This window comes from Dryas octopetala, chromosome 8, assembly GCF_963921425.1.
Source record: "Dryas octopetala chromosome 8, drDryOcto1.1, whole genome shotgun sequence".
NCBI classification, from domain to species: Eukaryota; Viridiplantae; Streptophyta; class Magnoliopsida; order Rosales; family Rosaceae; genus Dryas; species Dryas octopetala.
In genome coordinates, this window is record NC_141373.1 from 16,372,806 (window position 1) to 16,444,461 (window position 71,656).

The 71,656-nt window shown below is 36.8% G+C and overlaps 3 protein-coding genes and 1 long non-coding RNA gene across 5 annotated transcripts in view; 1 reads left to right on the forward strand and 3 right to left on the reverse strand.

Moving 5' to 3' along the window:
• The window catches only part of LOC147277647 (Sphingomyelin synthetase family protein), a 4,272-nt gene extending 88 nt beyond the window's left edge, over positions 1 to 4,184 (reverse strand). Inside the window, exons 1-4 of the mRNA XM_086254445.1 lie at positions 3,744 to 4,184; positions 1,650 to 2,044; positions 663 to 853; positions 1 to 534 (exon numbers count right to left, since the gene is read on the reverse strand). The exon at positions 1 to 534 is cut by the window's left edge and continues 88 nt beyond it. Coding sequence (XP_086110571.1) covers positions 136 to 534; positions 663 to 853; positions 1,650 to 2,044; positions 3,744 to 4,036 — 1,278 coding nt within the window. The 5' untranslated portion in view covers positions 4,037 to 4,184 and the 3' untranslated portion in view covers positions 1 to 135. The remainder of the gene's footprint in view (positions 535 to 662; positions 854 to 1,649; positions 2,045 to 3,743) is intronic.
• A 27,210-nt stretch (positions 4,185 to 31,394) lies between these two features.
• Positions 31,395 to 32,285, forward strand: LOC147277648 (citrate-binding protein-like). The gene is made up of 2 exons (XM_086255321.1): positions 31,395 to 31,667; positions 31,824 to 32,285. The coding sequence occupies exons 1-2, from the start codon at positions 31,404 to 31,406 to the stop codon at positions 32,205 to 32,207; spliced, it is 648 nt and encodes a 215-aa protein (XP_086111447.1). The 5' UTR covers positions 31,395 to 31,403; the 3' UTR covers positions 32,208 to 32,285.
• Positions 32,286 to 33,558: 1,273 nt separating this feature from the next.
• UGT80B1 (UDP-Glycosyltransferase superfamily protein) lies at positions 33,559 to 47,249 on the reverse strand. Of its 2 annotated transcripts, none has more exons than XM_086253595.1 (15): positions 46,359 to 47,249; positions 46,164 to 46,277; positions 44,397 to 44,554; positions 43,685 to 43,927; positions 42,981 to 43,092; positions 42,559 to 42,729; positions 41,766 to 41,829; positions 40,870 to 40,927; positions 40,583 to 40,760; positions 39,004 to 39,134; positions 37,424 to 37,526; positions 35,505 to 35,581; positions 35,142 to 35,189; positions 34,638 to 34,787; positions 33,559 to 33,898 (listed from the first exon to the last, which is right to left on the reverse strand). In XM_086253595.1, the coding sequence occupies exons 1-15, from the start codon at positions 46,426 to 46,428 to the stop codon at positions 33,698 to 33,700; spliced, it is 1,878 nt and encodes a 625-aa protein (XP_086109721.1). In that variant the 5' UTR covers positions 46,429 to 47,249; the 3' UTR covers positions 33,559 to 33,697. The 2 variants fall into 2 exon arrangements, with proteins under 2 accessions (XP_086109721.1, XP_086109720.1); XM_086253594.1 differs by having other exon boundaries at positions 44,397 to 44,569.
• Positions 47,250 to 62,647: 15,398 nt separating this feature from the next.
• Positions 62,648 to 64,680, reverse strand: LOC147277650 (uncharacterized). Its single transcript, XR_015123746.1, has 3 exons — positions 64,594 to 64,680; positions 63,945 to 64,001; positions 62,648 to 62,756 (listed from the first exon to the last, which is right to left on the reverse strand). It is a non-coding gene; the product is annotated as an uncharacterized LOC147277650 (long non-coding RNA).
• Between the last annotated feature and the right edge of the window lie 6,976 nt (positions 64,681 to 71,656).

Below are 71,656 nucleotides of genomic sequence, written 5' to 3' on the forward strand. Positions count from 1 at the left end.
TTCAAAGGATTCTCTCTACAAATTATGAGAACACCTCAACCTCGTACAACAAAAACAATTCTTCACCAAATTTTACAACATGTGGAACTACAATGTCTAACCCCCAAAGTCGTGGAAGGAAATCAAGGCAGAAAATTATCCGCCGCTTGTCAATGTTAAGAATAGAACAACAATGATGATTGCGGAGATGACGATAGCACAAGAACATAACCACATGGCTGTGCTTTGCCCTTTATTTTGGTTCTCTTGACTGCCCAACTCAACCTCTCTAAGAAGTTCTCTCACTTCATCTATGTCGTAGTCCTTAGCAGCTTGGGTTAGTCGACTTTGAATCTTCTCAAGCATTGTGATCCTCCTACTTCTGGATGCATCCTTGGCTGGCCAGAGAAACCCTGTCATCTTCCAAAGGAGGATACCCACATAAATGGCCACAAAACAGTCTACACTGTAATGGTGGCGCTCCCGAACTTCTCTCTGTGCAGAGTGCATGACCAGTAACCATATGAGACCGGAGCTAAAACCACCATAAGCTTCCTGCAACAATTAATAAGATGCATAGAAGTCAACACTCGACAGGACAAGGAGCTTTCCCTTTAGGAAGCAAGTGGAAATGTCTACTAGATGAAGGGGTAATGCAATTTTAAAACACATAATGGGTATACCGTCCAAGCCATAGCTGTCAATACGGCAACTAACATGTGCCCACTGTACATGAGGTCATTGCAGCCGCCTCCAGCATTCTTCAGCAAATTATACCATGATCCCTCTGATGTGGTGGGTCGTAGGACATCTATTAAGAAGCTCATTGGACCCCAATCCGGCCGGAAGTCACCAATTAATCGTCCCGTATCAGCTGGGGGAAAAACGAGAAAGGTTGTAACATAAACCACCTTATCCTAAGAAGGGAATATGCATGCTGTATAGAAGGGAGCAGCAATAGAAATGAGGAATAAATTAAGTGCACATGGGAAAATGCTTTAGAATCCAAATTTTGTCTCAACTTTCACATGAGATGGGAGCCATGAAAGTGTTAAACAAACAAACATGTCTTTTCTCAATTTCTTTAGTAAGACCCATCCATTCGAGAGAGTTGGGAAAACATCTTCCTCATGCAACTCATGCAATAAAGCATATCCAGTACACCACATTAATTTCTAAACAATGGGATATTCATCAGCATTTGTACAAATTACAATATAAGTTAAAATTTGTAAAAGACTAGTCTCGAATGCCAAGATCAGAAATCTTGAATCTAGGTTCTCATAAACCTTCCATACCTAATGGCTTCTTAGTATGTTAGATAGTAATTCAAAAAATTTAATGCAAATTTTAAAGCTACACTACAAGACCACATACGACAACAAGACCCAAAGTAAATTAAGATGATGTGATGAATCTAGACAAGCTAATTCCACCCTGTTATGTTCAGCAATGGATTGATAAAATGAATGTCCAGAGAAAGGCATCCATTGCATAAAACAAAATTATCCAGAAAACTAGACATAGGAGAACAATTTAGCGCTCAGCTCATACCAAATTTGTGTCAGATGGTCAGGTAGAAAGTGTTCTCTTTGAGGTACAGTTGCAATTAAGAAAATGCAATACATGGGATTGACACGAGGAAAATCAACCTATTATGCAGTACTTACCATAAGCTATATCCTGTCGTATCAACTGACGAATAGCATTAGCATCTGAAGCATAAGGGACATAATATTTCTGAGCCCAGCGATGAGGGTATGAAGGGGCATTGAACCGAACAGTTGCACACCAAGGTCGGGCTGATGGCAGAATTGTTGATAAAAAAGTTATGGCACGAAGAAGACGGCCAATAGCCATGGTGAACATGTACCGTGCACCTAGTCCAAGACCAGGAGGTTTCACAGAGTCAAACAGTACGGAAAAAGCCAACATCATAAACAACATGAGGAAATGGTGCAGTCCAATAATAGGGGCTCTCAATATTTCAACTATTGCATGAGGAAGTTTCTCATTCAGTGCCAAAAGCAACCACTGGCCAGTGTCGGGAAGAGGAGATGTATTACTGTCAAGTGTCAAACATTAACAAGCCAATCAGTTTTCCTATTGTCAAATACTGAGCTAAAAATTATGGCTACTATAACATGAGAAGTGGAAAGTATCGTCTTCATAGAGATGTCCTGTGAGCTATGACTACAAGAAAGCAGATTGTATCAAATCATCTGATAGATTGATTAAACTATCAGAAAAATAGGGATAAAGAGGAGAAAACTCTCAATTTTTTTCATAATCTCAATAAAAGTTAACTATTACGACCCTAAGCTTGGGATTATATAGAAAACATAAATCCTAGGAAACTTAAAATGCAAGAAAAGTATATACTAATTAAACAAAGAAAACAATAAAAGGAAATTATTGGTTAACAAGTAGACCCAACCATAACCAAAATAGAAAGTCGCAAAATTACAAAAACTTCCTATTAAAAATTATTAAAATAAATAAATCTTTCTTAAAATTAAAAAAATAATTTTCACGATGCGTCACTCTCTCTCTCTCTCCTAATTTTTCTCAATTTTTCCATTCTCAATTAAAGTCTTTCAGGTGAACACAATCATTAATTATTCGAATGTATTCATATTGTTGTAATGCAAAACTTCTTGATTCTAATTATTTATTTAATGTAATTATATACTATTTTGATTCAACAAATAAAGTTGAATACTAGATTTCCACACAATTATTTTTATTTGTATAAATACTTTCCTGCCCATCAGCTCGCAACTCAAACAGAAGTAGAGATTTAAGCCATCCATTTTGATCATGGGATGGCCTGCGACCCGATTTTTTGATATCGGCTGAGCCAATCCACGATGACCATAACTGACTAACTGACCATCAAAGGATCTTTAAAAGACGCCACATCGGATTCTCCTATTCTCCCCCCCCCCCCCCCCCCCCCCCCCCAAAAAAAAAAAAAAAATTATGACATTGCATGTTCATGATAATAGCCCAGGACATTCCTGTGAAAAATTGAAAAACCTTAAAGGTATTTTAAGTAAAGACTGTACAGATTTACTTGGCCATGGGCTGAAACCCTAACTATATCTGAATGGTATTCTACAAAGTTACTTTGAAGTTATGGGTCAACCAACTGAAAAGAGAAGGAGACCGAAGCTCCATTGCCAATGAGCTCTACCTTAAGTGACATTGGAATGATAGAAACTAGGTTCAAGTTTCGTAAGGAATAAATAAACCAAATAAAAAAACAAAAAAATCATCCAGCTCCTTTCTAGTAATTAATTAACTAATTATTAGCAAATAAGATTATTTAATGAACAATTCTGATCTAACTACTTTCCAACATAGTCAGATGAGATCCTTTACATGCTGGTGACATCTAATCCAAGCAGTCAATTAGCACAAGAAAAACATAGCAGGACACAAAATCTGAAACCGCTCATGATTCACAGATTCTCAAAACCCAACCAAATACCAAGAAACAACACAAATCAAACTTGACCCACACAACATCAACCAAAACCAAGGCAAAAGCAAACCGACCCACATAACATTAAGAAAATAAAACCCAAAACACAAGTACAGAACTCCAATTTCTAACAGATTCATCATCTGGGTCACTATATTTTAAGCTCAATCAGCATAAATATCATCTGGGTCGCTATATGTTAAGCTCAATCAGCATAAAATGCAGATCAAAACACACAAAGAGCAAAGTGAAAAGAAGAGGAAAATTAAATAATTACCTGTGCCATTCAAGGCCGAGCACGGCGGTGACAAAGCGAACACTGAGAGCTTCAAAGAGAAAAGCTGAGAGCATAAAGAGTAGAGAACCAATAAAGGAAAATATGGAGCGAAACTCAAAGGACCAGTGCTTGTAGAAAGGGACGCGACTGATGGCAGTGAGAGCGAGTACGGACCAGAGCGCTGGCTGAAGACGACCATGCCACGTGGGCGACAGGTGGCGCAGGTAATCAACCGCCACGTAGGAAATGGCGGCGATTCCCAGCCCGCCGGAGCTCGTCGGCAGCCACCGCATGCTGGTGGCGATGGCAGTGAAAGAGGGACTTGATATTTTGGGGGGTAAAGGAAACTGGGAGCTGGAGGTTGGGACTTCGGAGTCTCAAGACTCTGAACATTCCAATTAGGTAAAGTCTTTGTTTGTTTTGTTTTTGTTGGGTTTCATACTTTCTAATAAAGAATGATTATGTCCAACTGCGGATTATTAATGAGAACAGAAATCATCCCACTTTTCTTTTGGGGTTTCCATTTTTTCCTTATCTCGTTAGTCATAAATAAAGGCACAGTTTCTGCCTTTTGCATATACTATAATCCAACGGTTGAAAATATATCAGATCCAAAAAAAAAAATCAGTTTTATTATTTTCTTCAAGATACTAGGTTACCACTTGTCACTTCATTAAATACTAGTGTAAATGTGTAATCATGATTAGTTATTTATTAATAAAAACATGATTCTAAAAGAGAAATTTATTTGTCAATGAAATGCATTCTCCTTTTTTTTTTCTTTTTTTTTTTGTTTGGGACTGCGAGGTGCCTTCTCCATTTGACTTTTTTTTTTTTTTTTGCCTGCCATGTGTCACTTATATGTACATAAATGTAACATGACAAAATCTCATAAAAATACCTATGTCCGACACACACGTCAAAGCTTAAGTAGAGGTGCTATGGTATCATCAAATTATATCGACGAGCACACAAGGCAATCTTAGTGTCTCAAATTTAAGGACTAATTTGGATCTATTTCCAACTTAAGAGATCTTGTTTGATTTGCATAGCCCCATGCAAGATTTGTTGTTGTTGGGCTGGTTCAGTGCACTTATACGCTTATAGGCACTCGTATACTTGCTTTGGTATATCTCACTTGCATAGTCTGAGATCGACTCTTCTCAATTGAGCACGCAAAGTACTATGCTGGTCTATCTTAGATTTTTGGATTACTAGTGGATAATATCCTTTCGACTAAGAATCTGTTTAATAGCTTAGAATAAAGACATATGTGACGTGCCACTTGTCATACCTAGAAAGTGTTCTCTATTATTTTGAAGCCATTTAAAATTTTGGGTGACATTTAGAATTTTAAAGAATATTTGTGATTTATTTGATCAAAATTAGAAATTATCTCTTTGGTATTGGATTTTTAAATGACACACAAGGGTCATTTAGTCAAAGTATGACCATAGTAAAATAGTATTTGTCAACACGAATCCAACAGTACTAGCACTCATAGTATTCGAAGGAATCTTCTATGAATTTTCCAAAGTTTTATAATTATTGGAAATTATTCGAATTTTCCAAAACTACTTTTGAGGATTTTGAATTTTTGGGAAAGAGATATGATTATCTACTTTCAATGAAGAACATATAACTATCTAGATCTACTTAATTATTAGTAAGATATAGGAATAAGAAAGGTAATGAAAATTACAAATTAGGAACAGGTCCATTGTTTTTGAATCTTGACATATTTGCTTTGTTATGGAGAAAAGGTACGCATTGCATTGTACTTTACTTTTAAACATGCATTTGCGTTTCATGAAATGATTAATGGTTGATTACGATATTTGTTGAAATATGCAAACTATTAAGGTAACCCGAGACCAAGAAATGATCTCTTTGTTTGATTTATATCAATGTTTTGTTCTAAGAACCTCAAACAAAGTTAATGTGCATTCTTGTTATAAGTTCTACATGTTATACTTTGGTTTGAACATGTTAATATTGTTTGGATGCCTTGTGAATGTTATGCTTGCAAATCTGGTCAGTTTGGCAAAAATGTTTATTAAAGCCTTACTTTCATAACTGAAACTACTTTGAAGTGTTTGGAAATGAATTGGATTAGTTGAGTAAGTGATCAGTTGTTTTAGTGATGTTCACCCCTACACAGTTTACTAATTAAGTGCAGGAAACCTTAGGATTTAAGATGGTTAGCCTGGTGGATCTTACAAGTTCTGAAGGAGGAAGGAGCAGCTGAAGAGATAGGTCTCCAAGTGTAGAAGTTCCAACACCACCAACATCTCATTACTCAAGTGAAGAGGATCCTAGCATGGATGAGTATGTAACAATTCATTTTCTTATTTTACCTTTATTTTATTTTTTAGTTGAGAAATCTGTTGGTTGATGTTTTAAGGAATAGAATGGCGCATTACTCATTATATTGATTGAATTTATAACAGGTTTTCAATTAGAAAGGTTTAATGAATTCTCTTTTGTTGTGTTGCTTCATTCACTGAATTTTAAAGCAAGGGTCTCTATTTCTATTTCATGAATTCATTTTTAAACTCACAAGCTCACCATTTAAACAAGCTCTTGCTGGTTGTATTTTTTTTTTTTGTTAAAAGCAAAAATTTAACTCTGATTTTTAGATGACTATCTGTGTTGATTAAGCCTTACATTCATCATTGGCTTTGGGATGGTTCCAATCTCAAGGTTGGTGACCAATATGGCGCTGCCATATGCTCAAAGTAACAGACTCCACTTTGGGGTATGATACATAGTTTGGCCCTTTACATTCTCAGGTCGTAGCAAATTGTGCCTCGGCCTAACCAGCCGACCAAACTGCATCTTGGCCAAACTATGCCTCAGCCTAACCGGCCATCAAATTGTACCTCGGCCTAATCGGTCATCAATTTGTGGTTGGTCCTAACTGACCCATCAACAACATAACTTCCAATAAAGAAACATATCTCTGTGTCATAGTCAAAATGACAAAGTCTCCCTCATTTTTTAAGACCAAAGAGTTACGGTAGATACCAGGCCAAAGACACCTCTATTGATTTGATGGTACAAGAGGGAGCTTAGGTCATCTCCAGTTGACCAGACATGTAATGGTTTTTTATATTAAATTGACTATATATAGTGATTATAGTGACATATGAGATGTAACCTATTAAGAAACGTGTGAAAGAACACACTCATAGCAAATAGTTATCAAAAAAAGTATTTATAACTATCATTACCAAGTAATTAGTTAGTTTGATTATAATTTCTAATTATGTGCAGAAATGTCATTTATCAACCAAAATAAGAATTCGTGTGAAATCTGTAAAGTGTGCCTTAATTTCATTTTAATTAACCATTAATCTAGGTGGAGGCTCTAATTCCTAATTCAAATTAAAACCTAAAACTTAAGAATTATTATTAATAATAATGTTCAAATATATTTTCTATTTACTTAACAAACAAAAAAGTAATTAACTTACTAAGTGTGAATTATACTAACACCTAGATTTATTATGAAAATCTTAGCCTACTATCTAAGGGAACAAGTTGACAAACAAGTGGAGTCACTAGTCTTTAATTCAATTATTTTGCATCATAAGCATTACTAAAGCGCTCAATCAGGTTTGATTTCTAGAGCGCTTTGTTTTGATTAAATATTTGTGAAAGTTGTGTGAGCATGACAAATTTTTTTGTTCTAAAATATTATAGCCATTGGATTTTGATTGTCCATTGTGATTTAAGATGGTTTTTCAAAGTGGCCGAACATTTGCGAAAAATCTGGATAGGGTCCCCTGAAAGGAAACAATGAACGTATGTGATGCTTAACTCTTGCTTTCTTTTGTTCTGAGAGAACTTGACAGAAATACATTTTCATTCATTTTTTGTAACTCTTGCACTTCACTAAACATTTTTATTCATTTTTTTAATTGTTAGATATTAAATGAGGTTGTTAAATGGTGGTGTGGAATCCATAATCTTGATATCACATATCATTTTTTAAATTCCAACCGTTTTTTCAACTTTAGTCCTTAATTTATAACTAAGTCTCTTGCACTTTAATTCCATTTATTTTAGTTCCTTGCACTATCACTACAAGAAAAACATTAATAGACATCACTTATTTAATATCAGCTTTTATATGAACTTATATTGTAAAGTTTTAGATATCGGTTGATTTTTTAGACGATGTCTTAATTCATTAACATATCAACGATTTTTTTTCCAATATCTTAATTTTACACTTTTGATTAACTTTTTAAAAAAACTGATATGTAAAGTCATATCTGATAACTATATTTCACATTAAAAAACACGGTGCCCCCACTTAAGAATTTTAGTCAAGTTTCCCAACCCCCCAGTTATGACACATTCCCTCTCAGACTTGTTTTTCCCCTAGTCACTCACGCAGCTCGATCCTTCTCTCTCACCTACCTCGATCCTTCTCTCTGACCCAGCTCGATCATTCTCCCTCAGACTTCCGATGTCGACACTGCCGGAAGTCGTTGGTGTCGATGGCTCTCATTCTCCCTCCTATCTTTCGTGTCGGTGGCGTGCTTGGGTTACATCGTCGAGTGTGGAAATTATAAGCTCAATCCCTCCTCAATCGATTTCACTCTTTCCCCTTCTCTGTACCTCCTCCTCGTGGGTTTCTTATTTATGAAAATAGGGTTTCAAATTAGGGGTTTTTTGTAGTTTTTGTTTTTCTTCAAATTTGGGGTTTTCTTAGGTTCGTTTGCTTCTTGAAATTAGGGGTTTTCTTGGTTTTCAGTTTCTCTCTCTTTCTCCTGTGGGTTTTAAGTTTTATTGGTGAATAATTGGATTGATTTTGGTTTATTTTCAACAGGGTTCAATTGGGTTTCTTGGATATCTCTTGGTTTCCTTCACTTTCTTGGGAAAATTAGTTTCTCAACCTTGGAGGATTGAATTGAAGGTGAGTATATGAGTATATTCTCTTAGTACAATACTTAAACTTGCAGCTTGTTTGTCTAATTAATTTCTATAAAAATTTGCATGTATCTCTTGTCTTTCATTAAATGTTTATATTTATGTTTGCAGGATAATTTGGGTGGGATTTTCGACAAAACCTGCCAAGATCTTGTTGGAATTGCTAACCTAGGTATGCCTCCCAATTATTTACCTTGATCAATTCATGTCTGCCATGCTATATAGAATAGGTTTGTGATTTGGTGTTGTAGGTGACTCTTTATAGGTGATTGCTAGTTTTCATGTTAGGAAAAATAGAGTTATGGCTTGATTGTGTGGTAGGACCTTAAAAATTTGTGAAAGTTATTTTGTATGTTTCTTAGTTTTTTTGTTTGTGTGTTAGGAATGCTTAAATAATTGTGAATTGTGACTTTGCTAGATTGTATGTTTGGGAAAATAGGTGTCTTAGTTGCTAGAGATTTTGCATCTTTAATTGGTATTTGGTATTGAATTAACTTGGTTTCTCTTTATGTGAAGTTGATATCGGTAAATTCAATGGATAAAACATGGATGCATGCTGATAAAAGGAGTAAAGTGTATGAGGTGGGAGTTGAGAATTTTCTAAGGTTTGGAGTAGGCAATAGTGGCAAATGTAAGTACATCCATTGTCCTTGCCAATAACAGAAACGAGGTTGTACTTGGCTTCTTACATAGAAAGTTTGGCAATGACAACTATACCTATTACGCATACTCGCTGGTCGAAAGTGTCGAAGAACCTAAAGCAGAATATTTAGGAAGATGTTCAGGTAATTAAGACCTTCATAAATTTTTTTTAATTCAATAAACGAATTATTATGGTTGATAGAAACCTACAGCTATAGGTCTTTCTTATACCAATTTGGAAATTATCTTCAATTTTTCAACTATACTAGCAGGTCGTATTTAGGTCAGTGGTATACTACAAATTTATCATTAATTATTTTCAATAGTAACCTGTAGTAACAGTGCTACCATTGATTTTTTTTTTTTAAAGTTATTTCTTAGTCAGCTTTGTCATCAACAAAAGAAATAAAAAAGAAACCTGCAGACTATATAACAAAAAGCAACAAACTTAAAAGATATCAACCCCCCAAGCTCCCAACAACAAATTAACTTACTCATGATGAATCACAAATGTCTTTGAACCCCACGATGATTAAATGGAAGTCTGCTAGAGTTTTCCAAATTGATATGTAGAGAGTTAGAGAGAAAATATAGGAGATAAATAAAAGAGAAAGAAGTAACGTAAGAGAAATATATAGTATGTCATATATATTTTCAGTTTGCATCTTCATTTCTTTTTAAAGTTATTTCTTAGTGTGCCAATGAGGTGTTTTAAATTTTCAGTTTGCATCTTCATCTTCAATTCATTATGTGCCAAGGATTTATATAAGCAAAGTAGTTAATTTAATTGGTTAGTGTCTGTACCATAGTAATCCTCCAATTCTAAGTCTCTTAATGTCTTAGTCACATAAGCATTATAATTGTCATCATATACTTGTTCCTTATAGGGTGCATTTGAGTTGGCCAAAGAAAGCAGGAAATGGGTACTGTCATCTGCTGGTAGTAAATGGAGGTCTTTCAAGGCTGCATTAACCACCAAATACATATTGTCATTCAAAGATGACCCGAAAGCGAAAGCTTTGCAGACCCAGCCGAAGGAGTACAAATTTATTGATAATGAGGATTGGACTGCTTTTGTTGTTAAACGATTATCAAACGAGTTTCTGGTAGAGATTTCAGTTTAGCATTTGAAGTTTGTGGTACATATATATGTTTAATAGCTTCCATTTAAGGTCTAATGATTGTGGTATGTGGTGTCGTCATCATAGGAACAACACGAAGCTCAAAGGTAGAGAACTGCAAACCAGAAGTATCATCATAGGTTATTAAGGAAGGGATATATTGGCTTGGAGGAGGAATTGGTAAGGCAATTTGAATCCCTTAATTGATTTGTCTTTAAGCTATATGCAATTGGAATTAGAGGGTGGACTAACTATATGGTTTTATGCTAAATAGAGAAAGAAAAATGTTGATGAAGATGATCTAGACCGGTCTGTCCTATTTAAGAAAGATAGGGAAGACTCTAATGGGAACTTGAATGAAGTGAAGCCTGTGGTTAAAGTCATTGTAAGCTAGTGAATCTATTAGCTTCAGGTTGTAGAATTGATTGTATTAAGAAATGCTGAAAATGTGCATGAATTTATTATTTTAGCAGGACGAGTTGATGGACAAAAAGAAAGCTGGAGAGTTGAAAGTGGAAGGTGCTAATGATGTTCTATCCATGGCATTGGATACTCCAAAGCATGCTAGTAGGGTCAGGGATTGGGGGGGGGGGGGAAATATCAATCCTTCGGTGTACCTCAATATCCCAAAAAACCTTAGGGATGAGATGATCATGAGTAAGACAGACCTAGTGGCTATATTGCAAAGGAACAATAGGTAGCTGTTGGACAGAATTGAGAAGTTGGAGTCAATGAACAATGTGGCTACACCAAAATAAGTTCCAGGAAAAGGCTAAGGCTGCACTTGTAGATGTTGAAGAGAAAGTTCAAGAAGTTGAAGTAAATGAAGGTAACATATGATTCTTTGGTGCCATGTTTTCATATGACAAGTAATATAATTGAGTTTGATTGTTTCTAAGCCAAAGAAAGCTATTGGTTTCACTATTTTAGGTTTAGGCTTATGAGTTGTTATGTTTGTGTAGGAGAAATCGTGCAAACTGGCAGTAAGAGATGTCACCAACATTGTTGCGTGGGGTACAGTGGTTGATATGACATTCGACACAGTACACAGTGTTCCTTTGGGTGAGGAAAACATGTGGGTTTCAATTGACATTCCCAATAAGGAAGAAGTCTTACTTCCATTCCCGGTAAGGGACGAGTTAATCACAATTGGACAGACTGTTGGAAGCCATGTGGCTTGGCCCCAAGAATTTGTTATCGTTGGGAATGACAAGGTAAATACCAACTTCAGGTCACTTATGTAGTACCAATTTCAACAGGTTACATGTTTTTCACTAACATGCATATTTGTTTGTCTTTGATACCCTATAAAAAGAAAAAGGAAGTTCCTGCCATGGTGAAGGGGCTATTAAAGAAGGGAGCAACCAAAAAAGATGTCCCGAAGCAATGAAAGTTGTTGTATCGATTTGCAACGGAAACAATGGTCACTAGTGGCAAAGTCATGAGTAGTGACGTGGAGGCAGAAGTCTTTGGAGATGTTCGAAGACTTTATAAATTCAAAGATGATATTATTGGCTTAATGGAGATAAGGAACTTTCAGCCACATGCTTAGTTGCATACATGAGGTAATTGTACTCTTTCAGCCACATCCATAGTTTATTCAACCACTTTGTGTGTTTTTTTTTTTCTCACCTTGAACTGTTTGGGATACAAATGCATTGTAAAAACATTGATAGGCGCCTGTACAATAGGCTGGTCAAATCAAACATGATTGACATGGTTGGTTTGGTGGACTCGGCACGCATCTCTGTGGGAGTTGGAAACCCGAGCGGAGATCAACCTATCTAGAAGAGAGGTTCTAGCAAGGAAAATGTGATCTGCCTTTTTAGAGTCATTCAATACTGGGTAACCCTCGACTGGCTGATGTTTTAATGCTAGTTTTATGCTTTTGTGTAGTGTCATGTTAAGTATCGTTCAATTTGGCAGTAACCATTGGATTTTGACAATCATTAAAGAAGAAAAATATGTGGTCCACATCATGGACCCTCTTCCAAGACAAACCAGTAACCCAGGCTAGATGGATGTCGTGAACACGTAAATGTCTATTAATATGCACCCTCTTACATAATATGCATTATATATTAACTTGTGACCTATAACTTGAATTGATATTTTGGTGATCAAGTGTTATTAAGCAATTTAATGGGATTACAGGAAGGAAAGGTCTTAAACACCAACTTGGAAGCATATCTATGTAAGTGTCTATGTATTACTTAAGTCTTTAAGCTGCTTATGTCTTGGACATTGGACTAATTAATTAGGTATAACTCAGTGTGATTTCCTTTTCTCGTGTGTAGTGTCCTAAGCAACTGGGTGGTGTTGAATGTGGATATTATGTCATGAGGTACATGAAGAAAATAGTTGAGGACACAACCCTTGCATATGAGTCGCAGGTTAGAATACTACCTCCTATTTCAGTTAAAAGAGCAGTTGGACGATAATTTTGTGTACCTACAGTTTGTCTTGGTTTTGTCAGCAATCTGTCAAAATTTTATGTGAAACTTTAAATTTATAAATTGGGGCAGTGTGAATTCGAGTAGGTCTATTGGCAGGGTCTTGCTTAGTTTTTTTATCTTGCTACTTTAAATGTAGGCTTGTTAAATTGGGGTAGTTGGCTGATATATTTTTAGATGGTTTTCTTTGTACAGTTCTAACTTCTAAGTATAGGATTGTTAAGTGTCTAATGATTGGAGCACCTATGTAAAATATGTTGGTTCTTATTTTGAGGACAATCAAACCAAATATAAATGAGTAGCTTGTCTTTTGATTTGATGACCATGGTGTTGAAGCTTTCCAATTTCGAGTTATTGATAATTGGGATTCATTATAAATTTATGATTATAAACAATTGGGACTTATTGAATTAATAAAGTAAGTGGGAAACTTGGAAATGGAATTACAGGAGGAGGGGATAGCCTAGGATACTAGTTCATATAATTCTTGTGGGATCGACCTCGTTTTATATGATCTATACACCATTGGATTCATATACTAACGAGTTATTAAAATAAATCAAAATTAGAAAATGAGATCAAGTGGTTATCAACGAAGTTTAACATATTGACAAGAACAAGGCAAAGTGAAGAGACAAACTTGGATAGAAGTCGTGGATCGAGAATAACATACTTGGACTTGTCAACTTCATGTTTATCATAGGTGATCCCGCTCAGTTGTTTTCTTGAGTCGACCCTTGTTTTGGTGATTCCCTCTATGTTGTTTGGAGTTGGTCACATGAACTATTTACCTTTATTAGCTTTTACAGTAGTGTTTTTATTTTGTTTTGAAATCTTTTATTTGACTCTTTTGGTTTACGAGTCTTGTATTTATTTTTTAAGGTTACTGTTGGACACATTTTATACCATCTTTTTATACAATTATTCCCTCACATAGCTTGCTTGAAATCGATATTTTTTTAGGTTTTGTTTATTTTTGTATTGTTATGGCATAATGGAGAGAATGAGCTGAAACGTACAATTTTGGAGATATAATTGGACTCCCGAATACACAAGAAGGAAGAATGGACCAAGAGAGACACAATTAGACAACTAGAGGGCAACAAGCACACGCACAAGGCCCACAAGGAGCATCCACAACCACCATCACTCAAAGCCAGCCCACAAAACTCCAAGGGGCACCACCATAAGACTTGTCGCACACGGCGGCCCAACTATGCACATACACCACTACGAGGCCCGATCCACCACCCTTGCCGCCTCCTAGTGACTTGCCGCCCGAGGGGGAGTGCACGACAAGCTTTCCTTGCCACACACCCCTTGCCGCGCCTCCTACTTGCTTCCCAAGTTATTTCTCCCAACACTGCTAGGAAATCTTCACCTATAAAATGAGCACCTCACCTCTCATTCTCACATCACTTCTTATAATTCAAATTTCATAGTTAAGAGAGAGTTGAGAGAGGAGAAGGCATAAGAAGAGAGAAAGAGAAGGAAAGAGAAGGAAGAGCAAGCCGCCAGCCTCCCTAGCTTTGTTCTTCATTCTTCTTTGTACTCCAACTTGTATTTTTATTAATTAAAATACTTTTTTTTTCTTATTTAATCTTCTATTTCAATTATGTCTTTTCTTTTCTTTTTAGTTATGGATCTAATCCATCTTTTTACAAAAATTAGTTAAGAACTTCATTGTCATGCTAGAACTAGGATGAAACCCTAATTCGAAGTTCTAAAGAAACCTTAGAAGCATGATAATTGTCTTAACCCTAATTCAATTATTTGCATATATTAAATTATTAATCTCTTTTTTAAAGTTATACTAGTTGTTTATTCTCAAAAATTGGTCGTCCAAGAGTCTAATCCATCTAGTTATTGTTAGGATTTGGTGTGAAATAGTTAAAGACATTAAATTCACAACTAACAATGGGATTAGTTTTGTAAAGAGTAAAGGATGCTTTGTCTTACCGCTATAATTTACATGTTTTTTCGTTTCACAAAGCTTAATGACTTTGTATATGTAAACTTAGGGTAGCAGGTTGTAGCTATAGGAACATGTATAGTTAGTAGCTTTGTTGAGCCAACCGAAGCCTCCAGTTCTTGCTTAAGAAAACATAATCTGTTAATAGCAGTTGCCACTAGGCACTAGCGAAACCAAGTTGGTACGCAAAACTTTAACTTAGTTAAGGTAGAAATTGAGATTTAGGGTGGATTCTGAACACTAACATAACAATGTGAGTTATTTTATTTTTATGCACTTTGGATAGAACTCACTTCTCAACCCCTTTCTTTTTATTGCTTTCAATAAATGCAAGTTTAGTGAATTAGTACTACTACCAACTTGATTCTTCGTGGGATCGACCTCGTACTTATACGCTATGCTTACCTCAAGCGATTCGTATACTTTCGAGCTACAACTTGGTATTCATTTATAAATTCCAAGTAAAACAAGTTGTACAAAATAGTCAACAGGTACCGTGAACTGTTGTAACCTTGGGGGGTTGGTATTTTGTGAAAACGTTTTTAAGTTATCTCTCATTTTTCCGGTGTGTACTTAAATACTATGATCCAACCTATTTTAAATCCAAAAAGATTAACCTACAAGGGTTGAGGTGTCGGGTATTCTCAAGATTGGTGCCTCTGTTGCATGGCCGGTTTTGGCGTGCAACGATAGATTTCATGGACAACTCCCTTTGGTCCACTATACTCTCCTCTACGGTTCTATTGATTTATTCATAACCAGGGTAAGTTTATGAATGATTTACCCATTTTGATATAAGTTGATAGCTTATGTTTTAAAGTATGCTCTCAAAATCAATGTGATTAGCTTTCGTGCACCACTTTCAACACCTTATTCAGTAAATACATCAAGACACATGCAAATTGGTGACTTGTACAACAAGTGACTAATGCACATGTCCTTTCTTTCAAACTCTTGGACGATGATAGCCAAGTGGTAAATTTGACTTTAAGAATATCTCGACTCTAATCTTTTAATTAATGGGTTCCTCAATCCTTAGTATACCATGTGGTTTATTAGGCCTACAATGCTAATCCCAACATGAGAAAATGTTTTCTCATGTCTTTCTTGCTAACCGGGCATGTTTTGGGTCACTTTTGATGAAATTGGACTGAGTGTAAACTGAAATGACGTTTTCATACATTCATAAGACTTCATGTGGATTATTAGGCATAGAACACTAATCCCAACATGAGAAAGTGTTTCTCCATGTCTTTCCTGCCAACCAAGCACGTTTTGGTTGACTTTCGAAGAAGTTAGACTGAGTGTGCACCGAAATAACATTTTTGTGCGATCATAAGACTTCATGTGGTTCATTAGGCCTACAACGCTTATCGCACCACGAGAAAGTGTTTCCTCATGTCTTTCTTGCCAACCAGGTGTTGGTCGTATTTTACACCTTCTTTTTATACACTTATTCCCTCACTTAGCTTACTAGAAATCATCATTTTTCTAGATTTTACTTTGTTTTTGTTGTTTATAGGCTTTCCAGGGCAATTAGGTTAGAACGAGTTGAACAGAGCACAATTGGAAACTAAATGAGCTTTCGGTAGACCAAATGGGCCCCAAGGCCCATGAACAACATTGTACGGCCCATTAGGCCCATCTATTGCTGAGAGTCACACTAAGGAGAAGCAGAAATGACTCGACATGCAAGCAATCTCACCGAAGGGGCAATAACCTGTTATGTATGTTTAAGCCCAAACACATTTTTGTTATTTTTTGAATTTGTAAAATGAAAAATCGTTTTGTAAAACGATACCAAATGCACCATAAACCTTCTAGAAGAATTGATCAGTACATTATGAGGAGGTTAGCCAAGCCAATACATTATAGGGAGGCTACGTGTGCTTGTGCGAAGCGGGGACCCATGATTGATCAAATGGTAGTGATACGGTATCTCAATTGCAAATTCTTATTTATGTTTACCATGACATTTTTACTATGGATGTTATTTCTTTTAAAAGCTGGTCATAGTTGTACCATTGTGTATCGACCATCAGGTATGAATGATTTGTTATGAAATTGCATGTTTATAATTATATTACTGCATAGCCGAGTCATAAATATTTTGAAAGAATTTCAAAGTAAAAGTTTGAAGAATTTGTTTTGGATAATTTAATAATCCAACAAAAAAGAATTTTCACTATGTTTTTCACTGTGAAAGGTTTTGTGATTTTCAAACCTAGCATATAATTCAGGTTGCATTTGTTCCATATGTAATCTCAAATGGTTGGTTTTGTTATAAAGTTTTTAATTAAGTAATGCTTTATTTCTGCTGCTCATTTTATCTCTTGTCCAACCCAATTTTTGAAACAAAATGGCTTAACATATTCTAAGGGACTTGAGATTTTGACACACAAAGTATGAGTGTTGTACTCTTGGGATCTTACGATACGTGCGCTGTCACGTGCACAAAATTCGAGGATTGACATCAAGGTTATCCTAAACTATTGTAACTTAGGGGGTTGGTCATTTATTAAAAGTATTAATTTCACTCTCATTTTTCCGCAATATATTTAATTACTCTGATCCAATCCATTTTATTTAAACCAAAGGCTTAACCTAATTTGAGGGTATTTAGTTTTAACACTTGGGTTACTGAGGTTAAGGTTTCGGGTATTCTCAAAGTAGTGCCACTGTGACATACCAGAATTGGTTTTTACAATTTGGCCGACACGTGGTGCTAAAACCAGTTCTTTTTTTGGTCATGGCTACAACCAGTTCATCTTGTCAATTATATTCAAAAATGGGGCGCTAAGTGGGTCTAGGGGGGGCTGAGGGGTATTTAGTTTGAAAATTGACCAAAAGAGTCATAAAAGTAATGTTTAAAAAAGCGGGGTTATAAAAGCAAGAGGTGGCTGAGTGGGTCATTAGGTTAAATTTCCCAAACATGTCAGCCTAAAACAAAGAGATAACCATATATGAGAAGAACTTACCTGCAACAGCAGGTACGCCAGCTGTTATCCCTCCCCCCCTTCTCTCTCTATCTCTCTCATTCTCTTTCTCTCTCTCTCTCTCTCTCTCTCTCTCTCTTTCTCTCTTCCTCTCTCTCTCTAATGGGGATAACACCTGTCCCTATAACAGGGACAGGTAAGTTATTTTCACCATATATATTAGCCACTAACGTGTCACACTCTGCCAAGTTATCCCAATTAGGCAATATACTAAAATAGTTCTCTCTCTCTCTCTCTCTCTCTCTCTCTCTCTCTCTCTCTCTCTCTTCCTCTCTCTCTCTAATGGGGATAACACCTGTCTCTATAACAGGGACAGGTAAGTTATTTTCACCTGTCCTTAACTCTTACCTTCTTTTGTTCCGAGAGAGCTTGACAGAAATACATTTTATTCATTTTTTGTAACTCTTGCACTTCACTAAACAGTTTTATTCATTTTTTTAATTGTTAGATATTAAATAGGGTTGTTAAATGGTGGTGTGGAATCCATAATCTTGATATTACATATCATTTTTTAAATTCCAACCGTTTTTTCAACTTTAGTTCTTAATTTATAACTAAGTCTCTTGCACTTTAATTCCATTTATTTTAGTTCCTTACACTGTCACTACAAGAAAAATAAAGAAAAATATTAATAAACATCACTTGTTTAATATCAGTTTTTATATGAACTTATATTGTAAAGTTTTAAATATCGGTTGATTTTTTAGACGATGTCTTAATTCATTAACATATCAACGATTTTTTTTCCAATATCTTAATTTTACACTTTTGATAACTGTTTTTTAAAAACTAATATGTAAAGTCATATCTGATAACTATATTTCACATAAAAAAACACGGTGCCCCAACTTAAGAATTTTAGCCAAGTTTCCCAACCCCCCCAGTTATGACACATTCCCTCTCACACTTTTTTTTTCCTCAGTCACTCACCCAGCTCGATCCTTCTCTCTCACCTACCTCGATCCTTCTCTCTCACCCAGCTCGATCCTTCTCCCTCAGACTTCTGATGTCACCACTGCCGGAAGTCCTTGGTGTTGGTGACTCTCATTCTCCCTCCTATCTTTCGCGTTGGTGGCGTCCTTGGGTTATATCGTCAAGTGTGGAAATTATAAGCTCAATCTCTCCTCGATCTATTTCACTCTTTCCCCTTCTCTGTACCTCCTCCTCGTGGGTTTCTTATTTATGAAAATAGGGTTTCAAATTAGGAATTTTTTTGTAGTTTTTGTTTTTCTTCAAATTTGGGGTTTTCTTAGGTTTGTTTGCTTCTTGAAATTAGGGGTTTTCTTGGTTTTCAGTTTCTCTCTCTTTCTCCTGTGGGTTTTCAGTTTTATTGGTGAATAATTGGATCGATTTTAGTTTATTTTCAACAGGGTTCAATTGGGTTTCTTGGATATCTCTTGGTTTCCTTCACTTTCTCGGGAAAATTCGTTTCTCAACGTCGGAAGATTGAATTGAAGGTGAGTATATAAGTATATTCTCTTAGTACAATACTTAAACTTGTAGCTTGTTTGTCTAACTAATTGTTATAAAAATAAACTACATGTATCTCTTGTCTTTCATTAAAAGTTTATATTTATGTTTGCAGGATAATTTGGGTGGGATTTTTGACAAAACCTGCCAAGATCTTGTTGGAATTGCTAACCTAGATATGCCTCCCAATTATTTACCTTGATCAATTCATGTCTGCCATGCTATATAGAATATGTTTGTGATTTGGTGTTGTAGGTGACTCTCTATAGGTGATTGTTAGTTTTCATGTTAGGAAAAATAGAGTTTTGGCTTGATTGTGTGGTAGGACCTTAAAAATTTGTGAAAATTATGTTGTACGTGTAACACCCCGAACCTCAGGCTCATAAATGCACTGAAACCTTGACATTTAAACCTCTTTTCAAAGAATGAGCCATGCAATTAACATAATAAACAAATATATATCTGATAAATCCTAGTGTGAGCCCAAAACATTTATGTAAAATTTACTGTATAAATCCGATTAAATCAAATTAAAATGGGTCCCGCTGCATCGACATGGTACGGTCCGACCTCGGTGGTCGCTACTACCTGGGGAACGTCAAAAACAAAATTTTGAGAAAAACTCTCAGTGATTGGACCAAATAAGTTCAAAACTTTTCATTTGAAAACCATTTTATAAAACTACTCATTCTCTTTGAAAACCCCCAATTTTTAAGAATACGTTTTGAACTGATAAAAAGAATAACTAAAAATGTTTTTATCAAATAAAATTTTGTAGTAATATCGTTGGCCATATAAGTACCCATTCGACGGGCTCCACACTGGTACCGTTACAAAACCGTCGCACCAAGTGGATCGTCTACATAACCTTCCACCCGCACCGTCGCAACGCCGTCATGCGAGTGGACTACGGTGTCCCTTGTACCGTCACAACGCCGTCATACAAGTGGACACATGATGGCCTTTGTACCGTCTAATCGCCGTCGTACAATAAACCAAAGTGTCGTACGTGCACTTAGATTGCCCTTCCACCCACACCGTCGCAACGCCGTCGTGCGAGTGGATTTAGGGTGTCCCTTGTACCGTCGAATCGCCGTCATACAAGTGGACTTATAGTGGCCCGTGTACCGTCGAATCGCCGTCGTACAACAAGCCAAAGTGCCGTACGTGCACGTAGACTACCCCCAAAGGGCGAGGCATCCCGGCACACGGCCCAAAGCCTATGTGTGTGCCGTGATGGGTCCCAAAGACCTACTTAATAACCGGTGGGTACTTAGACGGCCTACCAAATAATTTGTTTAATCCTTACTCATATACCTCAACAATAAACATTTCCTTCTCTAGTTCGGCAATTATCGCCATGACATCTCTATAATTCCTACTTAATCCTTTAGTCTCAATCTTCGTCAATTCCTTTCTCATGGTCTAAATCCTATATTTAGCTTCCTCTAACATAAAGCATCAAATCACACAAACTGACAATTCATTAACGGTGCTCCACATTAAAAATCCGATAAGTTTCACTCGCAATTTAATTATGTAAAAGACCGAAATACCCTTCACGGTGCCATTGCTCGAATACCAAATCCGGCAGCATAACGGCATCGGGAATGGGATTTCCCGAGCCCGTGTACCTGTTAAGACCAGACAACCAACAATATACCATAGATTCTTCAACTAGCTGTTAAATAACCAAAACGAGCGGCCAACCACCACACACGGTGGCTGCCCGGCCATAAGCAGCACACAAAAATAACCCCAAATAGTCACCGAACCTAAAATTTAGCTACTAGGACCCTAGGAAAGTGGGAAAATACGAAAAAACCATCCAACCCGCCGCCACAGAGGGCGGAGCCGACGGTGGCAGCGGCGGCACAAACCCAGGAATACCCAAATTCATCTCCAAATAATCCTAATTGCATAATAGAACCCTTATTTGCACAAAAACAGTTCAAATTCAGCTTCATATTCAAGAAATTCGAAATAGGCAAAACCCCTAAAGATTGAATTTCTAAAATCTCAAAATTGAACATCAACACCTGAGGGGAAAGATTACTCGTAACTAGAGGATCGATTTTGTCAACTGGATCGATGGCCAATTATCGCCGGAAACGCCGGAATCGGCGGCGGAAGCCGCTGGCCTTTGTGTCGTCGATTCGCCACCGTGAGCAATCACCGGAGCAAAGGGATGACACCACTGAACTCACCGGAGCCTGGGGAAGAAAACCCAGGTGGTCCGGTGTCGTAACTCCGTCGGAAAACCCAGATCGCCGACGAGGGCGTTTTCTGTCTCGCGCCGATTCTCCGTCTACGGTGGTCGGCCGGTGATGAGGAGTGCCGCTGGGAGTCGGCGACGGCGAGAGGAACTCGCCGGTGCCCGCCGTTGGTCCAGGGGTGGCCGGACGGCGAAACTGCCGAGGAGGTAGAACAGGCGGAGAGAGAGAGCCCGAGAGGAGAGAGAAATATATATATCCCCCCAGAAAATTCTGGAATTTTGGGTATTTATAATCCACTCATGCAAAATTACAAAATTGCCCCTCCTTTCAAATGCCCGTATCTCTCAAACCGTAACTCTGATTTATACGTGCTTCGTGTCTACGAACTCGTGGGCTCGAGATCTATCCAACGAACCCAAAGTCAAAATCAAAAGTCTACTAATTTTAAAAGTCAACTTTGGGTCAATCTCCATTTAAAATAATATTTAAAATAAATCCAAAACCCTTTTAATTTCCAATTAAATTCTTAAAATGATCAAAATAAATCCTCCAATTATCTAAAATAAAACTTTGAAAAATACGGGATCTCACAGTATGTTTGCTAGTTTGTATGTTTGTGTGTTAGGAATGCTTAAATAATTGTGAATTGTGACTTTGCTAGATTGTATGTTTGTGAAAACAGGTGTCTTAGTTGCTAGAGATTTTGCATCTTTAATTGGTATTTGGTATTGAATTAACTTGGTTTCTCTTTATGTGAAGTTGATATCGGTAAATTCAATGGATAAAACATGGATGCATGCTGATAGAAGGAGTAAAGTGTATGAGGTGGGAGTTGAGAATTTTCTAAGGTTTGAAGTAGGCAATAGTGGCAAACGTAAGTACATCCATTGTCCTTGCCAATAGCAGAAACGAGGTTGTACTTGGCTTCTTACATAGAAGTTTTGGCAATGACAACTATACCTATTACACATACTCGTTGGTCGAAAGTGTCGAAGAACCTAAAGCAGAATATTTAGGAAGATGTTCAGGTAATTAAGACCTTCATAAATTTTTTTTAATTCAATAAACGAATTATTATGGTTGATAGAAACCTGCAGCTATAGGTCTTGCTTATACCAATTTGGAAATTATCTTTAATTTTTCAACTATACTAGCAGGTCTTATTTAGGCCAGTGGTATACTACAAATTTACCATTAATTATTTCCAATAGTAACCTGTAGTAGCAATGCTACCATTGATTTTTTTTTTTTTTAAGTTATTTCTTAGTCAGCTTTGTCATCAACAAAAGAAATAAAAAAGAAACCTGCAGACTATAGAACAGAAAGCAACAAACTTAAAACATATCAACCCCCCAAACTCCCAACAACAAACTTACTCATGATGAATCACAAATGTCTTTGAACCCCACGATGATTAAATGGAAGTCTGCTAGAGTTTTCCAAATTGATATGTAGAGAGTTAGAGAGAAAATATAGGAGATAAATAAAAGAGAAAGAAGTAATGTAAGAGAAATATATAGTATGTCATATATATTTTCAGTTTGCATCTTCATTTCTTTTTAAAGTTATTTCTTAGTGTGCCAATGAGGTGTTTTAAATTTTCAGTTTGCATCTTCATCTTCAATTCATTATGTGCCAAGGATTTATATAAGCAAAGTAGTTAATTTAATTGGTTAGTGTCTGTACCATAGTAATCCTCCAATTCTAAAATCTCTTAATGACTTGGTCACATAAGCATTATAATTGTCATCATATACTTGTTCCTTATAGAGTGCATTTGAGTTGGCCAAAGAAAGCAGGAAATGGGTGGTGTCATCTGCTGGTAATAAATGGAGGTCTTTCAAGACTGCATTAACCACCAAATATATATTGTCATTCAAAGATGACTCGAAAGCGAAAGCTTTGCAGACCTAGCCGAAGGAGTACAAATTTATTGATAATGAGGATCAGAGTGCCTTTGTTTTTAAACGATTATCAAACGATTTTCTGGTAGAGATTTCAGTTTAGCATTTGAAGTTTGTGGTACATATATATGTTTAATAGCTTCCATTTAGGGTCTAATGATTGTGGTATGTGGTTTCGTCATCATAGGAACAACACGAAGCTCAAAGGTAGAGAACTGCAAACCAGAAGTATCATCATAAGTTATTAAGGAAGGGATATATTTGCTTGGAGGAGGAATTGGTAAGGCAATTTGAATCCCTTAATTGATTTGTCTTTAAGCTATATGTAATTGGAATTAGAGGCTGGACTAACTATATGGTTTTATGCTAAATTGAGAAAGAAAAATGTTGATGAAGATGATCTAAACTGGTCTGTCCTATGGAAGAAAGCTAGGGAAGACTCTAATGGGAACTTGAATGAAGAAGTGAAGCCTATGGCTAAAGTCATAGTAAGCTTGTGAATCTATTAGCTTGAGGTTGTAGAATGATTGTATTAAGAAATACTGAAAATGTGCATGTTTTTTATTATTTTAGCAGGACGAGTTGATGGACAAAAAGAAAGCTGGAGAGTTGAAAGCGGAAGGTGCTAATGATGTTCTATCCATGACATTGGATATTCCGAAGCATGCCGGTAGGGTCAGGGGTTGGGGGGGGGGGAATATCAATCTTTCGGTGTACCTCAACATCCCAAAAAACCTTAGGGATGGGATGATCATGAGTAAGACAGACCTAGTGGCTATATTGCAAAGGAACAATAGGTAGCTGTTGGACAAAATTAAGAAGTTGGAGTCAATGAACAATGTGTCTACACCAAAATAAGTTCCAGGAAAAGGCTAAGGCTGCACTTGTTGATGTTGAAGATAAAGTTCAAGAAGTTGAAGTAGTGTCGGTGGAAAAAGCAGCAATGAAGGTAACATATGATTCTTTGGTGCCATATTTTCATATGACAAGTAATATAGTTGAGTTGATTATTTCAAAGCCAAAGAAAACTATGGTTTCACTATTTTAGGTTTAGCCTTATGAGTTGTTATGTTTTTGTTGGGGAAATCGTGCAAACTGGCAGTAGGAGATGTCACTAACATTGTTGCGTGGGGTACAATGATTGATATGACATCCTACATAGTACACGGTGTTCCCTTGGGTGAGGGAAACATGAGGGTTCCAATTGACATTCCCAACAAGGAAGAATCCTTTCTTCCATTCCCGGTAAGGGACGAGTTAATCACAGTTAGACAGACTGTTGGAAGCCATGTGGCTTGGCCCTAAGAATTTGTTATGGTTGGGAACGACAAGGTAAATACCAACTTCAGGTCACTTGTGTAGTACCAATTTCAGCAGGTTACATGTTTTTCACTAACATGCATATTTCTTTGTCTTTGATACCATATAAACAGAAAAAGCAGGTTCCTGCCATGGTGAAGGGGCTATTCAAGAAAGGAGCAACCGAAAAACATGTCCCGAAGCAATGAAAGTTGTTGTATCGATTTGCAACGGAAGCAATGGTCACTAGTGGCAAAGTCATGAGTAGTGACGTGGAGGCAGACTTTATATATTAAAAGATGATATTATTGGCTTACTAGAGATAAGGAACTTTTAGCCACATGCTTAGTTATGTACATGAGGTAATTGTACTCTTTCAGCCACATGCATAGTTTATTCAACTACTTTGTGGTTTTTTTTTTTCTCACCTTGAACGGTTTATGATACAAATGCATTGTAAAAACATTAATAGGCACCTGTACAATAGGCTGGTCAAATCATACATGATTGACATGGTTGTTTTGGTGGACCCGGCACGCATCTCTGTGGGAGTTGGAAATCCGATCGGAGATCAACCTATCTAGCAGAGAGGTTCTAGCAAGGAAAATGCGATCTGTCTTTTTAGTGTCATTCAATGCTAGGTAACCCTCAACTGTCTGATGTTTTAATGCTAGTTTTATGCTCTTGTGTAGTGTCATGCTAAGTATCATTCAATTTGGCAGTAACCATTGAATTTTGACAATCATTAAAGAAGAAAAGTATGTGGTCCACATCATAGACCCTCTTCCCTGACAAATCAGTAACCCAGGCTAGATGGATGTCGTGAAGACGTAAGTGTCTATTAATATGCACCCTCTTACATAATATGCATTATATATTAACTTGTGAAATATAACTTGAATTGATATTTTGGTGATCAAGTGCTATTAAGCAATTTAATGGGGTTACGGGTAGGAAAGGTCTTAAACACCAACTTGGAAGCATTTCTATGTAAGTGTCTATGTATTACTTAAGTCTTTAAGCTGCTTATGTCTTGGACATTGGACTAATTAATTAAGTATAACTCTGTGTGATTTCCTTTGCTCGTGTGTAGTGTCCTAAGCAACTGGGTGGTGTTGAATGTGGATATTATGTCATGAGGTACATGAAGGAAATAGTTGAGGACACAACCCTTGCATATGAGTCGCAGGTTAGAATACTTCCTTCTATTTCAATTAAAAGAGCAGTTGGACGATAATTTTGTATACCTACAGTTTGTCTTGGTTTTGTCAGGAATCTATCAAAATTTTATGTGAAATTTATAAATTGGGGCAGTGTGAATTTGAGTATTCGAGTAGATCTATTGGCAGGGTCTTGCTTAGTTTTTTATCTTGCTACTTTAAATGTAGGCTTGTTAAACTGGGGTAGTTGGCTGATATATTTTTAGATGATTTTCTTTGTACAGTTCTAACTTCTAAGTATAGGTGCAATGATTGTCTATCTATTGTTAAGTGTCTAATGATTGGACCACCTATGTAAAATATGTTGGTTCCTGTTTTGGGGACAATCAAACCAAATATAAATGAGTAGCTTGTCTTTTGATTTGATGACCATGGTGTTGAAGCTTTCCAATTTCGAGTTATTGATAATTGGGATTCATTATAAATTTATGATTATAAACAATTGGGACTTATTGAATTAATAAAGTAAGTGGGAAACTTGGAAATGGAATTACAGGAGGAGGGGATAGCCTAGGATACTAGTTCATATAATTCTTGTGGGATCGACCTCGTTTTATATGATCTATACACCATTGGATTCATATACTAACGAGTTATTAAAATAAATCAAAATTAGAAAATGAGATCAAGTGGTTATCAACGAAGTTTAACATATTGACAAGAACAAGGCAAAGTGAAGAGACAAACTTGGATAGAAGTCGTGGATCGAGAATAACATACTTGGACTTGTCAACTTCATGTTTATCATAGGTGATCCCGCTCAGTTGTTTTCTTGAGTCGACCCTTGTTTTGGTGATTCTCTCTATGTTGTTTGGAGTTGGTCACATGAACTATTTACCTTTATTAGCTTTTACAGTAGTGTTTTTATTTTGTTTTGAAATCTTTTATTTGACTCTTTTGGTTTACGAGTCTTGTATTTATTTTTTAAGGTTACTGTTGGACACATTTTATACCATCTTTTTATACAATTATTCCCTCACATAGCTTGCTTGAAATCGATATTTTTTTAGGTTTTTGTTTATTTTTGTATTTTTAGGGCATAATGGAGAGAATGAGCTGAAATGTACAATTTTGGAGATATAATTGGGCTCCCGAATACACAAGAAGGAAGAATGGACCAAGAGAGACAATTAGACAACTAGAGGGCAACAAGCATACGAACAAGGCCCACAATGAGCATCCACAACCACCATCACTCAAAGCCGGCCCACAAAACTCCAAGGGGCACCACCATAAGGCCTGCCGCACACGGTGGCCCAACTATGCACATACACCACTACAAGGCCCGATCCACCACCCTTGCCGCCTCCTAGTGACTTGCCGCTCGAGAGGGAGTGCACGACAAGCTTTCCTTGCCACACACCCCTTGCCGCACCTCCTACTTGCTTCCCAAGTTATTTCTCCTAGCACTGCTAGGAAATCTTCCCCTATAAAATGAGCACCTCACCTCTCATTCTCACATCACTTCTTAGAATTCAAATTTCATAGTTAAGAGAGAGTTGAGAGAGGAGAAGGCGCAAGAAGAGAGAAAGAGAAGGAAGAGCAAGCCGCCAGCCTCCCTAGCTTTGTTCTTCATTCTTCCTTGTACTCCAACTTTTATTTTTATTAATTAAAATACTTTTTTCTTATTTAATCTTCTATTTCAATTATGTCTTTTCTTTTCTTTTTAGTTATGGATCTAATCCATCTTTTTACAAAAATTAGTTAAGAACTTCATTGCCATGCTAGAACTTGGATGAAACCCTAATTCGAAGTTCTAAAAAAACCTTAGAAGCATGATAATTGTCTTAATCCTAATTCAATTATTTGCATACTAGTTGTTTATTCTCAAAAATTGGTCGTCCAAGAGTGTAATCCATCTAGTTATTGTTAGGATTTGGTGTAAAATAGTGAAAGACATTAAATTCATAAGTAACAATGGGATTAGTTTTGTAAAGAGTAAAGGATGCTTTGTCTTACCGCTATAATTTACATGTTTTTTCGTTTCACAAAGCTTAATAACTTTGTATATGTAAACTTAGGGTAGCAAGTTGTAGCTATAGGAACATGTATAGTTAGTAGCTTTGTTGAGCCGACCGAAGCCTCCAGTTCTTGCTTAAGAAAACATAATCTGTTAATAGCAGTTGCCACTAGGCACTAGCGAAACCAAGTTGGTACGCAAAACTTTAACTTAGTTAGGGTAGAAATTGAGATTTAGGGTGGATTCTGAACACTAACATGATAATGGGAGTTATTTTATGTTTATGCACTTAGGATAGAACTCACTTCTCAACCCCTTTCTTTTTATTGCTTTCAATAAATGCAAGTTTAGTGAATTAGTACTACTACCAATTTCATTCTTCGTGGGATCGACCTCGTACTTATACGTTATGCTTACCTCAAGCAATTCGTATATTTGCGAGCTACAACTTGATATTCATTTATAAATTTCAAGTAAAACAAGTTGTACAAAATAGTCAACAGTTACCGTGAACTGCTGTAACCTTGGGGGGTTGGTATTTTGTGAAAACGTTTTTAAGTTATCACTCATTTTTCCGCTGTGTACTTAAATACTCTAATCCAACCTACTTTAAAGCCAAAAAGAGTAACCTACAAGGGTTATGGTGTCGGGTATTCTCAAGATTGGTGCCTCTGTTGCATGGCCGGTTTTGGGGTGCAACGATAGATTTCATGGACAACTCCTTTTGGTCCACTATACTCCCCTCTAGGGTTCATTGATTCATTCATAACCAGGGTAAGTTTATGAATGATTTGCCCATTTTGATATAAGTTGATAGCTTATATTTTAAAGTATGCTTTCAAAATCAATGTGATTAGCTTTCGTGCACCACTTTCAACACTTTATTCAGTAAATACATCAAGACACAAATTGGTGACTTGTACAACAAGTGACTAATGCACATGTCTTTTCTTTCAAACTCTTGGATGATGATAGCCAAGTGGTAACTTCGACTTTAAGAATATCTCGACTCTAATCTTTTAATTAATGGCCGGGTTCCTCAATCCTCAGTATACCATGTGGTTTATTACAATGCTAATCCTAACATGAGAAAATGTTTTCTCATATCTTTCTTGCCAACCAGGCACGTTTTGGGTCACTTTTGATGAAATTGGACTGAGTGTACACCGAAATGAAGTTTTCTGCATTCATAAGACTTCATGTGGATCATTAGGCCTAGAACGCTAATCCCAACATGAGAAAGTGCTTCTCCATGTCTTTCTTACCAACCAGGCACGTTTTGGTTGACTTTCGAAGAAGTTGGACTGAGTGTGCACCGAAATGACATTTTTGTGCGATCATAAGACTTCATGTGGTTCATTATGCCTACAACGCTTATCCCAACACGAGAAAGTGATTCCCTATGTCTTTCTTGCCAACCAGGTATTGGACGTATTTTACACCTTCTTTTTATACACTTATTCCCTCACTTAGCTTCCTAAATATCATCGTTTTTCTAGATTTTACTTTGTTTTTGTTGTTTATAGGCTTTTCAAGGCAATTAGGTTAGAACGAGTTGAACATAGCACAATTGGAAACTAAATGAGCTTTCGGTAGACCAAATGGGCCCCAAGGCCCATGAACAACATTGTACGGTCGATTAGGCCCATCTATTGCTGAGAGTCACACTAAGGAGAAGCAGAGATGACTCGACATGCATGCAATCTCACCGGAGGGGCAATAACATGTTATGTATGTTTAAGCCCAAATGCATTTTTATTATTTTTTGAATTTGTAAAATGAAAAACTGTTTTGTAAAACGATACCAAATGCACCATAAACCTTCTAGAAGAATTGATCAGCACATTATGAGGAGGTTAGCCAAGCCAATACATTATAGGGAGGCTACGTGTGCTTGTGCAAAGCGGGGACCCATGATTGATCAAGTGGTAGTGATACGGTATCTCAATCACAAGTTCTTATTTCTGTTTACCATGACACTCTTACTATGGATGCTATTTCTTTTAATAGCTGGTCATAGTTGTACCATTGTATATCGACCATCAGGTATGAATGATTTGTTATGAAATTGCATATTTATAATTATATTACTGTATAGCCGAGTCATAAATATTTTGAAAGAATTTCAAAGTAAAAGTTTGAAGAACTTGTTTTGCATAATTTAATAATCCAACAAAAAAGAATTTTCACTATATTTTTCACTGTGAAAGGTTTTGTGGTTTTCAAACCTAACATATAATTCGGGTTGCATTTGTTCCATATGTAATCTCAAAGGGTTGGTTTTGTTATAAAGTTTTTAATTAAGTAATGCTTTATTTCTGTTGCTCATTTTTATCTCTTGTCCAACCCAATTTTTGAAACAAAATGGCTTAACATATTCTAAGGGACTTAGATTTTGACACACAAAGTATGAGGGTTGTACTCTCGGGATCTTAAAATACATGCCGCTATCACGTGCACATGATTCGAGGATTGACATCAAGGTTACCCTAAACTATCGTAACTTAGGGGGGTTGGTCATTTATTAAAAGTATTAATTTCACTCTTATTTTTTCGTAATATATTTAATTACTCTGATCCAGTACATTTTATTTAAACCAAAGGCTTAACCTAATTTGAGGGTATTTAGTTTTAACACTTGGGTTACGGATGTTAAGGTTTCGGGTATTCTCAAAGTAGTGCCACTGTGACATACCAAAATTGGGTTTTACAATTTGGCCGACACGTGGTGCTACAACCAGTTCTTTTTTTTGGTCATGGCTACAACTAGTTCATCTTGTCAATTATATTCAAAAATGGGGGGCTAAGTGGGTCTAGGGGGGTTGAGGGGTATTTAGTTTGAAAATTGACCAAAAGAGTTATAAAAGTAATGTTTAAAAAAGCGGGGTTATAAAAGCAAGAGGTGGCTGAGTGGGTCATTAGGTTAAATTTCCCAAACATGTCAGCCTAAAACAAAGAGATAACCATATATATTAGCCACTAACGTGTCACACTCTGCCAAGTTATCCCAATTAGGCAATATACTAAAATAGATGTGTTATATTTAAAAAAAAAAAAAAAAAAAACAGCATAAAGTATTTAACTTTAACACAACTCCCCGCCTTGAGTCTTAGACCAGCGTTTTAACTTGTGCAGTCCATAAAAATACAAAAAGAATGATAAGAATTCTGAGATGGGAGGAAGGTGAATGCTAAGTCTGGATTTAATGATCCGACAAGGTAATATTCATATGAAAAATTGACATTTATCCCAAATAAATTAATATGCACGCACATACAAACAGAATCTTGGTGCAATTACCACTTTGAAGTCCAACTGCGGAAATTTGTGATAAGCAATAGCAGCAAAAGAACAGGAACCAGAGCATGAAAGCAATTATCAATTTGTTACTATAAATAGGCTTGTCATGTTCTAGGTGTGTATCCATTTCCCACAGCCTCAATTTCCAAACATAAATTCAAGAAAGATGAATTCCTTTTACTACAAGTTTCTTCCCTTGCTCCTATTGAGCTTCTTCAAAGACCTTTATGTTTGTGTTGCTGATCCTACTGATGGATTCACCCTTGTGCCACTAACAGAACACAACTTCAAGTTACAAAAACCATATAATGAACCACTTGATGATCGTTACAGTTACAAAGATGGAGTCCGAAGTTTCTGGATCTACAACAATGACAAGCCCTTCAAAACAGACAGCACAACCAGGCCACGGAGAGAACTACGCATCGCGGTATATATCTCTCTCTACCACTCTACATACATATTCATGCAAAGAAATGCTATAGTCTATAATATAGTCACCTTTCTATCGACCATTTCCTCACCATGCATTTCCCTCTATGGCAATACAATTATAACTAGTTTTCTTACTTGGGTTATCATGCAGGGACATGACTACTCTTCTGGAATTTGGCAATTTGAAGGCTATGCTTTTGTGCCAAATGGTACTTCTGGGGTTACAATAGTGCAGATCCATGGTGCAACTGAGGGAGCTACATCTCTACAACTAAGGATGTATGATGGAGATATCAGATACTACAGATACAATTTAGTAGCTACTGATCTCTACGATAAATGGTTCCGAGTAAACATAATCCACAATGTTGACAAAGGGAAGATAATAGTTTTCATTGACAGTGTCCAAAAGTTTGTGGTGAAAGATCAGGGACCAGGGGACCTGTATTTCAAATGTGGGGTTTATGCTGCACCATTTAATTCGAGTAACTACATGGAATCAAGGTGGAAAGAGATCAAACTTTACAAAAAATGATAGGAATCAATATTAGAATATTTCTATTTACTAGCTTAGTAGCTAAATGTACTGTTACACACTATGTATTTAATGAAGTACAAAACTATGGTTTTACTAGAACTCATACAACCCTCTCTCTTGCTTCTATTTCGGTTAAAGTTGATCTTCAAGTGGAAAAATAGTTTTGATAACCATACAGGAAACAGTGCAAGATACAAAAATATCCTAACCATCCAAGTTGCTAAATGAACTTTTTAATTATTTTTTTTCAATAAAATTTCTGAATAAACTATCTCGAGGTGTGATAAAATTGATGGACTCTTTCTATAAGCAGTTGCTAATATGCTTCATGATTGAAGTGTTGCAGTGACTCAACCAATCTTATTCCAAATATGTGATGAACTATCTCTACAAGCAAACATCAGTTTGTATTTCATGATACCTCCAATCCATATCTGTAATTTGTTACTGGTCTTCAAACCCATAAATGTGTGATTTCTCTTTTTCTTTAATGAATATATATAACTAAAGAAGTACAAACAGGAAAAGTTCAAGAAATGCACACAAGAAGTACAGAGTTTGTGATGGCAATCAAAGGAAAAAAATTGCTAACCTGCGCCATATTTATACAAGGTAGTAAATGGCATACCAGCTTGAGCCATGCATCCGGTTATTATCTACATATAAAAATCAATTTGTAATAACAAAGCTGTTATTGCCAAACATGATTGGCCCTGTCCTGTCTTAAGACTAAAGTGTTCTTGCAAACCAAGATTCGAGCTTGCACCTCGGAAGCGGGAAAATTAGAACATCCTACCCAAAACCAATTGATAAAATGTGGATAGATCTAAGATCTTACATATTACTATGCCAGGTTGACATACCCGATATGCAATTCACATTCTCAGCACACCCCTCACGTGGTGTGTAATAGGCGTTGTCGTTGGGCTCTTACACCATGTATAACTAGAACATCCTACTCAAACCAATTGGCAAAATGTGTTGAGGCCTAAGGTCCTATCTATATTGTTATGGAAGGCTTGGCATACCCGATATAGGATTTACATTCTCGAAAAGATGTTTGGGATACATCAAAACAACAGAGCTATTATCCTTTCACTCAAGCTGAGTTGGATCCTTTCCGAACCCAAGTACTTACATTTCTTAAGTCAATAATATTGGCACAATGCAAATTGAAGCAAACAATGAGAAACAGGGAACCAAAAATTGATTTAATTTAGTTAAGCTCAATGCAGCAGAATTATATTCACACTTGTCAGTTTTTCCAACTGAAAATGAAGACTGAGGCAATCTAATTCTCTTACACAAGCAGTGAGAGAAACCTACCGGCGTGTGTAAAACAATATAATCAATCAAACCCACACAGGGAACCCATAAATGAAATGAATGAAATGCCAAATTAAAATGATATGAATATTAAAAAAACAAAAAAACAAAAAAACAAAAAGAAACAAGTCTATACAACAGTACAAGATAAAGCAGGACTTCTACAACCCACATGGCGGGCAGCACCACTTCTCAATTTGGAGAAAGAACCACTGCAAATTGCTTGGAAGTTCATCTTCCTCTGAAGATGCAGTTGGCATTGGTAGCTCAGGAGGCAAATGTCGGTGAAATGCATCAACTGCAGCTGCAACACCATCTTCATTCTCTATCAACTTTGCTATTTCTAGTGCTCGAGATTTAACCTAGGATGGTTCAAGTCCTGGTTAGAACCAATGCATGTGATGCTATGTTGATGCAGCATTTTCAGAGTAACCAAGACTTTCTCATACTATAAAAGAGGAAAGCTCAACCATATATCGTGAGATGGATAGGAAAAAAAAAACACTATGTGAAGGATAAGAACAAAAATAAGGTCATTGCTGTGCTTGTTTATTTTGATAGGAAAGGTCACTGCTATGTGCTTGACTAAGATGAGTTGAGCACCCAACAATATAAGCATTACAAGGGTGCTGTGCACTTCTAGTTAAGAAACAATAATTCCTGTTGAAACAAACAAAATGTAGCAAAAACTTCAAGTTTTATGAAATCATTTCATGCCCATTGTTAGCTTGATACTTGTTTGGCTCATTTCCTAACAGGCAACAACTTGAGCATTTGAGGTCTAATCATGTCTAATACTACTCTTGTTGATTAGCTTATATGGACTTTAATACAATAAGAACCAGATACTAAGAATGAAGAGAGCAATCACATCACAATCTCTAGTTGTCGTGACTTTGAGAAATAACTAGAATAATGAACTGCATGGGAGTTGAGACTTGAAAATTCAAAATAGTACAATTATTCCTATATGCCACTGTACCCATCAATTTCTTTAATGAGATTTTTTTTTTTCTTTGGCTAATTCTTCATTCAAATGATAATAAACATATAATTTTCAAAAGGATATATATTTCGTTCATGAATAGGCATCAGAAATACCTCTGGTTCCAGCATGAATTTAATAGCATTTGAAAGGCTCTCAATGCTGAGCTCAGATATAGGTATTGGTACAGGTCCCAGCCCTTTGTGATGAATCCTATCGCCCCAGAAGAACTGATCTCCAAAGAATGGCACTATGGTTGTTGGACACTGTATTTTGTAATATTCCATTAGATAATATTCAACAAGTAAACATTGATATTAGTTTTCATAGATCATTGGAAATGGGTGATCAATTGTAATTGTATGACTAAAAGTTATCTTCCATCATATAAAGGTTGAATCACTCAAATAAATTCCTTTCAAAACCCTGATGACAAAATACTTTTCTTTTTGTGTTTTTTTTTTTCTTAGATTTGAATTGAGAAACTACCCCAACTCCGCCCCACCCTTAACACCTGACCTGGCCCAGGTGGCTTCATAAAAAAATGTCTCAGAAAATTGTAAAGATAACTCCCAGAAATCAAGGATATTCGAATGACTACACTGACTGAAAAGAATTACCCCAGCTCTTAATCCTGTGGCTGTGGTCCCAGCACCACCATGATGGACCTGCATATTTGTGGTAGTATGTATAGCTTCAAGTTAGCTGACCATCCCTAAACCCTAAACCATAAAATATTTAACAAAAGCATGCAGTAATAATCATTCTCTACAACTTTATTCTATTGATTTAACCATAGTTTATAATGAACGATCACTCAGAAGTTGTCCAGTTCCTCTACAGGCTACAGGTAGTATTAATTAGTCAAAAAAGAAACAACAAAAATGGAACCATTTAGCAGCAACTATCTAATCCATATGCTACAAATTAACAATTAATAAAAGTCACCCATGTCTAGAAGTTCCCTTAAACTTGACACTCACCACTGCTGAACATTGAGGAAACAGCCAATCATGAGGGCAGTCCTCCAATAGGAAAACATTGTCAGATACTTCTGTTACTGCAAGATGCAAATCAAATTAGAGGAAAAAAAGTCTTATGCTATTTCATTATTTTAAAGCAAGTGACTACAACTGATTGTCTTTTTCCTTTTTTCTTTTTTGTAAATACTACTAGAACAAACATGTAGTTGGTCACCAACAAAAAAGCAAACAAACATGAGTAGTCAACTAAAAATTTAAAACACAGAAAGGAAATATAAAAAAATGTGAGAGAGAGAGAGAGAGGGAGGAAGGAGAGAGAGAGAGTTCATACTCTAAGGGCCCATTTGGTTCAAGTTTTGGAGGCTTGGGAATGAGAAATCAATTCCATTCCCACGTTTGGTAAATGCAGGGATGGGAAATGATTTCCTGGCCAATGGGAATCTGATGCACCCAAAACAGGGAAAATGAATCCCTACTTCCAACTTAGGTTTTGTTTTCCCTCCTCTTGGGAAAGCATTTATTACACTTTTTCTAGACAAATACACCCCTTCTAATATTTGAAAATACCAATTATACCTTCATTCTTTATATATATAATAGATGAGGGTATAATTGAAAAATTGAACAATTTCTATTTCCAATTCCTGCACAAACCAAACATGGGAATGAAAATAAAAAGGTTATTCCTAGTTTACTTTCCTAGAATTACCAAACACAGGAGTTATATCACCATAACATTCAAATCTCAAGAGTTGAAGAAATGATACATAAAAATTCTATATCACCATAACATTCTATTAATCAATTTCCTGTTTCAGGTCTCCTGATGACACAATTCAATACATAGCCAATGGGTGCTTCAAAGCACCTAAGAATAGAGAACCCCATTCTCTCATTTCTAGTAGACATCTTTGTGCAGAAATATCAATTATGGACTACTTGAGATTTGCTGCTGTCCTTGTTCTTTTTCCTTCTACCAGGAGATAGAATCAGATAAATGGATTGTTCTGCTTAAAATAATTCCAGTGTTGGGGTGGAAGATGGGGTAGAAGAACTTTGGGATTGAGTTAGATTTTGCTTACCCTTGTGGGCATCACTTTCTGCAGAATTTAGTTTCCTATTCAAATATTTTGCTGGATTTGCTAGCTGTGGTGGAATGATGCTTGCTTGTTGTGGTTCGGTTTGTTCTTTGCTGACTCTTATTCTGTTGTTAGATTAGAGTGTTTGGTCCTACTGTTTCTTACTGTAAGTTGCTAGTAGACTTCTCAACCACGCATTGTACATGGCTTTTGAGTTAATACATTTTTGTTTCTTTTAAAAAAAATAAAATAAAATAATTCCAGTGTTTTAAATAATTTGGAACGGAAGTGAAAATTAATGACAGGTGCTTCTTATTAATAATATTCCAGAATGTACTTCACCTGAGTGCATTCTTTGTTATGCAAGGCGAATATCCTGGGACTAAAGAAAATTTCTTTCCATTCTCATTCCCCAAATGTATTTTAGTCAGCAAAATGATCACCTAATGTTAAATACTCCCATCACCTTAATGAAATTCCCCAGCTTCCATTTCCATCTTAATAATATCTTTTATCACGTCTCCCTTTCAACTACATGATCCATCAAAGTAGCATCCCAAGAAAAAAAAATTAGAACCCTACTGCTACTTGCCAAAAAAATAAAAAAAAAACAAAAAAAAGCAAAATGTAGGGAAAGAGGTGACTCTAACCATAATGATGATATAGTCAGTGCTATTGCGACAGATACATTAATTTATAAACCAAATTATGTATTACTTGAAACCAGTACACAAATAACTTAACCATTCAGTGGAATTTCCAAGAAATTTGCAGATGAAAAGAAGCATGAAAATTAATTAGATAAAAAAAAAAAAAAAAAAAAAAAAAAAAGACACTTACAGTTCCCCAGGTCCCCCCAACCTCTATCAATTATTCCTCTCTGTCCTGTATCTTTCAACGCCTCCAATATAATATCCGTAGTTTTCTTGGGATCCTCAAGGGGCTTAACAAACAACAGGTGAAATTTTGATTACAGTCTTTTCAATATTTATGATGAAAACATATTTTTCAGCCACAAATGTGAATCATGACAAGAATTAAAAGGTAAACAGAAAGAAAGATGGATATGAAAGTAGTACAATATAAGAAAAAACTATCAGCCACAACGGCAAATATCTAGTCGCTAATTCCTCATTAGTGCAGACAACCACCCTCTTCAGAAAGAAAATGCACTTTATTGTGTTCATTATGACCATACGGAAATACATGCAAGGACAGAAATATAGTGGTAGAAAATTCAAGTATATGCAAAGGCAGGAACATCCTCATTTTCAGAAATGATTGGTAAGATTAGCTATTAAACCCATTGGTAGAACTTATCCTTCCAAAACAGCTTGGTGCCCATGTACTATACTACATATTCCAGAGGTACCTAGGCGATGTGAAACTATGCTAACATTAGCAAGGTACCAAAGCTAATATGCGCTGGAGTTATATATTAACTGTCCTAATGATTCGATCAAAGTTATTCAAGAAATGATTGTGCCCCCGGATCTAGATCCTCTATTTGTTTTTTCTTTTCTTGTTTTACCTTGACTTTCAATCTTAACCATGTATTTATTATCCAAGGATAGGGAGCAATAGGATAAATGGATTCATAGCACTTTTTGAGTATGAGTGGAGAAACATCTATTTATTTACAACCTTGGATTTATATTACACGGATAGGATTGCAACAAGCAAAACAAGGACAGCGGAGAATCCAAATCCTAGTCCCCCCCCCCCCCCCCCCCTCCCCCCAGTCCATCCAGATTCTATATAAGATTAGATTAACTAGAATTTACCCTTCTTTATCTAACAGAGCAAGGCATCACATACAGGAGCTTATATCAACATGGTTTTTTTTCAAATATCATAAGCATTTTTTTTTTTTTTTTATCTTTTGATCTTTTTATAAACGATAAGAACACAAGACATACACCTGCCGAGGATTGTATCCCGGAACTCGCCTCCCACCCTTATTTATAAGGGAGATGATGTGACACTAGGCCCTAAAGGGCATTGAATATGCTATACAGAAATTGAAATGTGATATATATTGTAAAGCTACATATATTACATAGGCATCAATGATTAACTATTCTTAGTCAATGTAAGCCCTTAACAACTTGATTGTGTACCAAGTTCAGGCCTTGGTTATTCTTATCCATAAACAATAGATGTTGTACCAACTACAAACTCAGAAGATAAATGACACGTTAAAAGACCACAAAAAGAGAATGCTGTAACTAATCTAGAGAAATTACATGGTTATTCATTTGGTTGAGAAGATTAGTCAAGGAAAATGTTCTGCAAATTATCATACTTTTTGAAGAAAAAAAATGACAAGAAACTAACAGAAGAAAATTTATAAATAAAATAGAAAGGAACAGACACTCCATTGTGTATTACTTCACACAGTTTTAGTGAGATCACCATACCATGCTTCCAAAGCCAATATATATAGGTTTTGGCCCTTTTTGAATCCACTGAACAAACTCATCTTGAGGTTGATACTTCGACCCAAGGTTTAAGAAACAGTAACCAACAACATCCACTAAAGGGCCCCAATCTGAAAATTTTAAAAAGAAGTCAAAACCTTCCAACAGAACATAGCAAAAACATTGCATTAATATGGAGTTAAGTCTGGTAGTGACTGAGACAGTGGGTGAGTGTGAAATGGCAGATGCCATATTCACATTGAGATGAAGTTCATTAAACTTTAGATTCTAGAGTGGATAGTCTCTGTGTAACCATTTCCTTCACTTTAAATACAAGTAAAATTTTCAATTTCATATTGTCAGCCAACATGTCATCATCGTTACAATAAACTATTACAGCCATCCGCATGTAAAGAAGATAGCCACTCATAATTACCTAATGGTATTCAATGCATGAGAATCTCCTTTCTAACTGTTAATTATCATTATTCCAGTTATATGATAGGATGACTATCAAGTATTTGATGTAAATTTATCATTAAAACAATCAGCTAATTACTGTAAAATGATTGGATAGTGTACACAAAAGAAACGATACAAAGTTGACGTTCAAAAACTTGATTTAATTGTTATTATAAATAATAAACAATTACTACTTCTCAAGAAATTAGGGAAGAAAGTGTTTTGAAATCGCTAGATTAGCACGAAACCTAAGATCACATGTACATGCTGGCAATTGCTTTGCAAAGGAAAATAAATCTTCATCGTCAGCTTCATTAGTACACTTTTATTATTGCATAGGAATTGGCATTGAAGAACTATCATTGTCTTAGTTTGTCACTAGTTTTCTACAGTATAGATAGCGCAATTAAACAAGTTTCTTGGTACTCAAATTATAGTACCTATAATCACATAAAAAAACAATGAAAAATAAAATAAAACAAAAACTCAGGGGAAAAGGAGAGATTATGTGTGCTGCTTAAGAATAGATGGCAGTCTATACAAGTATTAGCCGCAAATATACAACTCCAATTTTTTGTAGGGTAACATAAGGTCCACAAAAGAGGAGGAAGATGCAGCTTTTCAGACATGTGCAGGAAAATAATTTTTTTACTCCACTTAACATAAAGGCTCAGATGTAGAAAGAACCTAATATGAATGAAACATCTCAGCTGTAGACAATTTTCTACCCAAATTAAAATACACATCTCAGCTGTAGACAATTTGACATAACCTAACAAGAATGAAATATCATAAATTGCTCTCTATGCTCTATGTTGCTTGAGCAAAAGGAGTAAAGAGGAAGATAGCATCATCATCAAAAGCATGATACCACAGTTTCACTGAATAATCATCATATCTATTACTGGCACAAGGTGATGAACGCATTATTTAAATCATTGATCCAAAAGCTTAAGCTATCAGAAGAGGGACCAACAATATAAACCAAGAATAACTCAACGGCACCGCACTAACTTTGGGGGAACAAATGATACAGAGCCCTAAAAAATGTTAATATCAACATTTCTACGCACATTGTGACTAGTGGATGATATATGATACTTACGAAATTACTTACCACTTGGCTTTGGCACAAGTTGAGGGCTCCACATATATCCCGTTGGCAAATGAGATATTGATCCATGGTATGTGCTGAAGTATGCAATAGGAGCAAGCTTCAACTTCTTTTTCCTGAAGTCATTAATATATCCCCTAATGCCCCACCATATCAGTAAATCCACAACAATATATGAAAGCTGGATGTGGCAAGGACAAATGGGAATAGGTTTGTCAAGAAATTAGTCCAGTGGTTCAAACATATGAAAATAAAATAAATAGAAGTATAACACCAAACGAAGAACATACCCAATAACCAGCACTTTGAGGTACACGTGCCAGTGGGTGAGGAAATTCATAAGTAGGCCTGCCTATAGAAGAGATAGGTAAGATGGCATAATACGGAAAAGAGTTCCACACAAAATAAACCAGCATTCAAGAACATAACATGCTTTTAAACTTAAGTAATCAGCTTATTTTTAGTAATTTCATCATGTGAACTTAAAACCCCAATGTAGTCCATGTGATCAAGAAAGTCTTCTTCCAACTTTTCCACTTCCGTATGGTATATATCAAATAATTATATTTGCATATACTTGATACCTAAGATCCAAAATAAGGAAGAAACTTATGAAGGTAACGGAGGTAATCATAGGCCTTTAGATATCTATCTACGGTCAGGATTAATATACTCAAATGGGAGAATTCTAATTCTAGCCATGAAAGTGTTTTAATCTTGGATCTAAAGAAACCTCTAAGTTGCCTCCTTTTCTTAGCCCCTTACCTAGAGATGGACCATGCATATATATCAAAATGTTCTCTTACTGAATAGTCTGGCATCTTTTTTAGAATGTGAATCTGAACCACTGCTCAAGTGGATTCTTATTGAACAAGTGATCTAGAATCTAGCAGCGTAACATGCCATAGTGTCTGCCAGAAGAACATTTCTCTATACACATGGATAATATTAAAGACACATGTAAAAAAGTGAAAGTGGGCCTTGTTATTGTTGACTTAGTAAAAATGCTATCCTAACCACCACTCTGGTTCTAACATATAGATTCTTGAGGAAAAAATAAAATTGAAATACATCATATATATATATTCAGGTATTTATTGTTCTTAGAGATTTAGTTATATTTAATTTGTAAACAGTATTTTATTATGTATCAAAAGAATGCAAGGAAAATGTGGTTAAAACTCACGTCCATGGCATTGTGAAGAAAATATGAAGGGGTACTCCAAGAGCTTCAGCAACATGCGTATGTCCTGCAACCCATATCAAATATTCAGAAAAGTTTCTGATGATTGAACTTTATCTTTTTATTTAAGAAGAAAAGGAAAAGGTTAAGTATAAAGTTCATAAGTCACACTTTATCGTTTTCTATAACAAGAGGAAAGGTTCAGACTAAGTTCATAAATGTGAATAAACCACCCCCCCTCCCTCTCCACCCCGCACTAGGAATTAGCAACCATGGATACAGATCTAGTTACTTCTTAAAACCGCACCAGAAATAAGGTTCCATTCTCCTATAAATAGTTTATACTTCCCAATTAGTTCAGGCCCAATATATGTTTACAACCTTCTGTTACCAAGTATATATTCCAGTGCATGGTTTGCAAGCACTTAAGTCTTCAATCCAGCTACTGTGATACTCCCCTAGATAAATGGTAGGGAAAACAGATTCTGATTTCAAGCTCAATAGGATCCTACATCCAATGTATACTACACAGGAGGATCCATTATAAAATTTTGATTGCTCTCAATTAGAATAGTAAGGTATAAGAACAAAATATGGTGTAAGATGCAATAAATCTGAAATGAATTCTTAACATCTACATGTATGACGTAACATTTAGAAAAACAAATAGGACCACAACCATTACATTTTATGGTCAATAAAAGTTCATTCTAAACCTGAGACTGTAATAATACTTACTTAAGGGAAAGATAATTGAATTCAAGTGACATCAAATATTCAACATTCAAGTACTCACCATAAGCAGGAGGGTTTGCAATAATTGCCTGTGCCTTAAAAGGCACACCAGTTTCTATATCTGGTCCTGTGCATGCTGGAAGAAGAGATTCAATAATAGCCTTCAGTTGCTTTCTTTGTATAGATATTTCTCCTGGTCCAGATGGAATGAGACCTTTATTTCTGGCCATATCTAAAAGTAAGAGGCACTCAATTCCAGTTAGTCAATAAAGCATTTGAGGGGGCAATTGGGAACATTAAACCTATTTATACATGTTAAATATGGGCCAATTAGTGACATAAATGAGAGCTCCAAGGGATGGAATCTTGAATTTTGGAAAAAAACAACCAATAGCAATTAGCTGATTTTGATGAAGTCAATAGTCAAATATTCAATTGCAGTCTACTAAGATAGAAGGAATTCTAACATTAGGGACCTCTTACATCCTGCCAAGACACGAGGATCACCGCCCAGAGGATAAAATTCTACACCAGCTGCCTTTACAAATGCACTGAAGTTAGCATGAGTTGCCAACCTAACATGATGACCAAACTCCTGCAAGAAAACATCACAGTGTCTACAATAATTAAAACATACAGAAAACATCTAGATAATTAAGGTACACTATTTTTCAAACAATGGACATAGGAATATGGCAATGACATATAAATTTATTATACCTAACAGCCTAGCATCAGCAATGTCTACCTATACAGGCAAGAGTTATAACTATTTCATAACAAGGTCAAAGTTCCAATTATTGACCTCTCCACCATCCTTTTAGCACAAAAATTTAGAACTGATGTGATATTCACATAAAGTGGTGGAAACTAAACTTTAGGATGCACTCAGTAGACCAACAAAACGATACCTAAGTAGAAAACGCACAACTGAACATCTGAATAATGAAAACATGTGTTACAAATGCACAGAGTGTATGTAAATTTACAATAAATTATCTAGCAATATGTTCATGGATCATAAATGTAACCTTGCTTGATAAAATTTTGTTTTAGAAGCAGTTAATTCTTTCACAGTGAAAAGCTATGATGATGTTAAAGCTACAAATAGTTAGAAAAATGTGAGTAAGAAATCAGTTGCGTGATAAGACAATTATTTTAAAATCAACCAATTATGTTGAACATGCCTGAAATCTCTTTGCCATGGCCAGAAAAGGCTGTACATCTCCTCTTGTTCCAACCACAAGAATGGCAATTTTCAACCTTGGAATTGGTTTTGTGGCACTGGAAGTCATATCATCAAGATTCATGGGTACATCTTCAACAGTGTGGAGCTCTAACAATTCAGAAGCAACAGGCGCACCTTTATCTAAATCAACTTCTACCGTTCCATCCTTTTGTATCTTGACCATCTCAACAATTAGCTTTTTCTGAAAACCAAAACAAGAAATATAATGATCAACCAAAAGGAGACCAAAACATGAAACATGAACCACAAGAAAATGTACAAGAGTAAATAAAACCCTCTGCAAATTTTTTTAATAATGAATTGGGAGACGGTGGAGGGTAACTAGCAGCCACAGTGGTAGCACCTGCTAGATTAGTTATGCCATTATTCCTATTTGATCATCACGTACTGAAGCAGTATCAGATGCTGTAAGACAGGGACTATGTCATACACTCATACTTTGCAAATAAATTTAGGAGACTGCATTTTGCATGCATCTATTCAGCATGAAGATGCAGTTGCATCAAAGAAACTAGCCCAAATAATCATGTTTGTAATGTTTAAAGCACATCTGGTGTACCTTCTTTAGTTAGACAAATGAAAAGTTATGAGCAGATATGAGTACGGGAGCTCAAAAGTCACAACCACAGGCATGTGATTTTGATATCTACCTTTTCACGCTCTGACAGCCTATCCAGCTTTAGGTCATGCCTGGGAGTCTCCTTCTTCTCCGTCATAGATCTACAGAATCTAATCTCATGATCACCAATTAGCAAGCCTTTGTGAGTGCCAACAGGTGAAGACTGTGAAGTGATGCAATGATCCAAGCCTTCATGAACACATGCTTAGGTATCAGTGAGCATATATCAGTCACATACACTCGACCAAAAAAATATATCAAATACACTGTAAAACAAAAGCAACAAAATAACATATGGCAAAAGGGTCCTAGCATGCTGTTAAGGTCCAGCAACATCTGGGGTGGGCATGAAGAAGTGTTGGGCTCAATTCTCATCATCAAACACTAAGTATGTGTCCCAAACTTACACTGAAACTTCCTGTCTGGGACTAAATTCTAGACGAGATCGGTTACAACTAAAATTTAGCTCTCTTTTTTTTTTCCTTGATGAAAAAATTACCCTAAACCCCAAAATCATAAACACCTTTTGCATAACCTGAATAACTAAATTTTAATAGGTGTCACTTTTATGGCACAGAATGAGGTTTTGGGCATCCCTGTGGGCCACAGAAACTATTGAATTTAGGGGCACTCCATTTTTTATCCTTAGTCCAGATTAGGGAGCTGCATTTTGTTGATTCAAGGCTTGTTTTCGGGTTGTTGAGTGCAGTTTGTATACTGTTTTTTTATATAGAGAATGTTTTATAGTGATGTCCGCGACCGGACAATTATATTGTAACTCATTGACTTCTATTAAATAAATTCTTCGTTTCTTATCCAGAAAGATTAAAATTATAAATTCCAAAGGAGATCAGAACTCATTGAGTAAAAAAGACCACCATGCTTTCAGGATCAATAACCATTGTATCTACACAATCATAAAGAAAACAGTGAATTACCATTTCAACTTTTCGAGGTAGAAGAAAATGCTGAGAATGATGATATTGTAATCAAAACTTAAGTATATTTATTGGACAGACAAATAGAAGGTCTTCTCCTTACACATAACACATGATTGAGGGGAAATACAAATAGAAGGTCTTCTCCTCTGAACCATATCACAAGTTTTAACCCATCCCATGAGAACAGGCAATAATCGGATTGTGTAGGATTGAAATCACCATCCATATCTGACTAATCAAATCATAATCACATCATAATACGATCCATTGACAAGCTTAGTAACAGGGTTGGCACAACAATAAGAATGGATATAGTAATATTATCCTATAAAACCCCTCTGGCTCCATTTGGATTATGAGATTTCAAATCTAGCGACTTTCGTTGGTTAAATAGTTTGAATATATTGTGTGGGAAGGAAATCTTGGTCTTCTTTTTTTTTTTTCTTTTTGCTATGCTCTACCACTTCAATATAGTCATCTGTATTCCAAATTCTGACTTCTATTTACACCTTGGAGGAACATACTAAGTGATTTCTGATTTCTAAGCTATAAAGCCTAAATAAACTTCCGGGTAAGCTAGATGAATACTAAGCTAGGACACAAAGCTCCTTTGTCTATTGTATATACAATAAAATTCAACAAACTTTGGTTATTTGGTGATACTTAATTGCAAGTTTCTAGGCCAAAAAAGAAGTTAATCCATTTTGGCTACAAAAAGTTAGAAGCATATGGTTCGCAATAAAGAGAAAGACCCTTGTCGATCTTTTTCACTGCAAGGCTTCATTTTTACTCCTCAAATGCATAGCAAACAAAGAAAACATAAAAGCAACTATAACTCAGACTACGTGGGCACTGACCTTTCCGAGGTGAAGAACCAACATTGAACTCTTTTGACTGAAAAATCTCTAAAACGGAAGAGGAAGAGGGCCGCAACGAATTCGTCTCCCGATTATCTTCCTCGCGGAAAGAACCTGCATCCAATTGTTCATTTGAAGACTTATTATCCATTTCTACTGATTCATAAATACCACAAGTGTGCTGAAAATCCTTACTCTGTTCTTGGCTGCTAACACCTTCCTCTTCAAAACGTTTCAATGGATGGTCAACCCCATTACTCCTCATTGCACCTGGTTCACAGCTTCAACAACAGACACCCACCAAACCCCAACTCCGAGAAACTTAATATCAGTTCCTACTATCTAAACATATAATGTGCAATGTGAGGTAACATAAACATCAACTAAGCCCACCACCTGACCCCAACTGCAATAACTTATAATATCAGTTCCCAGTATCAAATGAATCTACTAAAAATTGAAGCTGAGAATGTGAAAAATCAGAAACAACAAGAAAACCCCACCAAAACTACAACTCTCAAACCCTTCCAGAGCAGTTCCCAACATCCAAAACCTCAAATACAAGACAGAGAAGAGCTTTAAAAAAAGCCACAAAGCACACCAACAGTCCCACAAGTTTAAAAGCCTTCAACAATAATACCCAGAATCGAAACTATCGAAATTTAGCTGTTGCATAAGCAGATCATTGACAGCTCTGCTGCTAACTGTACTTTGACCGAAAACAGCAACCACCACTAGTACCAGTCAGTCAAAGCATAGACTGTTTGGTGGCCAAAAGTTTAAACCGCCTTTGAATCTCAAAAGTAACACCCAAATTGAAGAAAAGTTCACGTTGAGCAAGAGATGGGACCGAAACGGAAAGCAAAGAATCCACAGAACACAACCCAATTTTCTGGGTACTAAATCTATGAACAAGAAAAAATATAGCTCTTCAACTCAGGTGCTAAGCAAGTCGAGGAATTGCTTGAAACAGTGAAGAAATTTAAAGAAAATTTTGGGTCTTTGGGACTTGAGAGGTGGGTTGGTTATATAGAAGAAGCTAAAGAAAGGAGACTATAAGTAAGCTTCATGTTGTCTGAGTTTCACAGAAACAAGACTCCAGAAACTTAAGGACATTACTGTACTGGCGACTGGCAGGCTAGTCAAATGTTTTTTTTTTTTTGACTTGATTATTTTTTTTTTTCTTTTCTAATCAAGTCAAAAAAAAAAAACTATTAAAGTCAAATTTTATGTCTATACTCTATGCTCAGTATAACATTATAACATTTACAGTTGATTTCCTTAATAAAAAAAAAAGTCATAATTCATGTTGAAAAAGTTCATATTTAAGTGTTCGAATGCTCTTTATGAGTGAACTCATTGTATTGAAAAAATTATTTTGTATAGCCTAACACTATTAGGTGATGTAACTACTAATACACATGTTATAATATATGTAGACGACAAATTTTTACTATTAAAATATTAATAATGTCCACTCAATTGTCATACATGGATTTGTTACACCACATGACGGTGTTATAATTATAGAGACTTAGAGCACAGTCCATTTTATAAGTCTTTCTTAGATTAAAACCAGTAGTGATTTAGGGTTTTTAATTAAGTATTTTTATTTTTCTTCTTTGACGGCTTTATATTAGGTTTTAATTCCAAAATTTTGGGCGGACTATTACGTGATGTAACTACTAATGCACATGTTATAATATATGTAGACGACAAATTTTTACTATTAAAATATTAATAATGTCCACTCAATTGTCATACATGAATTTGTTACACCACATGACGGTGTTATAATTATGGTGACTTAGAGTACAGTCCATTTTATAAGTCTTTCTTAGATTAAAACCGGTAGTGATTTAGGGTTTTTAATTAAGTCTTTTTTATTTTTCTTCTTTAACGGCTTTATATTAGGTTTTAATTCCAAAATTTTGGGCTCCGCTCAAAATCTCGAAGTTAAAATCTAACATGCAGCCTCTACAAAACCCACTCTATACTCTAAGAGGGGAAATACCCTTCAAATCAGAAAAAAAACTTTATTATGAATTAAAATCATTTTCTTATAAATTAAAATGACTTTATTATGAATTAAAATGATTTTCTTATAAATTTTAAAACACCCTCAACGCAAACACTAAAAAGGGTACCGGCTTTCAATTGGTTTTAGCGTGTAACTTGTTTTGTTCTCTCTTTTTCTATAAACTTATTACTCTTGATGTTTTATTTTTATTTAACTTGCAAGTATGCGAATCATTATAGTATAGATTGCATAAATACAAGGTCAATCCCACAGCCATTGTGGAAAACAAATTATACCTTTGATTTGCCAAAATCTAACCTAAAAAAGAGATTAGAGGTTGTATCTTGGTATAAACTAAAAATAGACGAAAATAAAGTGCAAGAAATTAAATTAACTGGAACTAAAGTGCGAAGAACTTGGTGAAGAAAATAAATCTAAAGAAATAAAGGAAGAATGCTAAAAAATCTAACAATTTAAAGGTTTGGAATTTAGACAATAATATATGGTATTAAGGTCTTAGATTCCACACCACCATTTAACAATCCTAGAAAATATCTAACAAATTCCCACAATTGAGAGCACTAAAAATCAATTTGATACTCTCTCTCAAAGGATCTTTCTATTTTAAGCACTAAAAGTGACTCTTTTATGATAAGATCTTATTTTGCGTAAAAAATTACAAATTCTAAGAATCTCAAGTGAACCAACCCTAAGGAACTACAAGGAATCAAAGAAATTTGTATTTAAAAGTTTAAATACCAAGCATAATGTGGAAAATTAGACCTAACTACCAATGATATATACATGGCATCAAGGGTCAAAGACTCTATTTTTCCCATTTAATAAACAAGATCTATATAAAATTTAGGAAAACTAAGGGAAATTTGTTAAATAATTATCTAGGATGTAACCATAGTGATGTTTCCACCTCAACCTTGATGAGGAGGCTTAGAAACCCACCATAGTGGATTTCATGCTAAATAAAATAAAAGACATGAAATAAATAAAATAAAATGCTATAAAGAAAAAGGGAAGAAGAAGGAATAACTAAAGATTCATAATTAATATTTAAATAAAAGGAAACTAAAGTTGCAATAAAATGAAATAAATCCTCACATTCTCTCATACATCACTTTCTAAAATTAGAAAATAAATTCAAGCATGCCCAAAATATGGGCTCTAGGGTGCCTTTTATAGCCAACAATACAAGAGAAATAAGAGGAAACATCCAAGAAGTTGTTGGAAAAATATCCTAGGGTAGGAGGACACAAGAGAGAAAATGCCACAAAAAGCAGCTGAAGACACCTAGCCTTGGACAAATGTCGCCAAGCAAAAGGAGAGAACAAAAAAGGATCGGGGCTGGGCTGCGCTTGCATGAGAGAGAGAGAGAGAAAGAGAGAGAGACACAGGAATGAGGGAGGCGCCCGCAGCTTGACTTTGTTGGGCGGCTTCACAACTCACATGGGTGAGGAATGCTGACAAGTGTCACACGGAAAGGGAAGGAGAGCTTCCCTTGTGTCCGTTTAGCTTCCAGTGGTGGTTGGGTTGGGCTGAGTTTGGGCTTTTCTTTTCTTTGGGCCTACTTTCTTTCTTTTCCCTTTTCTTTTTGGGCTAAGTATTACCACTTTTTCCCCTTGACATTGTAACGAAATCTCAATTCCCCCACTCTTGTTTCAATTGTCTCAATTTACCAGCTAATAGTATACCCTATGTTCCAATGTGCCCATTCGGCTACAATTTCGTCATAACATTCGTTAGCCTTGCTGACGTGACGCCTACGTGGCATGGCATTTTGGTCATTTTGACCCGTCTGGACCACTCAGTATCCCTCATTTTGCCATATAGACCCAAAAGTGGGACCCACCCTTTTAATTTAATACAAAACTTAAAAATTGGGGAGGGGTTGGGTGGGGAGGGGGAGGGGGAGGGGGAGAGGGAGAGGGTGGCCTGGGTAGGAGAAGGAGGTGGGGCTAGGTGGAGGGGGAGGGTTTTTTTTTTCTCATTTGTTTATTTTTTATTTTTTATGTTTTGTATTAAATTAAAGGGGTGGGTCCCACTTTGGGTCTATGTGGCAAAACAAGGGGTGCCAAGTGGTCTAAACGGGTCAAAATGACCAAAATCCCATGCCACGTAAACGCCACATTAGCAAGGCTAACAGATGTTGTGACGGAATTGAGCCGAAAGGGGCCCATTGAAACACAGAGGATACTATTAGATGGCAAATTGAGACATTACTTAAAACGAGAGAGAGTGAATTGAGATTTTGTTACAATGTCAAGGGGAAAAAGTGGTAATAAGCCTTTATTCTATCACTTGGGCTTTCTTCTTCCTTTCTTTCATTTCTTTCTTTTTGGGATTTTCAATTTAAAGTCCTACAAAAATAAATAAAGAAAACTAATTAATAATTAAACTTAAGAAATTACTCTAAAATAAGTAAAACCAAATAATATCTAGGAAAAAGAATAAAAACTAATATTACCCAATATTTAACTAAATAATTAAAATAGAAAATCAATCACTTAAAATACTAAAAAGTAAGGACTAAAATTTATGATTTAGAGGTAAATCTAAAATGTGTTAAACAATTCTCAAGGGTTTAAGAACTCTTAAAGTTAGCCAAAAGGATGCAAGTTTAGTTTGTTACTCAAAATGTCAAAGACAACTAAGTAATGTATCCACAATTGTTGAGCATTCAACAACTGCATCTACATCACGTCATCCGAGCATAAGGGAACAAGGTTCCACCGATGCCTATAAAGAGTTTAGGGTTAACTTTAAGAACCGGAAATCAAAAATACGAGTTTAATTTGGAGAAAAAGAGTAAAATGATCAAAACACCCCTAGACCAAATTGAATGTCTAGGGTTTACTTCTCAAGGTTTCACTAGTCCGAAACTAATTCGAATTCAAATGGATTAGTAACTAACGAATGAGTTGGGTCAAACCTGTCGAGAAATCGATGACACAAGTTTCGGTGAAAATAAATAAAATGATCGAAATACCCTTTTAATCAAACAAGGTCTAGGGTTAACTTTCCGAGGTTATTTTTCAACCGAAATCAATCCAAAGATTAAATGAGTTGGGTATAACAAATGGATAAGGTCAAACTTGTCGGTAATCATTCATTTAGGGTTTCAGGTTGGTTTAGGGTTCGGTAATCGGAGCAACGTCGAGAATTTTCTAGCCAACAAAGTCGATTCAATATTATCAACTAATCACATTGGTACAAGGCGTGAATTTCTGAGCCAATGAAGTCTATTCAATACTATCACAAACATACAAGGGTTATTCAATTTGCATTTCTAGATTGAATTCTAATTCTATAATCAAACTAGTTTCGAATTGAAGGTTTCCAAACGCACACAAGCTTCCCAAAAAGATCAACAACTACAAGGCGTTTAAACAGGGTCTGACAAGGACATAGAGGCCATGGGTGGTCGAAAATGGGCGACAACTGCCGCAAACGGTGGCTACCCTAGATTGTCCTCACCTGAAAACTTCCATTCACAGAGATTCAAGGACACACTTCAATTCAAACAGATCCAACAAGTTAGAAGTATTAACAAAATTGAAGAAAACAATGTCTCACTAGCCATTATGCGCGTTGGAGCTCATGGTGGCCGAGGTTAGGTTTAGGGTTTTTCATTTAAATCACAAACCGGTGTAGGCAAGCACACCAATAGACAGAGGACACCAAGGGGAGATGAAGTATGCCGAGACAGGGCTAAGTCATCGTCTGAATCCCAGGAATTCGGCAAGAGAAGCCGTTGACTTCTAGTCTTCAATCCACCGCAATAGGTGGTCGGATGGACGTAGGTAACAATGGGTTTAGATCGAGGAGGGGAAGTTGTATGTATTGAGAAGGGGAATTTTTCTGTACCGGATATGGGCCGGGATGCCATCGAAAAAGCGAGATCGTCGCTGGAATACCCAAAATCGGCTTTAGGGCTTCGATTCAAGTTATTGATTGGGTTCCGAGAATGCGAAGGGCAAAGGGAGGAGAGATGAAGATAATGTGGTTTTTTCAGAACCGTCGTCGAACGATGGCGCATAAGCTGGATACAATTGCGTGGTGGAGTGAGGGAGAAGACAAAGGACAAAGATGTGAGAGAGAGAGAGAGAAAAAAAAAAAAAAGGGGGGTGTGACTAGGGTTTTCTAAAAAGAGGGGGAAATAATTCTTAAACTTAGTATTTATACTTCAAAACACTATGGTTTAGAATTCCAAGATGCCCATGAAATTAAAATACTCATAACTTTTAAATTGTAACTCTGATTCAAGCACCGTTCACGCCTATGCAATTGTAGAGTCGAAATCTACCCAGCTCGACAAAAATTAAAGTTAAACCCAAATATATAATTTCAGTTAAAATCAAGTCAAACTTTAAAAGAATTTATAAAACAAAAACATTTATTTAAAAAAATAATAATTTTGTAAAATCCCCAAAAATATTTTAAATGTAGATAAATAACATGAAATACTTCAAAACCTTTTTTTTTTTCAAAGTCTCAAATAAAATTTGAAAATTTTCCAAAGATTCACAATTACTATTGTATTAAATTATTTTTAATTCTTAGATTAATTAAGGGTCAATGCGGAAAACATAATTTATATTTTCTAGACATTAAAGTTTTAGTTTTATGTGCAAAGAAAAGCCATATGTCAAACAAAATAAGGATCAGGTCCAAAGAGAAGGCAGAAAGAAAAGACATCTAGCATTTCTCAAAATAAAAAACATAATGTTGGTCTGATAATATGAAGACCAATTATGTCACTATGAAATTTATCAATAGTCATCTATGACAGGACCGCACCCGGATTCCACCCTGAAACCTGGATGGGTCCTGTGAGAATCCAAAATTAAGGAAAATCCTACCGAAAATTCGGCAGAACCTCCCTTGAAAATGGACTAACCCAAAAAATTTTAAAACCTGTTAAAACACTTCTAAGATATCAACCACCTCTACCACAACCAAAAGAGGTCTCAGACCCAACAATTTAAAATAACCTTATAATTTAAGTATGGTAATCAGAGTCGCTACTCCTATTACAGAAATTTTTAAACTTTAAGAAAGGGAACTTCCACAAAATGGAAGTCATGCCTACAAGATCCGGGAACGGAAAATGGATGCTATGCCTCGACGTGTTTGGCTCGACCTCCACCAAGCTATTACCTGGGGGAACAATTTAAGACAAAAACAAGAAAACAGTGAGATAGGCTCAGTGAGTGGACTGTTAAATGGAAATGAAAATCAAAGATTAAATATCTTTTCAGAAAAACCCTTTATACACACGTTTAACTCTAAAACCTCGCGATGCCCTTTTTGAAATCCCCCAATTTAAAATCATTTCGCAAAACCTTTAAAACAAATGGATGTAATAAGTAAATAATTAATATAAATCAAACCGAGTATGCTCAACATGTCATGAAATTTAAATAAATCACAATTGTACAAAACTTTGTAAATTTCAAGTAAATTCATAAAAAAAAAACTTAGTAATAGCAACTCACATCGAATCAGTTACCCGGAGAATCTGTCATTCATGCGCAGAGCCGAGGATCTGTCATACGCATGCAGAGCCAGAATATCTGTCATACATGTGCAGAGCCTTTGCACTATCATACACATGCAGAGCCCATAATTATCATACGTGCACGCAGAGGGAATAACTGAGACCACTGTCATACACTGCCGAGTAAACTCTAGGCGAGTGCAGAGCTGGTCTAATAAAGAGAAGGGTACTGACAATGGTGGTTTGAAAACCATTTCCGATAACCAAACAAAATCTCTTTTTTCACCAATAGAAGATATCTTTATAGCATTCTCAAAACTTTAAATCCTCAAACTAAAATATATAAGCACAACTAGTAAAATAGTCTTTAATAAATCTCATTCAAAACACATAAAACCAATCAAAACTTGACCATAGGCTAAAATATGAAATAATCCGTGCGTATCCTTCTAAACTTTCTTTAACAAAATCAAATTCATCAAATATGCATTTGTTCAACTCAAAATATCTAAATTCATAAATTCATGAAACTTTGAATACAAAAACCATAAATCTGAATTTAAACTTAGGAAAGAAGAATTTAAAAGCCAAATTTTAACTCAAAAATCCTTCAGCTTAAATTCAAACTCAATATAGCCAAGTAATAGAATTTAATCATCAACATACATTTCAGAAAAATTAAAAGTTAGTCCACTCACAGAGATAGCCCTAGCTTCGATCCTCCACTGGATCGTCACGAGCCACAACCATGTCGCCTAGAATAAACAATAAAACCATAGATTAGCCTTGGTTCTACGACATTTAAAGGATGTGTGTGTGGAGTCTAACGTCCCATTCAACTTCGTTCCTACGCGATTAGTTTACGATCTACACGAATTGACCAATAACACTTCCACAAATGCCCTTAAGGTTTCCCGGTTCAGCCTAACCAAGAACATCCTAACCAAGATCAATAACCAACTCAGTTTTAGTACCCAATTAGCACTAGATAATTTACATGAAAGCCGGGTGGTCAGAACCCCCGCTGTCGCCGTTCAAAGTGGCGGCACCAAACTAGATTTGTGCTTGCGATCGTGGGAAGCAATTTGTCTCTTCATTTGTTACTATTCTTAACTAGATAAGGCTTATTTTTCAATCATCTATCTCTCTCATATTCCTCTATTTGCATTTGGTGGGTGTGTGTTTGTTGTGGTGAATGTGATCCTCAGTTGGGTGATTGGGTTTGTTGATCTTCTTTTTGTTGTAGATTTTCTTTTTGACTTGCATTTTCAATGTGTTTCTTGATCTTTTTTTTGTTTTCTTTTTGGTAAATATAATAATGTCACTAACAAATTAATTGGATTGTGTGTGAAATTTTTATTTTTTTGTGACAGTTTTTTATGTGATGAGTGTTGATTTTGTTGGTTTTCGACTAATCATAATAAGTCTTGACAAAAGTTGTTGGTTTGGCTTGCTCTGTGCTCTGTTTTATAGAGGGGGATTGAATTATGTTAGGTTTTCTGGGGTTCTTTTGTTCTCTAAATGGGTTTATTGGGTTGGTGTAAGACCCCGTATTTTTCAAAGAGTTATTTTAAATATTTTGAGAATTTATTTTGATTATTTTGGGAATTTATTTGGAATTTAATTTAATTTTAAATTTTTGTTTTAAATTGGGCTTGACCCGAAAGTTGACTTTTTATTCTTTTGAGCTTGTGGTTTTGACTTTGGGCACGTTGGATAGGTTTCGAATCCACGAGTTCGTAGACACAATGCACGCGTCAATCCGAGTTACAGTTTGAAAGTTACGGACTTTTGAAGTGAGTGGTAAACTTGTAATTTTTACAAAAGTGAGTTTTAAAAACAAAAAAAAAAAATCAGATTTTTTTTTTGGGATCCCATTTTTTTTTTCTCTCTCTCTCTTTCTCTCTCTCTCTCCCCGGTTCTCTTTCCCCGTGATCTCTCTCTCTTCGATCCTCGGTCATCCAGCGTCGGATTTCAGTGATCCGACCGGTGTTGGACTCATCTCCACGCCGCCAACCTTCTAATGAGGTCCGATCAGCCAATCAAGTCGCGACGGCGGCACAGCGACGCGGTTTATGAACAAAACTCTCCGGCGGCGACTCGACTTTTTCGGTAGATTCGAAGGAGGCGACTACCTAGGTTTTCTTCCCCAGGCCCCGGCGAGTTCAGCCGTGCCACCCCTTGCTCCGGCGACCATTCTCGACGAAGAAACGACGCAGAACAAGGCTGACGGTCTCTCCGGAGATCTGCTTTTTCCGGCCAAGATGTGACACCAGACCTACTGGGCATTATTCCCCTCGTCATGGTGAGTCCAGCCATGGTCTCCGTTCGTCCAGAGGATGCTCCACGATGGAGCAATGAGTTCGGGAAGCCAAGCCAGTCGTCGGCTTCTGCCACTATTTCCGGCAACTTTTGATCGTCGACCCAGTTATAAGAATTGATCCTCGAGGTTCGTGCTGCCGCTGCCACCATCGGAACCACCACTTCTGGTGGCGGGTTAGTGGTCGTTTGACCTAATTTCGCCCAATTGAGGTCCAAGGAACTCTTCTAGTTCCTTTTGGTACACGGGCTCGGGAAATCTTATTCTCGATGCCGTTATGTTGTCAGATTTGATATCCGAGTAATGGCACCGTGAAGGGCATTTCGGTCATTTCACGTGTTTGCACTATGAGTGAAACTTATCTGGTTATATTGTTGAGTACCGTGGTTGAATTGTCTGTTTTTGTGTGATTTGTTGCTTTATGTTAGAGGAAGCTAAGTGTAGGATTTGAATCATGAGAATGTAGTGACGAGGATTTGAGGCTAGGGAATTAATTAGGAATTATAGAGTTGCCTGAGAATAATTGCTGGATTAGAGAAGAAATGCTTATTGTCAAGGATTAATGAAAAATGATTAGGCAATTATCTTACAGCATAATCAAGTTACTTATTGAGGAAGTATTTGGTATGATTTGAGTGGTAAACAAGTGAGGGGTCATGAGCGGAAATCAATTTCGAAAGGGATTCGACATAGCTCGAAGTAAACTGAGAGTAAACTTTGAGTGATAATTAAGTGGCTGACAATCTTATAGCTGATTTCTCATGTCGAATGGTTTTGTGGGTGGAGAGTACATGTTTAAATTAGATTTTAATAAATACTTTGGAAGCTATAACGTTATTTATGGGTGTAGCTTCTTGGTTATTAAATTAAGTGGTGATTTTGGTTTTGAACCTATGATTTAAGTATAAATCTTCTCACAAGCATGTGTTGATGATGTTGCGTACGTGGTGATGAATTTGAATATGCAAGAGGCATTATATTGTGAAACAAGGATAGTTATGAGATAGTTTTGAGAACGTTGTGTTAGAGTTTGTGCGAGGATACCTGCCTGCTCGTGCATTGATTTGCTCTGCACGAGAAGTCTCGTGCATAGATTCGCTCTGCACGAGAAGTGGCGAGCATCCCGGCCTGCCCGTGCATTGATTCGCTCTACGCGAGAAATGGCAAGCATTTCTGCCTGCTCGTGCATCGATTCGCTCTGCACGGGAAGTGGCTAGTCTACTCACCTGCCTGCTCGTGCATCAATTCGCTCTGCACGAGAAGTGGCGAGCATTCCTGCCTGCTCGTGCATCGATTCGCTCTGCACGGGAAGTGACAAGCTTATCTGCCTGCTCGTGCCTATGCACGAGATGTGGCGAGCTTAGTTATCTCAGTATATGACCAGCAGTTCCCCGGGTACTAGTGTGGCGTGAGGTTTTAGTTGTGGAGTATTAATTGTTCTTTAGAGGTTGATTTACAGTTTTGAGATGATTTAAAAATGAATTTGAGAAAAGATTTTAAAATTGGGGGATTTCAAAGAGCGATGTGAGTGAAATTAGATAGATGATTGTTTGTATTTGTGTGCTGGTATTGCATTTGTTTGCTAGGATTTGGTTTGGCTAGGACTTGGTAAAATCTAGGCTTGAATCCTTGAGAATGGAAATGAAATGATGATGATTATGCTTCGAGGTGATTAAATTAAGACGAGAATGATTTGAGGTTGAGGTTAATAGTTGATGACTAAGCATTTGATTTGTGGAATTGATTTATTTTTATTGGTGGATTTTATGTGAATTGAGGAATTATGATTTTCTTGACGTTTAGATTATTGGTGATTGAAATATTTTTGTGGATTGTAATTTGTGATTGAGAAAGTATGGATTTATGAGGATTGTTAGGTCTTTTCACTCATACGAGCTCTAGTGAGCTTACCGGGTTGTTTGTTTGAATGACTCGGTGTACCATGGATATGGTGCAGTGTAGTTGTTTGTGTTTTACAAGTTAAGCAGGCTGAGGAGGCAGTGAAGAGAAGTCGAGGCAGTGGGACTTAACGAGTTTTATTTAATTGTTTTTTTACACAATGTTTTTGTTTAAATGTTTTTGGAAAAATTGTATTTATTTATGTTTATGTGCATGGGTCAAAAGAAAGAGAAAACATATTTAAAAGGTTGATGTTTTAGTGTTTTATGGGCCCGAGGACCGGGGCATTACAGTTGGTAATAGGCAAACCAAGTGCTTTTTGTAATAAGGAAATTGATAGCTTATTTATATTTGATATCTAACAAATATTATTAAATCATAAGTCGTGTGAAAGGGGGGGTGGGGTTGGGGGTGCTTAACTTTTAAGCCACCATGTTACCATAATTTGATCACAATTTGTTTGGATAATCAAAATCTGTTTGGTCATGCAAGGTTTGACAAAAGGAAAAAAAAAAAAAAAGTGTTTTGAAGTGAACTAGATAGAAGATTAGCTCTGATTGACTCCACTTGTATGCAAATCCAGTTACTGTTAAAATTCTAATGAGAAGTTACATTACTAGAGCAGCAACATCATTAACATTTTGATTGTTTTACATAATTTGAATGAACAGTTTCACAATGATAATTTTAACCTCTGAAATCTTGAGTGGGCAGTGTTACATAATTTTAACCTCTGAAATCTTCATGAAGTGTCTTTTTTCTTGTCTTTTTTATTTCTTTCAATCTGATGCATAAGAGGGGTAGATTATCTGAGAGAACTCTGGTAACAGAGCGGGACCATGGCTCAGATATTTCAATTGGTATAGAAATAGGTGTAAAAAATATCTGTGATATTGCTTCTAGCAGTATGACAGATATTGGGTTGTGTGGAAATATGGTGGTCTTAGTGGATTTCTTATTTTTTGGGTTATGTGGATTTATTTTTGTCTCCAAATGGGAAAAAACCAAGGGCTCATTTGTTAAAGAGAGGTGTATGAATAAGAATTTCAGTTAGAGAAGAAGAGAAGAAAAAAGGGCATGTCATTAAATTTCATTGCAATTTTATGTTTTTTTGGTTGTTGTTGTGCTTAAATTTCTTGGTTGATAGTATCTCTACATTATAATAAGCAATTTTGACACTTTTGACCAAAAAAATGGTATACCTTGCAGGTTATGCTGTCTTGCTTTTGCTGCAGTTGTGCTAAAATTGCTTCATCTGTGTATTTTAGCGTGTTGAGCAAGAGGTTAGTTTCTATTTAATACGTTTTAAGTATCTTTTTTTTTTTAATGTAATTAGAATATGCATATGCTCTGCTTTTTTAAATAGTATAACACTTGGACATTTTATTTGGCCAATTACCTGTGTGCAAGGTGTTAAATTTCGATTTTTTGAGGTTTCAAAATTTTTACACAAGTTCGTTAATTTTTCGCCAATATTTCGTTGAAATTTTTGAATTTCACGAAATTTCGCTCAGTAATACAAACCCAGCCATTTTTCTGTGTCTTCTCCTTGCTGGCACGTGATCGAACCACCAACTTCGGCTGCATCTTAGCGGAATAAGACCACCTACGTGATTGGGGACGGAGGAGAGAGAAGAGATCGGGGAAGGAGAGAAGGAAGAGAGGGAGATCGAGGAAGAAGGAAGGAGGTTGGAACATATCGGGCAGGGAGAAAGAATTGATGACAGTGGGCTGAGACTTGGGAGAGAGAATTGATGACAGGGAAGACTGAAAGAGGAGAGAGTCACGAGAGGAAAAAGGAAAGAAACAAAAGAAAAAGAAAAAGAAAAAGAAGGAAAAATAAAAAAAGAAAGAAAAGAGAGAGTCATGGGCCTTAATCACTCACTGTCCAAGTTGTACAAGTAGAAAGGAGTCAAAGGACTCATTAATACAGAATCAATCTATATACCTTTTATTTTCAAAAAACTTTGCATCCAAATGACAAAAAAAAAAACTTTGCTTCCACTGTGAACTAACAATTTATGGAAAACTAAAAAACTAATACCTTAATTGTTAAAATAAATACAAGTTGAATATTGAAGCCCAATAGTTCGAAAAGTCAAAAAACGGGTCAAACTAATTTAAAACAAAAATTATAAAATTAACCAAAAATATTTTATTTCTCAAATAAATTTTCAAAATATTTAAAATATTTTTTAAAATAAAACTTGAAAAAATACGGGGTCTCACAATCTATCCTCCTTAAAAGAATTTCGTTCTTGAAATTCCTAAAGAAAGTAATAATTGAACAACTTCAAACAAGCACAACAACCATAATCTAAAGCTCTGAAAAGTTCTTTTCATTTATAAAAAATTGGAAATAAATTACACAAGCTCTGAGGTGTTTGTTCAATCAAATTTATCTAATTATTAATTAGTGAACTATTTTTTCAACAGTATTTGCCTCCAGCGCATATTATATTTATCTTATATTACATGATACTACTATATAATTTGGTTTTTTCAATATTTTTTATCAATGTAGTAGATAATATGTTAAATAAACATATGATAAAGTTTCATTCAAAATTTTCGTATTTTAATAGCAATTTCTGTCGTTTCCGTCTAATTTCTGTCGAAATTTAAAAATCATTGAAATTTCCATCAAAATTTCCTCGAAACCTGAAATTTTATTCCTTGCTTGTGTGTATGTATATATATATTTTTTTTTTCCAGTTAATCATTGGTTGAGAAATTTTTCTTTCAATCTGATGTGTAAGAGGGGTAGGTTGTTTGAGAGAACTTTGGTAACAAAGGGGGACCAAAGGTCAGATATTTCAATTGGTATAGAAATATGTGTCAAAAATATCTGTAATATTGCTTCTATTAGTGGGTGGAAACAAAAAATGCAAGTCAAAATAAAAGACAAAAATATATTGAAAATAGATTACAAAGCCCTGATAAGATCACATTAGATCAAGTGGACCCTCACTGTGACAGTTTGAGCTGTGATCAAAGTCATTTTAATTCTGCTATTGGAGTTTTCGTTCTCTCATTTACTTCAAATCAAACCAATAGGGGTCAAACATTTCATCATAGGAAAAGACAGAGTAAGTCTTTTTCTTTGTTGAAATTTTATTTCAAATTTTCACATTGTTATTTTGGAACAAACAAATTGCAATTTTTTTAATGCACTTTTTCTCTATTTAGGAATAATCAATGAATATGTGGATTTTGGTGATAAGAGTTATAAGTGCATTTACTGTAATGCACTTTTTTGTATGGCTAGGTCGGTTTGACCGAAAAATCGAGATCGGACCTGAAACCGGCCCAACCGATGCCAAGAATAATCATACCGAAGAGAAATCGAACTGAAATATCGGTTTGCCAACCGAACCGGTGTGTTCAGTTTTGGTTTCGGTTCTAAAACCCCAGAACTGCCAATTTACTGAACCAGACCGAGTATATATAACATTTAATTTAAATATTACATTTTTATACTCTAAAATACCTTTCTTTATCCTAAAATACCTAAAAGCTAATTAAAAATATCCTAAACCCTAATATTATACCATATCCTAAACAATTTATACCATAAAACTATAAACTAAATTCTAAACCCTATATCCTATACCCTAAACCTTAAACCCTAGTATGTATTTTAAAAATTTAAATCCTATACCCTAAGACTATCATTCATACTTTCATAATTGGTATATAACTATAGAAATGTTTAGCAAATGGTATAATATTAGGGTTTAAGGTATTTTTAATTAGTTTTTAGGTCCTACATAAGATATGGTATATCACTATATATTATACCCTATATAGTATATGCTATTCCCCATATAACTATAAACTAAATTCTAAACCCTATATCCTATACCTTAAACCCTAAATCCTATTGTGTATTAATTTAGGGTATAATATATAGAGTATAATAGTATAGAGTATAGAGTTTATAGTTTAGAAATGTATAAAAAGCTATATTAGGGTATATAAATGTATTATATAAATTATATAAAAAATCCAAACCCCAAACCAAACCCTAATGTCTAAATTACTATAAAAATCTAAAATGAAACCCTAACCTAAATCCTTTATAGTCCTAATCGAAACCCCAAACCTCAAACCCCAAAACTCCAAACCCCAAACTCCAAACACCAAACACCAAATCCCCAACCCCAAATACAATAGGGTTTAGGGTATTTTTAATGAATTTTTATATGAAATATATTATATAAATTGTAAAACATATAGGTTTATATATAGAATAATGCTATATTTACCACATTCTTATACCATATTTTTATACCATCTCACGTGTCATTATTTAATTGGACAAAGTTTTTCTTTTTCTTTTTGAGTTTTTATTTTTATTTTTTAGTGTCCAATGTATGAATGTCATGTAAGTTGCCATATATATGAAACATTTCCTTATTAAACCAATATAGTTTTATACTTTATATATGAAGCATTTCCTTAAACTAATTAATTGACATGACCGCCTCCGGATTCCACCCTGGAACCCGGAGAGATCCTGTGGGAATCCAAAATCAAGAAAAATCTTACCGAAAATTCGGCAGAACCTCCCCTAAAAATGGACTAACCTAGAAATTTCAAAACCTATTAAAAAGCACTTCTAATCATCAACCACCTCTACCACAACCAAATAGGGTCTCAGACCCAACAATTTCACAGAAATCCAACTTAAAATTGTAAAGTAGTTATCAGAGCTTCTATTCTATTACAAGGAATTTCTACAAAAAAAATAAATAAATAAATGGTGCCTACAGGGTCCGACTAGGGAGATGGATGTAACTGCCTCGACGTTATTGGCTCGACCTCCACCAAAGCTACTACCTGGGGGGACAATTTAAGATAAACAAGAAAAACTGTGAGATAACTCAGTGAGTGGACAGTTTAATAAAAACGAAAACAAAAGTAAAATTCTTATTTTCAGAAAATCCTCCAAAAACCACGTTTAGCTCTAAAACCTCACATCACTCTTTGAAATCCCCCAGTTTTAAAATCATTTTCAAGCTTAAGAGTATTATGAAATCAATGGAACTCAGGAAAATAATAACTCAAAACACATTTCTCAATAACCAACCATCTGAATTAACAAAGTCAAAAAAATAATAAGATCGAAATCATTATAAAACTCGAAAGGTATTTCTCACTTAAAATCCATACTTGAACTCTGAAGATACCAATTTCATTTTCCACCATGCTATAAACCCTGAATAGTCCTGGCCATACACCTGTGCGGAATTCCTGTATCGCACAGGCAGGCAATATCCTGGCCATACACACGCGTGGAGTAAATCCAACAAGTGTAGGCAATATCCTGGCCATACACACGCGTGGAGTGAAATCCAACATGTGCAGGCAATATCCTGGCCATACACACGTGCGAATAAAATCAGCACGTGCAGGCAATATCCTGGCCATACACACGTGCGAATAAAATCAGCACGTGCAGGCAATCCTGGTCATACGTGCACGCAGAGCAGCCCCCAAAGGGCGAAGCATCCCGACACACGGCCCAAAGCCTATATGTGTGCCGTGATGGGTCCCAAAGACCTATTTATCTGATAACCTCGAGGGTACTGCAAGGGTGGTTTGAAAACCAATAACAACTTACAAACACATAATCCAAATCTCAAATCCTTTCATTTTTCTTCCAAAACTCTTCTTAACAAAACCAAACTCATCAAAATACATTTCCTTAAATTGTAATATCTCATAACAATTATAAATAAACTTTGAGACGAAGAATACGAAATATAAACGATCTTTCCATAGCCAAGTTGAAATTAAATATGCCATTCCAAATCATAGTACGTTCTAATATAAATTCATATATGAAAGCACGCTAAAATATTTCTTGATCGTGAAATTTGTGAAATCCAAGATAAGTGTATTTAGTTAATATAAATGATTATTTGATAGACATTTAAAATTTAAAACTCAAAATGAATTCAAGTTAAGCCAAGGAAATTGAAACCACATAAAAACATAAATTATTAAAATTCAAGGTCCACTCACAGAGATAGCCTTAGCTTCGATCCTCCGCCGGATCGTCACGAGTCACAGCCGTGTCGCCTATAGAATAAACAATCAACGAAATATCATTAGTTCCGACTTAAGATACTTAAATGTAAATGTGTGCTCAACTTAACGTCACACCCGACTCTCACTTCTAAAACTGAACTCAACTTAAAAGGAATAAGAACAAGGTTTATTTCGGTCGGAAAGCTCGTCTTAGAGTCATTTCGACATCGGTAAAGTCTCACATTTTCGCCTCAAACAAACCTCGGCTTTCTCTAACAACACTCAACGCAGCCAATATCAAAAACTCACTCAACAAATGCCCAAAATAGCCCTTAATTCACGAATGGCAGTGGGGGGTTCGGAATCACTGTGGGTGCCGCCCAAGGTGGCTGCCCCAACTCCAAATTTAACCAATTAGATTTAATTTTGACCAAACCCACAAATTTTCTCAATCCTAGACAACTATTGAGTCTCCTAGGGACGAAATTTGTCCTAGACAACACCATAAAAGCCCCCAAATTCGAAAACCCAGGCTAACCCGAAATGGCATCAAACCCCAGAATTTACAAATTCCCAATCACTCGAAATTGAACAACATAAGTTTAGGAAAATGAAAACCCAATGGATAGGGAAGAAATCTCACCAACAATAAGGATGAAAGGGGCTGGGATTTGGCCGGAATCCGGCGAGACAGAGGGATGTCTCTAGCGTCGTTAATGTGCGCGTGGGTGTAACGACCCGACCCAAAGTTGACTTTTAAAAATAATGGACTTTCGTTTTTGACTTTGGGCACGTTGGAAAGGTCTCGAGTCCACGAGTTCGTAGACACGCGGCACGCGTAAATCGGAGCTACGATTTGAAAGATACGAGCATTTGAAGGAAAGGGCAATTTTGTAATTTTGTAGGAGTGGGTTTTAAATACCCAAAATCCAGAAATTTCTGGACATTCTCTCTCCTCTCTCCCCGATCCTCCCCTTCTCCCGCGTGCCTCACTCTCTCACTCTCGCCGCCACCGCCACCGGCGCGTGTAGGCGCGTGCGGCGCCGACTGGGATTGGGCTTTGGCTCCCCGCCATCGCCGTCCCTCCCTCCTCCTTCCCCTTGCTCCGGCAACCATCGTCGACGGAGAAATGCGCGAGACAGAGAAGTTGTCCTCGCCGGCGATCTGTGTTTTCCGACGGAGTTGCGGCGCCGGACCACCTGGGTTCTCTTCCCCAGGCCACGGCGAGTCTTCCCATGCCCTTCCCTCACGCCGGTAACGCTCCACGACGATGATTCGACGCCACAAGGGATGCGGCTGCACCACCACGATTTCACTGTTCCGGCAGAAATTGGATGGCCGGACCTACTGGGCTTTGTTCCCCTCGTCGTGGTGAGTTCAACCATGGTCTCCGTTCGTCCATACGAGGCTCCACGACGGAGCAATGAGCTCGGGAAGCCAAGCCAGCCGTCGGCTTCCGCCGCCGATTTCGGCCATTTCCGGCGAGATTTGGCCGTCGGTCCAGTTGTCAAAAATGATCTTCGAGGTACGGGCTATCTTTCCCCTAAGGTGTGTTTTCCCAATTTTGAGAAATTGAAAATTTGATTTTTAGGGTGTTTGTTATATTTCGAATTTCTTGAAATTGGACTTGAATTTGAGTGGATTTTGTGCAATTGAAGGTTTTATTATGCAATTATGATTAATTGGAGTTGAATTTGAGTATTTCTAGGTTTGTGCCGCCGCTGCCACCGTCTGCCCCGCCCCTCGTGGCGGCGGGTTGGATGGTTTCTTGTATTTTTTCCACTTCCTTAGAGTTCTAGTAGCTTAATTTTAGGTTCGGTGACTATCTGGGGTTATTTTTGTGTGTTGTTAATGGCCGGGCAGCCACCGTGTGTGGTGGTTGGCCGCTTGTTCGGTTGTTTGACAGCTAGTTAAAGAATCTATTGTATATTGTTGGTTGTCTGGTCTTAACAGGTACATGGGCTCGGGAAATCTTATCCCCGATGCCGTTATGCTGCCGGATTTGGTATCCGAGCAATGGCACCGTGAAGGGTATTTCGGTCTTTTACGTAGTTAAATTGTGAGTGAAACGTATCAGACTTTCAATGTAGAATACAGTTAATAAATCGTCGGTTTTGTGTGATTTGATGCTTTATGTTAGAGGAAGCCAAGTATAGGGTTCAGATCATGAGAAGGAATTGACGGAAATTGAGACTAAAGGATTAAGTGAGGATTAAGCAATTATCATGCAATAGACTTTGAGTAGGAATGACAAACAAGTGAGGAAGGGGTCGTGAGTAGGAATTAATTTCGGAAAGGTTTCAGTATAGTTCAGGGTAAACTGTGAGTGGATCCTTGGTTTTCGAAATGTTTTGTACATTTTATAATTTAACTCTTTTCTTGATTTATTTGAGTATGGAAAGTTTTAAATTTCAGTTTTTATCTGGAGGATAGTCTTAAGAGGTGGTTGATTGAGATGTACAGAAGCGGTTTCAAACCGCCATACTAGTACCCCCCTTCAGCAGGTATATATTGCTCTGCACTCGCCTAGAGACGACTCGGCGGTGTACGACCAGCACGCAGGTATATATTGCTCTGCACTCGCCTAGAGATGACTCGGCAGTGTACGACCAGCACTCGCTCTGCACTTGCCTAGTTGGCAGTGTACGACCAGCATTCGCTCTGCACTTGCCTAGTTGGCGGTGTATGACCAGCATGACATTTGCTCTGCACTTGCCTAGGTTGCAGTGTACGACCAGCACTCGCTCTGCACTTGCCTAACCGGCGGTGTATGACCAGCATCACAGCAGGTATAGATTTGCTCTGCACTTGCCTAGAGATGACTCGGCGGTGTATGACCAGCACAGGTACATAATTGCTCTGCACTCGCCTAGAGATGACTCGGCGGTGTATGACCAGCACAGGTACATAATTGTGCTCTGCACTTGCCTAGAGATGACTCGGCAGTGTATGACCAGCAGTTTCCCGGGTACTAGTGTGGCGTGAGATTTCAGTTTGTGGGGCATTTTGAGAAATGAAATTACATCAGTAAATATTTTAATGACAGTTTCAGTAGAGCTTTGTGTTTTTATTTCAGTTATTTTAACAGTTTTACAACTTGAAAATACTATTTATTCTTCAGAGTTCGAATCACAATTTTGAGATGACTTAAAAATGGATTTGAAAGAAGAGATGGATTTGAGAAATAGTTTTAAAGTTGGAGGGTTTCAAAGAGCGACGTGAGTGAGATTAGGAGGATTTCAAAGAGCGTCGTGAGTGAAATTAGATAAATGTTTGTTTATACCGTGTATTGTATGGCTTTTGTTCGTTAGGACTTGGGCTGGTTAGAACTTGGTAAGGTTTAGGCTTGAAGCTTGAGAAGGGAAGCGAGGGTGATTATGTCGTGAGGTTATTAATTAGGATGTGAATGTTTGAGGTTGATGTTGAGGTTGATAGTAACGATTAGGAAATTGATTTGCAAGAATGTTTTATTATTATTATTGATGAGATTTAATGTGCATATGAGGAGTTTTTTTTGATTATCTTGGTGCTTGGATGATTGGTGGTGGAATGTTTTGTGATTAAGTAATTATGGATATTTTGCGGATTGTTTTTGAGTTTGGGGATCGAGAAAATTATTGAGGACAATTATTATGTCATTTCACTCATACGAGCTCTAGTGAGCTTACCGGATTGTTGTATAACCCGGTACGCCATGGATGTGGTGTAGGATGATGTTTGCAGGTTGAGCAGGCTGAGGAAGCAGTGGGGAGAAGACGAGGCAGTGGGACCCAGAGAGATTTGTTTAATTGTTTTTACTCAGTGGTTTGTTTAAAATGTTTTGACAGAATTATATTTACTTATGTTGTTGTGCATGGCTCAAAAGTAAGAGAAAACAGATTTAACAGTTTGATGTTCAGTATTTTCATAGGCCGAGGTTCGGGGCGTTTCAAATGGTATCAGAGCTAGACCCGGCCGGAAGTGTGTGGATTGCAAGACCCAGGGACCAAGACCCTGAGTGGGCGGCTGCGCGAGGCAGTGGCGAGCTACCAGGTGAGGAGAAGTGAGTGATCCCACACTGCCCGGGTGAGAATTGGTGATGTTACTGAAGGTTTGAGAAAATCAGTTGAGAAATCAGTTTGAGAAAACCAGTTCAGAAAATGTTTGTGAAAGCCAGTTTGAGAAAGAAAATGATTTTCAAGTGATTTCAGAAAAGTATTTTATTTGAGCCATGAAAATGTTTGAGAAAGTTTTGAGAAATGTCCCCTGCACTGCCATCGCCTCTCTGCTCCTCAGCAAGTTCAGGAAAGTTGGAAGTTTGAGACTTAGTATGAGGTTTGAAGTTAGAAAAATTGGAAGGTTGAGTAAGTTTATTAATAAGAGATCAGAGGGTCAATCAGAGTGGCGCAGCGGAAGCATGGTGAGACTTAAACAAATCACGTTGGCACGTGGTCAATAGAGGGATCAGCGAGGTCGATAGGAGGTACGAGTTTGGGCATCACTTGTCTGTTAGGATATATGCTAAATTTCGAGGACGAAATTTTTGTAAGGGGGGAAGGTTGTAACGACCCGACCCAAAGTTGACTTTTAAAAATAATGGACTTTCGTTTTTGACTTTGGGCACGTTGGAAAGGTCTCGAGTCCACGAGTTCGTAGACACGCGGCACGCGTAAATCGGAGCTACGATTTGAAAGATACGAGCATTTGAAGGAAGGGGCAATTTTGTAATTTTGTAGGAGTGGGTTTTAAATACCCAAAATCCAGAAATTTCTGGACATTCTCTCTCCTCTCTCCCCGATCCTCCCCTTCTCCCGCGTGCCTCACTCTCTCACTCTCGCCGCCACCGCCACCGGCGCGTGTAGGCGCGTGCGGCGCCGACTGGGATTGGGCTTTGGCTCCCCGCCATCGCCGTCCCTCCCTCCTCCTTCCCCTTGCTCCGGCAACCATCGTCGACGGAGAAATGCGCGAGACAGAGAAGTTGTCCTCGCCGGCGATCTGTGTTTTCCGACGGAGTTGCGGCGCCGGACCACCTGGGTTCTCTTCCCCAGGCCACGGCGAGTCTTCCCATGCCCTTCCCTCACGCCGGTAACGCTCCACGACGATGATTCGACGCCACAAGGGATGCGGCTGCACCACCACGATTTCACTGTTCCGGCAGAAATTGGATGGCCGGACCTACTGGGCTTTGTTCCCCTCGTCGTGGTGAGTTCAACCATGGTCTCCGTTCGTCCATACGAGGCTCCACGACGGAGCAATGAGCTCGGGAAGCCAAGCCAGCCGTCGGCTTCCGCCGCCGATTTCGGCCATTTCCGGCGAGATTTGGCCGTCGGTCCAGTTGTCAAAAATGATCTTCGAGGTACGGGCTATCTTTCCCCTAAGGTGTGTTTTCCCAATTTTGAGAAATTGAAAATTTGATTTTTAGGGTGTTTGTTATATTTCGAATTTCTTGAAATTGGACTTGAATTTGAGTGGATTTTGTGCAATTGAAGGTTTTATTATGCAATTATGATTAATTGGAGTTGAATTTGAGTATTTCTAGGTTTGTGCCGCCGCTGCCACCGTCTGCCCCGCCCCTCGTGGCGGCGGGTTGGATGGGTTCTTGTATTTTTTCCACTTCCTTAGAGTTCTAGTAGCTTAATTTTAGGTTCGGTGACTATCTGGGGTTATTTTTGTGTGTTGTTAATGGCCGGGCAGCCACCGTGTGTGGTGGTTGGCCGCTTGTTCGGTTGTTTGACAGCTAGTTAAAGAATCTATTGTATATTGTTGGTTGTCTGGTCTTAACAGGTACATGGGCTCGGGAAATCTTATCCCCGATGCCGTTATGCTGCCGGATTTGGTATCCGAGCAATGGCACCGTGAAGGGTATTTCGGTCTTTTACGTAGTTAAATTGTGAGTGAAACGTATCAGACTTTCAATGTAGAATACCGTTAATAAATCGTCGGTTTTGTGTGATTTGATGCTTTATGTTAGAGGAAGCCAAGTATAGGGTTCAGATCATGAGAAGGAATTGACGGAAATTGAGACTAAAGGATTAAGTGAGGATTAAGCAATTATCATGCAATAGACTTTGAGTAGGAATGACAAACAAGTGAGGAAGGGGTCGTGAGTAGGAATTAATTTCGGAAAGGTTTCAGTATAGTTCAGGGTAAACTGTGAGTGGATCCTTGGTTTTCGAAATGTTTTGTACATTTTATAATTTAACTCTTTTCTTGATTTATTTGAGTATGGAAAGTTTTAAATTTCAGTTTTTATCTGGAGGATAGTCTTAAGAGGTGGTTGATTGAGATGTACAGAAGCGGTTTCAAACCGCCATACTAGTACCCCCCTTCAGCAGGTATATATTGCTCTGCACTCGCCTAGAGACGACTCGGCGGTGTACGACCAGCACGCAGGTATATATTGCTCTGCACTCGCCTAGAGATGACTCGGCAGTGTACGACCAGCACTCGCTCTGCACTTGCCTAGTTGGCAGTGTACGACCAGCACTTGCTCTGCACTTGCCTAGTTGGCAGTGTACGACCAGCATTCGCTCTGCACTTGCCTAGTTGGCGGTGTATGACCAGCATGACATTTGCTCTGCACTTGCCTAGGTTGCAGTGTACGACCAGCACTCGCTCTGCACTTGCCTAACCGGCGGTGTATGACCAGCATCACAGCAGGTATAGATTTGCTCTGCACTCGCCTAGAGATGACTCGGCGGTGTATGACCAGCACAGGTACATAATTGCTCTGCACTCGCCTAGAGATGACTCGGCGGTGTATGACCAGCACAGGTACATAATTGTGCTCTGCACTTGCCTAGAGATGACTCGGCAGTGTATGACCAGCAGTTTCCCGGGTACTAGTGTGGCGTGAGATTTCAGTTTGTGGGGCATTTTGAGAAATGAAATTACATCAGTAAATATTTTAATGACAGTTTCAGTAGAGCTTTGTGTTTTTATTTCAGTTATTTTAACAGTTTTACAACTTGAAAATACTATTTATTCTTCAGAGTTCGAATCACAGTTTTGAGATGACTTAAAAATGGATTTGAAAGAAGAGATGGATTTGAGAAATAGTTTTAAAGTTGGAGGGTTTCAAAGAGCGACGTGAGTGAGATTAGGAGGATTTCAAAGAGCGTCGTGAGTGAAATTAGATAAATGTTTGTTTATACCGTGTATTGTATGGCTTTTGTTCGTTAGGACTTGGGCTGGTTAGAACTTGGTAAGGTTTAGGCTTGAAGCTTGAGAAGGGAAGCGAGGGTGATTATGTCGTGAGGTTATTAATTAGGATGTGAATGTTTGAGGTTGATGTTGAGGTTGATAGTAACGATTAGGAAATTGATTTGCAAGAATGTTTTATTATTATTATTGATGAGATTTAATGTGCATATGAGGAGTTTTTTTTGATTATCTTGGTGCTTGGATGATTGGTGGTGGAATGTTTTGTGATTAAGTAATTATGGATATTTTGCGGATTGTTTTTGAGTTTGGGGATCGAGAAAATTATTGAGGACAATTATTATGTCATTTCACTCATACGAGCTCTAGTGAGCTTACCGGATTGTTGTATAACCCGGTACGCCATGGATGTGGTGTAGGATGATGTTTGCAGGTTGAGCAGGCTGAGGAAGCAGTGGGGAGAAGACGAGGCAGTGGGACCCAGAGAGATTTGTTTAATTGTTTTTACTCAGTGGTTTGTTTAAAATGTTTTGACAGAATTATATTTACTTATGTTGTTGTGCATG

Coding starts and splice junctions, on each gene's coding strand:
- LOC147277648 (XM_086255321.1), top strand. CDS start 31,404: ATGAATTCCTTTTACTACAAGTTTCTTCCCTTGCTCCTATTGAGCTTC. Junction 31,668..31,823: donor GGAGAGAACTACGCATCGCG/GTATATATCTCT, acceptor GTTATCATGCAG/GGACATGACTACTCTTCTGG.
- UGT80B1 (XM_086253594.1), bottom strand. CDS start 46,428: ATGAGGAGTAATGGGGTTGACCATCCATTGAAACGTTTTGAAGAGGAA. Junction 40,761..40,869: donor CTCAAAGTGCTGGTTATTGG/GTATGTTCTTCG, acceptor TGCCACATCCAG/CTTTCATATATTGTTGTGGA. Junction 35,190..35,504: donor TTCCTCAATGTTCAGCAGTG/GTGAGTGTCAAG, acceptor ACAAATATGCAG/GTCCATCATGGTGGTGCTGG.